This window comes from Diprion similis, chromosome 12, assembly GCF_021155765.1.
Source record: "Diprion similis isolate iyDipSimi1 chromosome 12, iyDipSimi1.1, whole genome shotgun sequence".
NCBI lineage: Eukaryota > Metazoa > Arthropoda > Insecta > Hymenoptera > Diprionidae > Diprion > Diprion similis.
In genome coordinates, this window is record NC_060116.1 from 3,607,015 (window position 1) to 3,677,923 (window position 70,909).

The 70,909-nt window shown below is 35.1% G+C and overlaps 7 protein-coding genes across 11 annotated transcripts in view; 5 read left to right on the forward strand and 2 right to left on the reverse strand.

Annotated features, from left to right (window-relative positions):
- Positions 1-5,355, forward strand: part of LOC124413007 (centrosomal protein of 164 kDa-like) — an 18,222-nt gene extending 12,867 nt beyond the window's left edge. For 2 of the 4 annotated variants that reach the window (XM_046893296.1, XM_046893292.1), the window contains exons 5-10: positions 303-628; positions 1,011-1,375; positions 1,622-1,812; positions 3,300-3,528; positions 3,621-3,815; positions 4,601-5,355. In XM_046893296.1, coding sequence (XP_046749252.1) covers positions 303-628; positions 1,011-1,375; positions 1,622-1,812; positions 3,300-3,528; positions 3,621-3,815; positions 4,601-4,845 — 1,551 coding nt within the window. In that variant the 3' untranslated portion in view covers positions 4,846-5,355. The remainder of the gene's footprint in view (positions 1-302; positions 629-1,010; positions 1,376-1,621; positions 1,813-3,299; positions 3,529-3,620; positions 3,816-4,600) is intronic. The other 2 variants (XM_046893293.1, XM_046893295.1) reach the window with 2 other exon arrangements.
- Positions 5,356-14,273: 8,918 nt separating this feature from the next.
- LOC124413008 lies at positions 14,274-17,842 on the reverse strand. The gene is made up of 4 exons (XM_046893297.1): positions 17,447-17,842; positions 16,672-16,943; positions 16,071-16,217; positions 14,274-14,615 (listed from the first exon to the last, which is right to left on the reverse strand). Exons 1-4 carry the CDS (start codon positions 17,523-17,525, stop codon positions 14,346-14,348), a joined length of 768 nt encoding a protein of 255 aa, XP_046749253.1. The 5' UTR covers positions 17,526-17,842; the 3' UTR covers positions 14,274-14,345.
- Positions 17,843-20,338: 2,496 nt separating this feature from the next.
- LOC124413009 lies at positions 20,339-24,142 on the forward strand. Its single transcript, XM_046893298.1, has 3 exons — positions 20,339-20,504; positions 21,959-22,245; positions 23,892-24,142. The coding sequence occupies exons 1-3, from the start codon at positions 20,348-20,350 to the stop codon at positions 24,018-24,020; spliced, it is 573 nt and encodes a 190-aa protein (XP_046749254.1). The 5' UTR covers positions 20,339-20,347; the 3' UTR covers positions 24,021-24,142.
- A 6,285-nt stretch (positions 24,143-30,427) lies between these two features.
- Positions 30,428-39,328, forward strand: LOC124413014 (H2.0-like homeobox protein). The gene is made up of 4 exons (XM_046893302.1): positions 30,428-30,698; positions 31,406-31,621; positions 38,128-38,318; positions 38,940-39,328. The coding sequence occupies exons 1-4, from the start codon at positions 30,566-30,568 to the stop codon at positions 39,144-39,146; spliced, it is 747 nt and encodes a 248-aa protein (XP_046749258.1). The 5' UTR covers positions 30,428-30,565; the 3' UTR covers positions 39,147-39,328.
- Positions 39,329-39,782: 454 nt separating this feature from the next.
- On the forward strand, positions 39,783-42,227 carry LOC124413061. The gene is made up of 3 exons (XM_046893389.1): positions 39,783-39,914; positions 40,324-40,479; positions 41,589-42,227. Exons 1-3 carry the CDS (start codon positions 39,858-39,860, stop codon positions 41,781-41,783), a joined length of 408 nt encoding a protein of 135 aa, XP_046749345.1. The 5' UTR covers positions 39,783-39,857; the 3' UTR covers positions 41,784-42,227.
- A 288-nt stretch (positions 42,228-42,515) lies between these two features.
- On the forward strand, positions 42,516-46,910 carry LOC124412997 (probable cytochrome P450 12a5, mitochondrial). Of its 2 annotated transcripts, XM_046893267.1 has the most exons (12): positions 42,516-42,621; positions 42,809-42,966; positions 43,138-43,422; positions 44,330-44,441; positions 44,519-44,641; positions 44,757-44,898; positions 44,989-45,239; positions 45,331-45,532; positions 45,763-45,932; positions 46,014-46,092; positions 46,164-46,370; positions 46,472-46,910. In XM_046893267.1, the coding sequence occupies exons 2-12, from the start codon at positions 42,810-42,812 to the stop codon at positions 46,580-46,582; spliced, it is 1,839 nt and encodes a 612-aa protein (XP_046749223.1). In that variant the 5' UTR covers positions 42,516-42,621; position 42,809; the 3' UTR covers positions 46,583-46,910. The 2 variants fall into 2 exon arrangements, with proteins under 2 accessions (XP_046749223.1, XP_046749224.1); XM_046893268.1 differs by lacking the exon at positions 42,516-42,621 and having other exon boundaries at positions 42,806-42,966.
- A 17,232-nt stretch (positions 46,911-64,142) lies between these two features.
- LOC124413011 (odorant receptor 47b-like) lies at positions 64,143-67,956 on the reverse strand. The gene is made up of 6 exons (XM_046893300.1): positions 67,524-67,956; positions 66,507-66,748; positions 64,790-64,929; positions 64,628-64,710; positions 64,334-64,492; positions 64,143-64,235 (listed from the first exon to the last, which is right to left on the reverse strand). Exons 1-6 carry the CDS (start codon positions 67,815-67,817, stop codon positions 64,179-64,181), a joined length of 975 nt encoding a protein of 324 aa, XP_046749256.1. The 5' UTR covers positions 67,818-67,956; the 3' UTR covers positions 64,143-64,178.
- Between the last annotated feature and the right edge of the window lie 2,953 nt (positions 67,957-70,909).

The following is a 70,909-nucleotide window of genomic DNA, read 5'->3' on the forward strand; positions in this document are numbered from 1 at the left end:
AGAAAAATTTCATTTCTCATAGTTACTAGAAAATATCCTCATGATAGTGGTTCAACTATTGCAAGAGTGACAAGAAAATGTGATACAAGTAACTAGTGTAATTATAGTTGTCCATAATACATTTTCTGATTATTTTAATGTTAAATCCTTTTCCTAATATCAATTTATTATTGTGTCAACATTAAATTTTTGCAATGATTACAAGAGAATATAATACGAGTGACCAAAATTAGACACGGTATTGAAAAATGGAATAAGACTCTGTATTCCTTAAGTCAGTAAGCGGAAAATATCAATTCCAGGAAGATCTCGCGCGAAAGGAGTACAAGCAACGGTTGGAAGAAGTGCGAGCTTCGTTTTCTCGAGATATTGAGAAAGAGATGAAGAAGCAAAGCGAGCGCTTAGTTCGTCCAGACACGATGGACTATGAGAAGATTCGTTGTGAGAAACGGCTGGTCGAGGACAAGTATAAAACGCTCAAAGAAAAGTACCTGAAATTAAAAAATGACGTGCGATTAGCCGTGGAATCAAGAAGCAGGAGAAAAGAGGCGAACGCCACGGCATCGGAAACCGAAAGATCCACTTCCGCAAGGACAAAAACGGAACGCACCGAGTCTGTTGATCAAAAGTGAGTTCTGGCTTCGGTTTTCTTCTGAAAATTTATCAGGATTATTCGTAAAGAGGTGCCATTAATTTGTGAAAATAACAGAGGATGTGGGATTTTCTAAGTTCATGAAAGTTACCGATACAGTATTCACATAAACCAAATTCCATGTTATTATCGTAGTTTTAGAATAATTTTCAAGCCAAAAGCGAGTTCAGATTTCGCGGCTGCGATTCAAGTATTGTTTAAACCTGCACCTGTACGAATGAACATCGTAGTGTAGTGTATTCTACTATTATTTTCTGCACCGCCATGTTTAGCGTATTTTCTTTTTACTTTACCTATTATCTCATCCCCATGCTGTTCGCCCTAATATCTGGCTATAGGCCTTAACTCAATATTGCAGAGCGCCGTTAAAAAAGACGCAATCCATAACAACGCTCTCGGAAAATGTAAATCAGAATGACAATGGCGCCGAAGAAAGCGACGGCCAGAAAATACCGGGATTTTCAAAAACACCCAGCGCCCTGAAGCTCGTTCAGAGCAAATTAGAATCGGACGATACGACAACGGCGAGCGAACAAAATTCAAATCTGCTTAAGAAGAAAAAGTTATTCACAAAAAAGGCGGCCAGTACATCAAAGTTGAACAACAACGTTGAGAATCCCGTCGAAAACATAAGGAAACAGCTCGAGAAGTTGGAGGACCTGGGGGACCAATTGCCAAGCAACGAGAATGCTTACACTCTGAGATATCCGTTCCAAGATCAAGGTATTCTTTTCTTTTTTCTCAATTTTTGTCTCAACGATTCATCTCATCTAAAAATTTCAACCGGTACTTGATAAATTTAATTACAAGGAAGAAAAACTGATTATCTCTGTTACAATTGGGCCTAAAGTATGAATAAAGAAGGGATTAGTTGAACAAAAACTTGTACTAAGAGAAAAATCCGCCTCATGCGTTTGAATTTTGGAAACGTTATGCTTAAAAAAAAAAATTCCCGACTGCGCATGTAAGCCGCAAGTCTTGTTTCAGCGCCAGCGAACGCTTCATCGGACATAGAATTCTTCAGACATCGAATCCACGTCGAGAGAGATTCCGTGAGGCGAGCCAGAGAGGCACTTCATCAGCAGAGAAATCTATTCCAAGGAAGACAGAGGGCTTGGAAGCAGCGAAGCGTCAGGGCGACACTGGAGCAGCTGGTACAGGTGAAATTCGGTTTCCAATGAGTCACGACGAGAAATTGACTTTCCATTTTTCAAAAGCATGCGATCTGAAAAAGATCTTTTTTGCGAATTGTTCATCAGAGGAACTCCAAAATGCTACAATTTTTAGCAGATTTTAACTATAAATGAAGTTCGATGAAACGTTTTGCCTGTTTGGACTGATTGTAAGTAAGTAACTCTCGACAGTGGTTCAAAGAGAAAAAAGGAAATTATTATAACTACCCCAAAAGTGGAAGGTTTAGTTTTCACTAGATTTCGATATTTCCAAAATCAACATCCAAAATGACAAATCCGATATGGTGAAAAAAAATGCTAAAAATATTAAGATTTTGGTAGAAATTAGTAAAGAGAGGTTTTTGGATCACGGATATCGAATCCGAAGCCAGACTTTCAAAATTTGTGGTGGTGAATCCATTACAATGGTTCAACATAAAAAATCGTGATATTTTCACGTAACATGGTACCTGGGGTCTCTTAAGGTGCTTATAAAGACCCGTTCTACACCTCGAAAACACGGGGATGCAAAACTCCTATACCGCTCAAGCGATCAGAGTGAAACTTGGGCAGTTAATGCCTTATTTTGGCAAAAAGTGGAGAGACGTTTTACTTTTTTAAAATTTGTAAAAAAATTTTACAGATTAGTTACCACTCCCAGAAATTGGCCAAATTTTCACAGTTGCACTGAATGGATCGACCTATACGGTATGATGCCACTCGACGGTGATAAAACACACATTTTGAGCCCATTCCCATGAGATTTGATAGTGAAGTGACGAAATGGCAGCTGATCTGGTTTTCGATTATGAAGAACACTGAAATCTCATTTTGGTGACATTTGTCGGTAATTTCTTACCGACATTACACGCATACATTACCGGCATGCGCATAATGTCGGTAACAAATGGCGCCTAAATGAGATTTCGGTGTACTTCGTAATCGAATACCAGATCAGCTGCCATTTCGTCATTTTACCATCAAATCTCATGGGACTGGGCTCAAAATGTGTGTTTCATCACCGCCGAGAGGCGTCATAGTTCGGATAGTTCGATCCATTCAGTGCAACTGCGAAAATTTGGCCAATTTCTGTGAGTGGTAACCAATCTGTAAAATTTTTCATCCCCGCGTTTTCGAGGTGTACAAGGGGTCTTTATAAGCACCTTGTAATTCGAAATTCGAATTGAAAAAAATGAATATTTTTTTCCCTTTCAACTTGAAACCCGCACAGTAAAAACAAGAAGTTCGAGGGCTGGTTCATATCCAGCCTGGGCCCGCTTGTTTTAAGATCAACCTTGAGACAAAAAGCTTTTCGAAAAAATCTCATGTTACTTTAACCATTATCCGAGGATCGAATTCAATCGATCAAAAAGGAGAGAGGAATATACTTGTTTCGTAAAAATCTTCTCATAGTCAAATTTCAATATCAATCCTTGAAAAATTTATGAGTTTCACCTTTTCTGCCCCTTCAACAGGAGGAGCGCGAGTTATCGGACATGGAGGTTAGCTTGCACCGAACGCGGAGTCTCCTGGGGGAGAAGGTGATTCACTTGCGCCATCTAGAACGCTCCCTCGAGAGAGTTGCCAACGCAAAGAGAAACAAAAACGAGCAGACGGCAAAAAGCGACGAGCTGACACTGAGTGACATCTCGAGTGCGAGTAGCGGCTTCAGCTCGACCGATTTAGAGACCGACACTTTTATCGGTCAGTAAATTCCTCAGCAGGTTTTTGGTCTTGCAAACTATATGTATATGGCATACCTGTGCAGTACTCAACGGTTATAATCGTACGTGTAGGAAAATCGGAACACTATCAAGAATCGACGGAGATCATAGCCAGCCTCGAGAATCTTAATTCTGAGATTCGTGAAATATGGGGTGTCCTCAACAAAAGACAGGACAACAGTGTGCCACCTCCACCGACACTGATGTACTCGGATCTGAGGTGGCTACCTTATCAGCAGCTCACTACTCAGGCCAACAACGTCCCGGGTAATTGTTTCAATTTTTTATTGAGTAATTATGAAATTTTTATACGCTAAAGCTGAAAATATTTCTAGAATTAATAAAACAGAAGCCTTCACATCGATACTTTACTATGCATCACGCTTCAAATATCGAACGAATTTATTACAGATTTTTAACAACGATATCTAAGCTTTTGGTTATAATTCCAGTATTTTTTTCTTTATGTATTTCTGAAAAGATGATCGTAGCTTATGAATATGATAATTTAATAAATAGTCAATGCACGATCATTACACAATAAAAATTAGTATAAAGATCGATTTTACTTCGACTAATTTCTTCAAAACTGCCACTATTAAAAATTCAACTTTTCAAACTGTTCAATTACTCAAGCTTCCTGAAGCAAATTCAAATGTATCGTTTTTTTTTTATGGAACTTTGTCAACGTAATGATACGAAAGTGAAATCTATTTCATTGAATACCAACCACTTGCATTTAAATTTACAATTTTGCATCATGTCCACCTGAAAAGTAATTGAGTTTCACCGGAACACGTTTTTTTTTTTTTTTTTATACCATATTCGCAACATTGTATAAAATATTTAGTGTCATTTACTCCCCCAGACTATGAGCAGAAGTTGAAATTTTCATAATTATTTATAAGCACAGTTATTTATGATATTATTATGATAAAATTTATCCTTGTTAACTTTGCGTACTTACTATTCGACGTGTCATTGAATTTGCGATACTCGAATACCGTACGAATCGTTTCCAGGATGATAAAAGATTTTTAACTTTCCAACAGCTTTCGGAACGCCGAACATCCAATCGAACATTTTGTCCCAGTTGACCGGTTCTCATCCGCCAACCACCACGACTCAAAATATAATCGCTCAGTATGGACCTACCAGCGGATATACGACCAGCGTTGGAAACGTCGAAAGGACAACGTCCAATCTCATGGAAAGGACCAGAAATCTAAGAGACTGGTTGCGGCAAGCACGCGTCGAAAGTTCAGATCTGGTCAACCCCGGTCAAGCAACACTCTAGTTCTTACAAATCCTCGAAGAAAAGGGTATCAACTAATTTTTTCCCATTGCTCGTCCGTTTGGTTCCGTTTCGTCGTAATTAGTGAAATTAATCTGATAGCGTATATATTGACGAAATTGATCCGCTTCGGCTTCTTTTCTTTCAAATATTATTATTTATGATTTATAATTGACGTTAAAAAAAAATAATGAAAATTGACTGAGAGTAGAAAATCGGTTGTATTTGAAAATTAGTGAAATCTTCAATTTCGGCAGAGCAACATACTTAATGGAAATTCAAGAGTCTAACGGTGAAAAACTTGAAGCCGAGAAGGCCAAAGAATAAATTCAACGCAGACTGAGTGTCATTTGTTGCTGTGATGTGAAATAGCCTGAGAAAAAAAATGGTGTTACCGAAATGTCGTTGTTCGAAAAGGTTCAGATTGGGAAAACTTGTTCACCAGGATTCGTACAGAGCAAAACAATGAAAATCAGGATTTCCAAAATGTGTACGTGTACTTTTTTCGTACCAATTGATGCTTGTCTTTTTATACTTTTGCATTCATTCATATTCTATTTAATTATAAATAACATTTTCTATTTTCTGACTTTGGTAAATGTCGATTTAACACTTTGTGTGCTTTCTACATTTTGACTATTTCTAAGCAAAAATTAATTGAATATTGCTACTATCAACTTATAAATACGAAGCTTCTATGTTTTACGTAATAACTAGTGCTTACACGTGAATCCGAACTATTCAGATATTCAAATATCCGGATTAATCGGGTTCATTGGATACGAAACTTGAATTCCGGAAAGTTCGAGTACTTGAATGATTCAAGTATCCGGATATCCGGTTAGAGTGAGTATCCGTATTGTTCGAGTATCTGGATATTTAGTATATTGAGAAAAATTTCCAGATATGTCAAACGCACCACAAATTTGAGAAATTTGAAAAACCATTGTGTATTTTTGCAAAAAAGTTTCTTAAGATTGTGAGTCTTCTGTATAGAAAATCTTTAGTGAATTCGCAAACAGCTTCAAGATTATACATATAATAGTAGTTCTAACTAACACGCAGTCGTAGAATTTATGGTGCAACTATCTTAACACGAACTTCACGCAAAAACCGAACAATTTGTATTATTTTTTGATAATTTAAGTATAAATCCAAATAAACCAAGCGATCTGAATATTTGAATAGTAGGAATAGTTTGAATAGTCCGGATACCCGGTATACGCGGATAGTCTGGATCGTTCGGATAATCTGGATATTCTAAAACATGGTAGCTCTAGTTATGAATATTTCATGAACAAGTTTGAAATTGTTGAAATTCAAGGCTCGAAACAGTCAAGTCGAAGTTCCTTCGCTTCTGTAATTTTTTATCTCTCATTAGGAAAAGCTGAGCTTCGTTAAGATGAGATGGAAAAACGGAACATTGCAGAATGCGGCAAGCTTAAGAGGATGCTGTGACAATTTTTACCGACTGAGTGAAATTTTACTGACTTCGACTATAATCAAAGCCTGTGAATCACTGATGTAAAAATGCCAAGGTTTGCGTTTTCCTACATGCAAGGCCGAAAAAGTTTTGAACACTTTTTTTGTCCTCCGTGAAAATAAAGCCAGGAAATGTATTCCTGCAATAAATGGCAATTTGATTACAGGATTACATTTTTTGAAATTATTCTTTCGTGAGGCAAAACTTTCTTGGATATTTGTAATCGGCATGTAAAGTCTACTGCTTTTTTGCTTCAGTGATGCGTAAGCCTGTTTAATACACTCAATAAGTGAAATTGTACTCGGTCGGTAAATACTGACTATAACATCTTATCAAACGTTATAAAAGTAAATTTTATGCAGTAAAATTGTTTCTAGATGCAATATCCGCATGCTGATTTGTCTTCGAAGTTTAATTATTTTGTTATTATTCATTCCTTAATGATTGCCGAGGAAATTGAAGATGAGGTGCCATTTATATGAGCGAATCCAGATATCGGAGAAATGAAAACGTCAAATTAAGAGAAGACGACGGTATACCGTATAGATCCCATGAATTTCTGGTCGATAATATATATGATTGCGTATCTTGGGCACACATCGTCGTCGACATCGTGGAACGGGAAACCACCAACTAATTTATTTGTTATGAAAAATTAATCAAGACCAGTTATGGCTGTATATATGTACTGTGGTAACATAAATTTTTCAAATAATTAGAAGCTGTAGAATTTTGTGGAGAAAACTTTCACCCAAAGAAATCATTTTGAAAAGTAATCTTGTTTGGTGAATTTTTCTCATTTTTTACTTTACATATATTATTTGTTTTTCGCGCGAATATCGTTGGTTTCAATTTCCTTTCAAAATTTTCAACTTATTATGCACAATTCTTTTGTTATTATAGATTCATTTTTAGTTTTTTTTTTTCCGAAATAAAAGAAACTTCCATTTAGAACTTCATGAACTTGCAAAATGGTATAGAAATTAAAAGAAATAAAGGCAAAAATACGTTCAGAAATGGAAGGAGATTCCCAAGAGGATGATTTAATATTTTTTTTTTTTTTTTTTGCACTAAAATGCATAAAATATTTTTTCCAAACATATTTTTTATTGCTTATTACCACCATTATATAGCCATTAGAATAGCCATTAATCACTCGGAAAAAATCGCACAAATAGTAAAACTGGCGCCGTTTCGTAAATACCAACGTATATATATATATAAAATACGTATCATACGTATAAATAAGCATAAATCAATAGTGTCGATCGTTAACAGCACTAAATACTTCCCAATTCCTACCTCTTTGCTTGTTGCAAATAACATATTAATAATCATAAGGACATTACCAATAATAATAATAATAATAATAATAATAATAATAATACTACCAGTAATAATACTTACTCCAAAACTCAATTAAAACCGTTGCGTGGGTATTGCTAGAAATGTTTATAATAATATACATACACGTAGATCACATCACCGGCCAATTGGTTGTCGAATCTAGTCAGCGGGCGTTCCTTCTAAATACTCATTCGGATATATATTTATAGCAATAAAGTGTTCGATTGATTTAGTTTTTATGGCATCGTGATCAAGAAAACCTGACAGCTGCGGGACGATCGCGATTCTGAGTCGATGAGGCTGTCGAGTATAAGTTTATAGTTTTAACGCGAAAGTGTAGGTTATTTTTGTTTCATGTTTCAAGCTCTGTGTAACAGCATGGATTTGGAAACGATAGATCGGACAAGTTGAAATTTCTGATGGATTGAAGGAATTCGATGATTGGAGAAAAAAAAAAAAAAAAAATGAGAAAAATGTCATAGTAAATTCTCTGAGAATTACACGACGGGGTTAACGATTCTTGAAATCCGGTGTGAACCGATGTCGCAAGATCTTCGAGATCTTCGATGACACTTGAGTGAATTTTTGTAAGGTTTTTTGAAATTCAGTAAAGACCGTCGAATCTCATTGGATCTTACACGAAGTCCGAGGTGTGGTCTTGAAGTACGAAGTATGAAATCACACAGTTCTATGTAATACGAGGTCTTATAAGATTTGGAGAATTTTTCGAAAATTTCATGGAACGAGAAATCTAATTAAACTTGATATTAACACCTCAAGTTCCCATAAAGTTTTATGAAATTTTGTAAAATTTTACAAAATCTCAACTATAATTAATCAATAAAGATCTTTGATCAGTCCCGAAATCCACGGTGAATACAGTTTTTCAAAGTTTGATTAACCCCTCGGTGGTATTTGGCAAAATTGATATTTTATCATTGAAAAAAAAAAAAAAAAAATTTCGTCAAATATGCTTATATTGAAGTCCAGTATGATGAAAGTTATATCCCGAAATATTGTTGTCGGTTTAACATATTATTATTATAATATATATCAAAGACTAAAAAGCTTTATCATTGGTTGTAGAGACGAGCGAAGGTCAAATTTATTATATACGAGCTTTGAACAAATAATGGCGAGAGTTAAACGTTAGGAGTTTTTGAAGCACAGAAACGCGAGATCCCGCGATTTATCAATATTTATTGTAGGTAGGTATGGTAAAGTGGCGAGTTTCTTGCGATATGATAACGACGTGTCGATAAGTCTTTTATCGTGCGATCGATACTATTATACATTTATAATACAATATATATGTATATATATTAGGATGGCGCAAAAAAAACCGACTGTTTTTTTTTTTTTAGTCTCGTGTGACAAAATTTTGGTTTTTGATGTTTTAAGAGCCCACTCCAAAGGACAGCTCGAAAAAAAAATTTTAAGAGGTCGGTTCAAATTTTTAAAATGTCAAAAATCGTCAAAAAATTGAATTAAAAAAAATGGTATTTTCAGTATTTTGTTTAATTTCTAATTCATGTCGTGATGTATTGTTATCGATTCTTTCTTACTAAATTGAAGAAAAAAAATTTATGAAATTTTAATATGAATATTAAAAGGTCGCTCGAAATGATCTAAAGAAATCACCAAAAAATTGAAAAAAAATTATGAGCTACCTTTCAAATTTCAAATTTTGAACTGAAACTTTCGGAAACTTATTTTTTTTGTCTATGAAATTATACCGTAACGAGAAAAAAAATTTAAAAAAAACATCGATTTTTTACGATTTCTGACGTTTTAAAAAAATTGGAGCGACCTCTTAAAAATTTTTTTGAGCTGTCCTTTGGAGTGGGCTCTTAAAACATCAAGAACTAACATTTTGTCACACGAGACTCAAAAAAAAAAAAAATAGTCTGTTTTTTGCGCCAGCTTAATATATATATATATATATAAATAAAATTGGAATTGTATTTAAAAATTTGAATTGTAAATAAGGAAAAGCACATTATATACATATAATATATATATATATATATACACATTACTTACATTGATTATGCGTATATGTAACTATATATGCATATTATAAGTATATAGTATATAGTATATAGTATATGGTAAAAGGGTTGATTGTGAATGGTAAAAATTTGTTAATATGAAAATCTTTTCGATGTTGATTTTGTTACGAAGGTAATCTGATATGCAATACGCGATTATACATACATATATAATATATACATTGTAATATATATATGTATATATTCAAAGTTATTTTATACGTATTTTAAAATATTATTTAATTAATATTACCAAATACGAATATTTTTCACTGATAATTTCATTAGACAGTGTTGTGATATTTGAGATGATTTATAATTTCTTGCTGATTTCTTATTACGATGCGAATTTATTAATATTATACTTCATATATTTAGTACAATATAGGAGCAAGAGTGTGGGGCAAAGTCGTCCCCTTAAGAAAATAATGTCTGAAATGAGGATAAAATGTTTAGTCACGTTTAATTCATGTTTATACCAAATAATTTAAAAAATTTCAGGGGATCCACTTTGCCCCACCCTCCCATATTATAAATTATTTAAGGTATACACCATATACCTGTAATTTGTAGTATATTATAATATACGTAATACAATTATAATAAATCTAGATGCGTAATGATGAATTCTGGGAATTATGCCAAGATGGCAAATTCAGTGGAGATATCGCCAGCTGCAATGGAAAAGGGATGTGGAGTATGGTGGTAAATGTATTCAAAACACAATATGATACTTATCGGGATTATATATATGTACGTATGTATATATTCACATACGTACATATATATATATATATATATAAGTATAGTAATTATACATTTGCCGGGAACAAAAAGTGCCTTTTGGTTTGTCAAAATGATGATCTCTGAATTGCGTGTTAGAGTATTTTTTTAAATTTAATTAAACGTATGACGTAAGCTCTGATTGATATCGAAGCGATGAAACGAATCTGACATCTTGTGCATATTTTCGTGAATTCATTGTAACGTCGCGTTTGTGACACGTACGTGACCGTTGCTTAATTCGACCAACGATCGATAGCAAAAATGCCAAATCTATAAAGTATAGTAAAATTACACTGCATACATACAATACACATCCGTAAATTGTTTGAATATTATTATTTTATACGTATTTTTAATCAACATGAGATTGAAACATTCCCACTATAAACGATAAAATGCCAAATATGTATTAATAAGGCAAATGATTGAGTGAGGAATAAATTTTTCAGACTGCGTTTTCGATGTTATTTAAACATGCAGATGAGAAATTTGAAAGAAAAATTTCAAACAATGATACACACACAAATATATATATACAGATATATAGAATAACGGTTCGATTATTTCGAAAATAATATATAGTACTAAAAAGACTTGAAATATTGAACTCTCAGTTAATATTTTATGTCCCCTTATTATGTCACGTACATAATTATACGGCTAGATGTATACGCGAAGAAAATTAACAATAATATTGTAATTATAGGAATAAAACATAGTGAGGATAATAATAATAATAATAGCGGGAGATTCGTAACTTCAACTCAAAATCCGTAATGTGTAGATATTTAATTTAAACGATGATGTATGTGTACGACTGAAAGCTGTAGAGCAGTTGAAGCTACGTACTTTTGTCTGATGAAAAGATGTATCTAAGATATATAATATATATATATATATATATATATATATATAAAACATTATATATATATATTAGACTGTATCAAAAAAATTGACTATTTTTTTTTTAAATGGTATACTGAAAATATTGTTCAAGATGACGAAAAAGAAATACCATAAAAATTTCAGATTTTAATATTGATATTTAGATGTGCCTCATCGCGATTTTCTACTTTCCATAAGAATAACATGGCAAAAATGGTTCTTGCTCCTCGCGATTTTTATAACTAGATAACGACGCGTCGTACAGAAAATTCATAAACATGTTTTTGTAGGAAATTGAACGTTCTACAAAAAAGGTCTCTTGTCATTTTACGATAAATCTGCTCCTTCAAAAGTTATTTGAGGTCCTTTGCTGATGTTTGACCTCAAATAACTTTTGAAGGAGTAGATTTATCGTAAAATGACAACAGACCTTTTTTGTAGAACGTTCAATTTCCTACGAAAACATGTTTATGAATTTTCGGTACGACGCGTCGTTATCTAGTTATAAAAATCGCAAGGAGCAAGAACCATTTTTGCCATGTTATTCTTATGGAAAGTAGAAAATCGCGATGAGGCACTTCTTAGTATTAAAATGAAGAGCTATCCCATTTTAACAGGCGCCTTTTCTCGGTATCCTGAACAATATTTTCAGTATATTTTTCGAAAAAAAAAATAGTCAATTTTTTTGATACAGTCTCATATATATAATATATATTATATATATATATATGTATTAATAAATGTATTATATTATAGATAATATTGTACCTATATTAAAACAAAAGACTATAAATTAAAGAAATTGAGTCGTTCTTGTAAATCTTATAAAATGATTAGGAGAGTATTTTTATCATGTTTTTTTGGTTCACGTCAAATGATTTTCCAAAATTTATAGCTCCATAGCTACGACGTGGACGAGAAGTATTAAACCGTAGCACCGTCCTTGTATAACGTATAACGCTAGTATCTTCGTTCCCTATAGAATATCGTACCTTTTTGAATCTTTGATTATGTTTCGTAGATTTTTGGATTTTCAAAATCTTACCGTTCATCTTAGGGAAAATTTCACCAATTATATTCAACAATCGATCAAATTCGGTTTTACTGTGAAAATTTACTAATGCAACTGCCATTGATTAACGATACGAGGCTTGAAAAATTCCGAAATTTTCTATCGTGAAACGCAAATTCGTCATATTTTTCATTCAAACTATTTGTTTTTCCGGTATAGACGAAAACCGATTTTGGACACAAAAATATTTTCTTTATTATTGAATTTTTCAAGCGCTTGATACATTCATTATAAAATACCAAAATGTATTGTCTGTATTTTGAGAATTTATGATTTGAAAAGCCGAATACCTACAAAAGAAATCGAAATATGCAAATACGAAATGAACTTTCACGTGTTTTAATTCCCTTTCTCGTTAGGTTGATCGATGGACTCTTTCATATTGTATATACGTATATATATAATAAAAATGTTTACCTTCCCAAACCTGGAAAAAATATTGTATCAATTGTGTATTAACACTCAGTAATAAACTGTAATGTTGAAATTATTTCTCGTCGTTAAGTCTTGTCATCGTAGAATGTGACGATGAAATGAATCGGAAAGGGAAAGAAATTGACTTAAGAAGGGGATTTTAGTGTGAGCGCTTCTTGTTTTATCTCATTTTCAAACAAAAAAAAAACTACGATCATTTTATTTGATTCGATAGAAATTATTTGAGGAGCGATAATTTAGTCAATAATATCTGAATTTCTGCTACGTCGACATAATTTTAGTTCGTACCGTAGACACTTTTACGTTATTACGCGTACAGCCGCCATTTTGTAATATTGTGCAATAAAAAAATTCCGAAAGGTAGTGCAAATTCTATATTATTGACCACGAAAATCCTCCTAGATTTTGAGGAAAAAAAAAAAATACTTCTCACACTAGAATCCCCTCCATAAAAAATGGCCCAGTTTTCGTTTTCAATCTGTTAAAGATGTGCCCAGATTTTTGACATTTTATGGATTTGTTTTTTAAACTTGTATTTTTATCTCTTAACGTGAATGGGTAAAAAAAAAAAAATCAACGATGATGCAAGTCTCCATCCTCATAAATTGCTTGCAGGAAACAGCAAATTTACTCAACTTGAATTGAGCAATCATAAAATTCTACGTATTCACACAGGCTTAAAAATATCCAGAGTTTCGGATATATTCAGAAATACTATATACATCGTTAACTTGACCGTGTTCAAGAGCGGATGTATATATATTAGGGTGGCGCAAAAAAACCGACTACTTTTTTTTTTTTTTTTTTTGAGTCTCGTGTGACAAAATGTTAGTTTTTGATGTTTTAAGAGCCCACTTCAAAGGACAGTTCAAAAAAAATTCTTAAGAGGTCGCTCCACATTTTTTGAAACGTCAGAAATCGTCAAAAATCGATTTTTTTTTTAAATTTGTTTTTCTCGTTACGGTATAATTTTATAGACAAAAAAAAAAAAAAATAAGTTTCCGAAAGTTTCAGTTCAAAATTTAAATTTTGAAAGGTCGCTCATAATTTTTTTTCAATTTTTTGGTGCATTTCTTTAGATCTTTTCGAGCGACCTTTTAATATGCATATTAAAATTTCATACATTTTTTTTCTTTAATTTAGTATGAAAGAATCGATAACAATACACCGCGACATGGATTAAAAATCAAACAAAATACTGAAAATATAATTTTTTCAATTTAATTTTTTGACGATTTTTGACATTTTTAAAAATTTGGAGCGGCCTCTTAAAATTTTTTTTTTCTAGCCGTCCTTTGGAGTGGGCTTTTAAAACATCAAAAACTATATATATATATATATATATATATATATATATATATATATATATATATATATATATATATCTCATTCCACGTACAATACACAATACAATGTTTTTAGGTGACTTGAGATGTTCAAAAAGCTATGATTCGGGGAACAATCGACAAGCTGTGTGATTTTCTTCGCACTTGTCTCCGTTTTCTTCAAACTCCACTCTCGAAGGGAGCCACGTAGTGATGTCCCATTTCCTACTTCCGTTTCCTTTCCCACGCAGGGAATTTTGGGCAGCCCATATAACCGGCGCAGCTTTGCAGACGAAAAGACGAACGCAATCCGTGTCGAGTCCGTCTATGCGATCGACGAGATGCCTCGGCAAGTTTTCATCTTTTGCTTGAGCGACGAGACGTTGGATCTGAAATATTGAATGTGGATGGCTTGGCTTCGTCATCGAACGAAAATGGAGTATCCGGAATGGCCGAAGAACTGTGAGATGAATGTAATTTGGAATAATATGTCACATTTTATGCATACTTATCTGGATAATTTTACAACACAATCCAAACTCTATATATTCATTGCAGTTGATCCCCCCAAAAAGCACCTCTGGTGCAAAAACCTTTCGCCAAGTACACATTAAAAATGTGTTCTCATCGTTTTTGAAAAACCATTGAAATCACATACAACCGCTAAGACATTTTTATTTTGTCCAAAATTCTATTTTCATGCTTTTAAAAGTGAAGAATTTTTTGAAAAATCTTGCCCCACGGTATTCGGGACGCATATAACTTCGCTTTTTCCACAACTGAGATCCGCCTTATTCGTGCAGCGACGAAGAAGCTGCCAACCTCGAATGATTCTGTAATTTAGGATCTCTCAGTGAATTTATAAATCTCTATCTAGCTATTTAATCTCTGAAGTATGTCCGAATAACCTGTTTAAATCGTAAACCCTAATTATTAAGCCGACTAATCACTTTGGATTGAAGCATCATACGTACTTTGTTTTAAAATATGAGTCAGCAATCTGGATGCAAGTTCTGAAGTGAAAGTAATCTGTCATTTATCATATTATTTAAATTTCTTTCGTGGCCGTTTACGATACACGGCAAAAGAAGATATCAAAATTGTTACTCGAAATTATCACCAAAATTGAAAGAGTTGTTGGATAGCTCTACACGGAGCGAGAAAAGAATTCTTGAAACAACATTATATTTTGTTCGAGTCCATTCACTCGAATCTAATATCCCTTATGTGTTCCAAAAACGATGACTTCAATTAAAAAATTTCGATTTAGTTAATTTGTCAAAATGATTTAGTCAAGTGACCAAGTCGCCTATCGTTTCATTTCACATTCGAATAATTTTGGAAAAAAAAAAAAAACAGAAAACTGTTTCTGAAGTGCGAGAGACTCTTCTTCCCAGAGTCCGAATCGCTCTAATCTGGACTTCCAATACCCGCTCAACAAGACTCTGTACGTTTCAAAATATTTTTTCTAGGATCTGTTGCTGTTAAAATTGTTTTTGCATATTTTTTAATGTAATTTTTCCCAAAATTCGTCAATAAAAGATCGCATTTCAAACGCCAATATTGCGAAGGGTCACACGTGAAGTGAAAATAACGATTTAACGAGACTGTCTTACTGTCACGATTTTTAAATTTTGGATAACTGACGTCAAAGTTTTGAATATTTTATGACTATTGTAATAAAAATGATAAAAATATGATTGCAAATGATTAAATTTATAAAAAATGATTGCGATATTCCAGATAATTTCATGATTGAAATGACTGATGATACAATGACTGCTTTAATGGCCGACACTTCGTGGTGGATTGGTCCATAGGTGCAAAAACTGTTCAATGCTCACCCTTTCGTTAGTCGAATCAAGAATAAGCTGCATCGGACCTCGAATCCATTTATCATCATCTGTTAGTGGATCTTGATCCTCATCTAATTTCAAGTCCATTCCTCGTGATCGATCGAGTTTTGACTTCAAGTTGAAGGCAGTACTAATCTGCGAGACCCACGTTGTATTGTTTGAACAATTAATAATTATTTACCGTACGATCAAGAAATAAAAAAAAAAAGATGTCGTCTCAAGTTTGCATTAGTTACTGATCTTGGTTTGAATGAAAATTTTGAATGCGCGTTGAAATTTCGAATTCAAATTTTTTTCGAATAATTTATGTAAGGCATCCACATGGAGCAAGACTGCAGATACTTTTTGAACGTTAAACGATTCGAAATTTTTACTATCGAAAATTTTCAGAAGATTTTAAAAACGAAAATCAGGTAACTGAACTAACTTCAGTTCTTTCTAAATCTGCATTTTGGGTATCCTTTAGGATCTTCAATCGCCGGACATATCGACTTAAGCATCCTTTACCGGACATAAACGAAAAAAGCAATCCGCAGATGCTTTAAAAGAAGAAGACCAACCGCCCGAAAACATCCAGAACAAAACGAACCATTTGAGCCAGAAAGATTGCGCTGTTAACGGCGATGGCGTTGATCTTAGTTGGATCGAGACCAAGAAGCTTGAAAAAAGCCGCCATCAGACCCTGGTTTCCAAAATATTTTTTCTTTCCAGTAAAGTTCTTGCTGGGTTGGTCAGTTCCATTGTCACCACGGTTTTGTTTCTCGTGTCCCAAGCTCGTAGCGACAAGTTCAGCTATATCCTTAGCAATTCCAATGTAGCTGCTGGCATATTCCAAACCCGATTTAATCGTATCCAAAACCCCTGAAAAGTGTCTCAAGGTTTTCAATTGCTCATTCTATGATGAATCGACCGAATAAAACTAACGAAGAAACGTTTACTTTGAATACAAACATTTCAGCGTTGGTTTCATTCAAATCCATCAAGCACATCCAAAAATCACCCCGTTGGGTGCCCATCTTTGGGAGTAGTTTTCACCCCTTTAAACAGTTTATTATCAGATAAAAAATATATTTGTCTTTTAGTTTTCGATGCACTAAAATCACAACATCGAAGGGTCGTTCCAGCTGGGATTCCTTGTGAGAAGAATTTCCTTTATATAGTGACTTAATTAAGAATTCGAGTAAAATGGGTGTCGTCATAACAGTTGGTACGATTATAGTTGTATTACACTGCATCTTGTCGTTAAATGAGACAATTTTTGATAACGACGACTAACGAAAACACGTAATTGAGTACTAAAAGTAATCACAATTCGAAATTTCTCTGAACGTTGGGCTGCCCAAAATTGTTGGGTACTCACTCACCTGGACGTTGGACCGCGGCATAAGCGTGGGTAAAAGACAAAAGGCTGAAGCCAAGGAGAAGCATAGCATACGTCGACATCCTCGCGATAAGAAAATTTCTTCGACACTGGAGTTCACCTCCGGATCTTCACTGCTAACGGATTCACGAGTGATGATTATAATAACGTCACCTCATTATCGCGTGTCGTGATGATCACGTGGTATCCACCTTTGTCCATTTTACCTGGTCTACTTCCTTCGCAATTTAACGAGCATGCATGTCACCTCCAGTTTCTCGTAACTCGTTCCGAGATAGAGTTTAACAGTTAAACAATTCTCCCCTCCAAGTCGCGGTCCACACACCGCGGAAATTGAGTTTCACGCTGGTAGTCACGTAACAATCATACTCACCGCTAACTTCTTCTTTTTTTTACCCATTTCCCATGTACTTACACAGTCCCCATTCAGACCCTTCGGAATATTAATGTGATCTCAAGAAAATAATCTCGCCACAATTAATGATGCGATTTTGTCAGTTTGTTATTGGCTCTTATTTTGAGGTGTTTATGAAGACCCGTTGTACACCTCGAAAACGCGGGGATGCATAACACCTATACCGCTCAAGCGATCAGAGTGAAACTTGGGCAGTTAATGCCTTATTTTGGCAAAAAGTGAAGCGACTTTTTACTTTTTCAAAGTTTTGAAAGAAATTTTACAGATTGGTTACCACCCACAGAAATTAACCAAATTTTCATAGTTGCACTGAATGGATCGAACTATACGGTATGATGCCACTCGGCGGTGATAAAACACACATTTTGAGCCCATTCCCATGAGATTTGATAGTGAAGTCACGAAATGGCAGCTGATCTGGTTTTCGATTACGAAGAACACTGAAATCTCATTTTGGTGACATTTGTCGGTAATTTCTTACCGACATTACACGCATACATTACCGGCATGCGCGTAATGTCGGTAACAAATGTCGCCAAAATGAGATTTCGGTGTACTTCGTAATCGAAAATCAGATCAGCTGCCATTTCGTAATTTTACCATCAAATCTCATGGAACTGGGCTCAAAATGTGTGTTTCATCACCGCCGAGTGGCATCACACCGGGTAGTTCGATCCATTCAGTGCAACTGTGAAAGTTTGGCCAATTTCTGTGGGTGGTAACCAACCTTTCAATTTTTTTTTCCAAATCTTAAAAAAGCAAAAAGTCGCTCCACTTTTTGCCAAAATAAGGCATTAACTGCCCAAGTTTCACTCTGATCGCTTGAACGGTATAGGAGTTCTGCATCCCCGCGTTTTCGAGGTGTACAACGTGTCTTTATAAGCACCTTAACGAAAGGGCATGAAATGTTGAATCTATCAGGTAGTGATGCTTTTTCTGACTGAAATGAAAGGCTAGCCAGAAACAAATTACCTCAAAATTACTGACCTAGTCACGTGGCTTGCAAATCACGCTTGAATCGCGTGGTCGGTATTGCATTTTTCTAACAATAAAATACGTACTGAGAACGAACACAGAGATTGCTGGACTCAGTGGGCACCGTTTTCTTATTGTTAGTCGAGCCAAGAATAAGCTGTGCATCAGACCTTGCGCCCGATTCCTGTCCTCTTTCGATTTCAAGCACACACCTCGTGATCACGCAGTTTACAGCCTCGAGTTAACGATGTATCAGTGGTACAGCTCGAAAATAAATTGCTGCATTAGGAAAATAATGAAATCTGGTTTCGACTCGTGAGATTAAAACTCATTGAGTTCAGATTTTATTTAACGTAAGGACTCTATCTCCTCGTAGATGAAAATCAAAAACAGCAAATTGAAACAACGAACGTTCAGCTGTCACGTACATATTATTATTTTTTGTTATTGTTTATAAGATTACCGAAACTGTCTTGCTCGCGTAACTATATCGTTTGCTTTCTCTATAAACTGTGATCGAGTTATCCTCCAAAAGTCATCTGAAAAGAATTTTCATCCGCGTTTATACGTTTTTGCACGTAAAAGTTATAAATTTGATATAAAAGATTTTGGTGATTGTAAAGTCTAGTCGCTGAAGAAAGAATTCAAAGTAAGAAATTGGCGAAAAAAAATGATTGAAGTTACGAACACAACGAGAACCGATTGATTAAACTTTCACAATTCAGTCTAAATTCGAAATTTTTTGCGTGACAACGGCTATTGGTTTATAAAAACTCGAGGTTTCCTCAAAACTCTCCACGTTCTGAAAAAACTGCCCAAATAAATTTCTCCTCAAGCATATCGCCTAAGTTGGCATTATTATCATTGAACAAATTCTTTCCTACTCTAAAACACCGTCAGAGATTCAATTTTAACGGAGCCGCAAGGGGCAATTACGTAATCACGTCATTATTTCGCGTCAGTATTCGTCTCTTCGTATTCTACCTGGTCAGTTGTTTCGTGCTTTGTCGGGCATGCATATTCCATCCACGGCTCGGCTAATTTCAACTTGAAATTTAACAGTTAAGCTTCTCGCCTCGAAGTCGCGGTCTGTACACCTCGACAATTGAGTTTTACGCTTTTGCCTATCTAAGACTCCTTTATTCATAGTCTAGACTGTTGGAAACAAATTGTGCTAATCCTAGAATTTTCCCAATCTACAATTCTGTTGTATCATTAAAATTCGAACGTTTATCCGAGTGAAATGACGGTTTAAAGTGCGATCAGATTATTTATAACGATAAATAAATTTCCAGATTTCCTTCTACATTGTTTATTATAACAACAATACTGGGTTTTACATTCTACTTGGTATAAATTTTCGATTGAAACTTGAGAAAAATTCGACAATCTGTACAAGTTTTTTCACTCTCTTGCAGGAATGCACGTGAACTAATTACAGAAAATAAATCGAGACCGGTTGCTGATTGAAAAAACTTGGAGAAGTGATAAGCGATGTTAAGTAAACTGTTTATACTAATTGGGTGCGCGGTGAGTGCCTCAGCCGCAGCGGATGTTGGTTTAGACCTATTCTTTAACGAGGTTCGAAGCCTGAGTCAGCTGCCGATGGATAAATTGATCCACATGAAATCAGTGTTCACCTTCGATCAAGGTTCGTTTTTTCTCTCTATTCTTCTTTTGGCCTAGCCAGATTACCGCAAGCTTTCATGCACATGGATTTTCCATCTCCAATAAGAGAGAAAGTTATACGTTTAGTTTCCTCCTATAGACGTTGGAACGTTTTGAGCTCTGGAGCTAATCGTCTTGCGTAATTTGTGGATGAATTTTTATCCGACACTATGTTGAGGGGGAATAAATAAATTTCCATAATTTTATTGCACATATTTCGCGAATAATCAGCTAAAGTATCCAACCAGCGAGTAAACCGAACGAACACAAACATGGCGATCGTATCGTAAAACGCCAGAGTTTAATTATCTTGAACGTTTTGATTAATAAATCTTTTCTCAAATTGTTGACGTTATACGAATATAGCCTGTGCGATTTCGATGCACATAGCGGGTGTATTGTTTCAATCATATTAATGGTCTACCCTACTGACGAACAGAAAAAAGGGTTTTTCCAGAATTTTTTTAATAAGTTTTAACTGTCAATATTGATGTAGGATTTGTTAGGCTTAATAAATATGCTCTTGGATTAACTATTCATGTGGCATGCCCGTACACCGCCTGTTTTATTGGCAAGGATAAAGATTTCAGGACGAGCTCAAGGCGAGCCGAAAGCGAGTACTGAAATTATCCGAGCCAAAAAACGGTTTACGGGCATGCCACATACAATCTTTTTTACGGTATGGGCATTGAAAAGCAAAACGAAGAGTGAGGTTATGTCGCGATCTGTTCGACGAAGCTACTTTATTTGGCAGTTTGGGATGCGCACTTCGAACTGCGCATCAAAATTACGGAATAAAGACTTTATTCCGCAACTTTGTTCGCTGCCGTATAAAGCGTCACTTTACGTAACGAGAAATGCCACAAAAAGTAAACTTTTCAATGCCCATGCCGTAAAAATAAATTTTTTTATTCATTTTAATCACTTTTTGTACACGGAAATCGAAGTTGAAAATCAGTCTGACAAAAGGTAGGTTTGCGGTGTTGATGATTTCTCAGAGATGGTTAACCTGAAACCAAAAAATCGAACGGTTTTAGATTCAGCATGTTAATGGCCTTGGAATGAATCAAACAATTTTTGATATTCGTAAAATGAACAAAACGGCGGCTATTTTTCGAAAAAATTGAAAGGAACCGCTTTTTTGACGTGATTAAAATTTTGAAAATGATTAAAATCAATAAAAAAAAATGATTTCATGTAATTCAAGAGCATATTTATTAACCCTAACAAAGCCTACATCAATATTCACAATTAAAACTTGTTAAAAACATTCTTGAAAAACCTTTTTGTTTTTGCTCGTCAGTTGGGTAGACCCCTTAATTATCATTGGCGCAAACAAAATTGCTGGATATTTTCGAAACAGATTTTTCTCTTTCCTGAACGTCTGATTCAGGCCCAATGGGTCCCAATCGTCGTAAATCACTTGTTGTATTTCAGATCAGTCGCATGAGAACAACGAGACTCTCCAAACCGATTTTGAACACCCCTCATCGACTCTGCCAGTTGCCCTCCCTCTTGCGAGGCCGAATTCAAAAATTGTTCGACGTCACGACGACTACTGGCAAGAAGGATGGTATAAAAGCTCGAAAATATCAAAGTTCTTTCAGCTGGCTGTCACTGCCCTGTCCTTTTTCGCGTTCGGAGGATACCTTTTGACTCTTATCATCACTGCACTAAGAAGAAATGCCGCAGTCACGACGCCAGGAAATGTTATATTTCTCCAGGTATAATTAATCATTAGGGTGGCGCCAAAAAAACCGATTATTTTTTTTTTTCTTTGAGTCTCGTGTGACAAAATGTTAGTTTTTGATGTTTTAAGAGCCCACTCCAAAGGACAGCTCAAAAAAAAAATTTTAAGAGGTCGCTCCAAATTTTTTTAAATGTCAATAATCGTAAAAAAATTAAATTAAAAAAATTATATTTGCAGTATTTTGTTTGATTTTTAATTCACGTCGTAGTTTATTGTTATCTATTCTTTCTTACTGAATAAAAGACAAAAAATTTATGAAATTTTAATATGAATATTAAAAGGTCGCTCGAAAAGATCTAAAAAAATGCACCAAAAAATTAGAAAAAAATTATGAGCGACCTTTCAAAATTCAAATTTCAAACTGAAACTCTCAGAAACTTATTTTTTTTTCTGTCTATAAAATTATACAGTAACGGGAAAAAATTTAAAAAAAAAATCGATTTTTGACGATTTTTGACGATTTCTGACGTTTTAAAAAATGTGGAGCGACTTCTTAAAATTTTTTTTTGAACTGTCCTTTGGAATGGGCTCTTAAAACATCAAAAACTAACATTTTGTCACACGAGACTCAAAAAAAAAAAAAAAAAAAAAAAAAAAAAAAAAAAAAAAAAAAAAAATAGTCGGTTTTTTTGCGCCACCCTAATAATCATGCTCGATTTTTATTAAGGTCGGATGATTAAAAATCCGTTCTATTTTCTGATTTTTTTATACGAGATTGTGAATCTTCGAGTATCTGCTTATGGAATTATTATAATCTTTACTCTTGTGAAAATTTCTACTATTACAGAGTTTTACAGAAATCGGAAAATCTCGTATTTTTTTATACAAAAATTGTAAATATGCATAGTTTTTCGTTAAGGATTGTTGAATTTTTTTTTTTTTTTTTCTCTTCTTCAATTGTATTGTCTTGTAGATTTTTTTTTACTGAAGAAATAAAAATTACTACGAAGCTGCAAGTTTTTATGATAAACTATGCATATTTACAAAATTATACGAAATATTTCAATTTCTCTGAAAATTCGTAGAAAATCTTAGAAATCATTTTGACCAGGGCAGCTATAAAATCCCTTAAAAAATACAGAGATAGCAAGTACTAGCCTTCTGTCGAGGAGCAAAAACCATATGAATTAATCCACTGTTTTTTTAATTTTTAATTAAAATCAGCCTTATTTATTTTTGTTCCATAAGATCTTGTGACAGTAAAGTCATTAAATACTGAAAAACTGTGGGTTACGCGCTTTTGGTCCCTTTTGGTCCTCGCAATGTGTACTCGAGCAAAAGTTCAGATGATAGTTCGTTTAAAATCAGTTAAAAATTGCCAAAAACCTAGTAATTTCATTCGATTTTCCTCCACAATCATTTTATTTAGAAGACTATTTCCTATGAATTCACCAAAATGCTTTTGTTTCCATTCAATTATTGTCGCTACCGTTTGATAGAAAAATAATAAGTTGAGTGCTGAATTTGATTGAAAAACATTACTCTTATTAAAAATTTACTAATTTTCACCGGAGGTAAACCGAGTTAGAAAAGATTTTCAAAAAATTACAAGAGTCGAGTCGAGTATACTAAAATTGAAAACATAACGTATTGTTGTTGTGCCTATATCGATTGTTCCAGGGACTGCAAACTCCGGTGAAACGGCCCAAGAGATCAGCTTTTCACGATCCAATGGAGAACGATTTTAACACCGAAAGATTGTACCAAGGGATGATCATGCTGTCGGAAGGCTACGCGCTGTACAATTGAACCATGTATTTCAGTTCTCGAGTGTATGTTTAATTATAAAATTTTTCAATCGTTAATTACTATTGGAAATCAGTATTCGTGGTCAAAGTGACTCGAAAAAAATTAATTCCAGGTAGCCGTATTGAAGCGTGAGTAAGTTTCTCGTCTAAATAAACGTTTCACGTTTCCTTGATAGAAAATAAATCGTTATACCAAATACTGTCAAACAAAAGACACTTTAAAATTTTTCCGTACCATAAAGTTCATGGAATTGATCAATTCGTTTTTAGGATTTAAAAACAAAATATTGAATGAAAGTTTTTTGAGTTACTAGATGTTACATAAAAAAGTGTTTACAGAATCACATCCGGAATCGATTGTAAGAAACCATAATAACAAAAAGTATCGTGAAATAAGTTTGACTTAATGTTCATTTCGATGTACGCGTTAATATTTAATAAAAAAATGTCTTTTTGTACGTCACGTTCGAAAGAATAAAATGACATTTTCTAAGACGAGGCGATCACGATACTCAATATGTTTCCCCATTACTCGAATCCCATAATTTACGTTACGTCACGTCGCGTCGACCATGGAGATGTACACCTGGCTTGTGGGTATCAGACATTTACCATGAATATCCATACATATACGTTCTACACCTGGTTGATTTCGAAGTGGGAACTCCCGTCGTGCACGACTGGTGGTCCGACGTGTTCAGGAATTCATATTTAATTAATATAAACACTGCTAGACTCGCGCGAGTACTTTTTATGAATATTCAGTCTTCCAGTGTCGCAACTCGGCCTTTCATGTACCGATAGACACTCGCACGTTGACAATTGAAACAGGATTTCATGCAAACTCACAATTTTTTATTTAGTTCAAAATTTTTTCTGCCGTTGTCCCAACTCTGAAGCAACATCCTGAATTTTTTCACATTTTTTTACTAAACCGATTAATTATTTATTAGTATTCAGAGTTATTTTTAAACAGACCTTGTTTATTTATTGATTTTTTTTTTTCTCATTTTTATCTAGCACTTTCAATTTTTTTTTTTTTTTTGACGGACGAAGATCTCGTTTAAACGGATTGAAAATTCTCAAAACATGTATTTTTCACTAACTAAGAAAATTTCGAGAACGATTTTATTATAAAGCTGATAAAAACAAAGCTGAAAGTGTCGGAAAAAAAAAAAAAAAAAAAAAAAAAAAAAAATTGAACTGCTGTAGAAATTTTTCAAGTGAAAAATAGAAATTTTGAGAATTTTTTGAAAATTTTCAGACCGTTCGACGAGAAAAAAAATTTAAAGTGCTGAAAAAAAAAAATGAAAAAAATAGACTCATCGTGGGTCCGGTCTTGAAATATTTGGAACAGAAAATACAGTTTCGGAGAATTTTTTGAGAGTCTAAAAAAGATTCTTTTCAAATTCTCTTCAAATATTCATAAATAATTGAGCACTTGTCTAAAAATTTCAAAAAATTCAGGTTACTGTTTGAGAGTTAGGACTTTAGGGTTTGGACAGTTGCAGATAATTTTTTAAACAAAATCAGAAATAGTAATAGTCAGACGTTGGTCGATATCGCAAAGAATTCTCTCTATGTATATATATCTGATGCAAAGGATTATTTAAAGGAAATATTCATCATGATTTTGAGAGGATGCAAAAATTTTTTCCTAACCTTTCATTTCTTCTCTCTTTTACATGAAAATGAGGTTGTTTTTATTCACACGAATAACTCCAAAGAATTAACGCCTCGAACTTATTTCTTAACTATCATTATGAATGAGGGAAAAAAAAGTTGAAAAACTATTTATCCATAGTATGTTAATGTTTTCTAATATCTAAATCGACGAAATGTTCTAGAGCCGAAGTGAGAATAAATCTGGATTTCGAGTAGATCAACGATACAAATAATGATTACGAGACTGGAATTCTTAATTATCGAATAATAAATTTGCGAAGACTAGTGAAGAAGCGGAAGTTGAGCCGCGTTATTTTCACACCTTCGTCACGGTATCGAAAATCTTAAAGCCTAATAAAATCGAATAGAGGTACGAGGTTGTGTACATATTACTCTGGATAACCGAGCGTGGGGGCGGAGGAACCCGCTTCAAACATGGCTGTCCAAATAAACATTTAACTCGGTGTATATATACCGAATGCTACGTCCCGGTATACAAAGGTAACCATATGGCTTCAAGAGATATAATCATCGTCTTTCGTGCTATACACACGCATACGTACATACACGTGTGTGTCTATACATATATATATGCTGACTCGAGCTGTGTTAAGGGAAAAACGTATTTGTGTGTGTGTGTGTGTGTGTGTGTACTATATATATAAACGGTATTTTATAGAGCAATTACCACCACATCTCTGCTACAGCTTACGCATCCCTAAGTTGAGACCGAATTGATATAATTAACCATCAGACACGCGTCTTTCTTTGCACGATAGTTTTTATAAGACACCCGTTATAGAGAGTAATATCTAGTTGTGGTTATACTCTGTATATGGTCAATGAAAATTTTTTTTATTTTTAAAAAGTGCGAATTTCCCGAGACAAAAACGAGCGGTTTTTTTTTTTTTTTTTTTAATGCAAAACTGAAGCTTTTTTTTTTATCAATCCGCTGACTTTTTGTTAGTTTGTAAAATTTCAAAAAGATTCTAGTTCATGGTACGAAGAATCTCATCTGGTTTAAGGTAAAAAAAAAAAAAAATTTCCAGATACTGCGGTTATATTTTTTCATGAAAATTTCATGAAAATTTTTAAATATTTGTCCACTTGAGGTTTTTTTCTTTTTATCTTAGTCCTGAAAAATCGTCCCCATTTCACACTCGAGAAACTATATTAGCCCCTTAATTGTGAAGAATGGAGGAAACTCAACAAACAGATGTAAACGCAAATGAAGCTAATGAAATAAAATGAAATTTCAGTGATATTTTGTAAATACTGAAAATAAAATGTAAAATAAACGTATATTTGAATTTCGAAAATCTTAATTATTTTAATACGGAGTTTTACAGAACTCGCTTTATTCTACGAATTTTTAACATCGAAATGCCCATCGCGTGTCCGATTTTCATAAATCATGTCTAATTTTTGTTCGGAAGTGAATTTTCAAAAATTGATCTAATTGAATAAAAATTAAGCAACGTGAGTTGCATTTCTTGAATCTCTGTTGCGTAGTTTTTGTGAAGGAAATCCTGAAAAGTTTCGGAACGGCGCCATTTTTTCGTTGTTATTCTTCAAATTTAGCGAAAATATTTGATAAAATCGTAGATATTCTCAATTTGGTTTTGTGAAAAAGAAAAAGAGAAAACTAAAAAATATGAAATAAATTTTTCATCATCAATTCTCGTATTGCATATTAATCTTAACCGTTCAAACTGTTTGTTTAAGAGAGAAAAAACAAACAATTTCTGACAATTTCACAGCCGTATTGTTGAAAATTCTACTCTCTTTCTCTTTTATAAATAATACTAAAATAATTCACTGAAATTAGAAATTCTAAAAAAAAAATATCACAACTTTTAATTCAGTCAATTATTTCAGTGTATAATTTATAAAATAACAATACAACTAAAGCGTGTCTGATAATTCAGTATTTCTAATGGAATAAAAAAAAAAAAAAATTGTTATTTTCTTTAACTACGTCTTGGCCCTTCTCTAATTATAGGTAACTTTCGTTTGTTTCGAAAAAAAAAAATTTGCACATCATTTCTGAATATATATATATATATATAATGTTCCTATAATACGAATGATATAAATTATTCGGCAAGTTTATTTTTTAGAGATCCAAGATTCATTCGAGAATATATATTTTATTTTCATTCCATAAAAAAAGGTTTGTAAATCGTACCAAGTTATTAACCATCGTTAAATTTCCGCTCTATCTTACTGACATTCGAAATTTATTGCTACACGTGGAAATAAATATAATATTGAAAAGAGCTTTACGATACCGCGATCAGATTTTGAAAACACGTACCACACATACATACTTCTGCCCAATGTAATGATCTCTGCGATACTCTTAAATTCTTTATTTTCTAATCGGAAATTAGTAACTTGCTATATTAAGCGTATTAAGCGTAACTTAATTATTAAGCGTATAATATAACAAACCTATTTCGAAGAGTCCGCAAACAGACAGTATATATATATATATATATATTAGGGTGCGCAAAAAAACCGACTATTTTTTTTTTCAGTCTCACAAAATGTTAGTTTTTGATGTTTTGAGAGCCCACTCTAAAGGGCAGCTCGATAAAAAAATTTCGAGAAGTTGCTCCAAATTTTTTAAAATGTCACAAATCCTCAAAAAATTAAATTAACAAAAATTGTATTTTCAGTATTTTGTTCGATTTTTAATTCATGTCGTGGTATATTGTTATCTATTCTTTCTTACTAAATTAAAGAAAAAAAATTTATGAAATTTTAATATGAATATTAAAGGGTCCCTCGAAAACATCTAAAGAAATGCACCAAAAAATCTGACGTTTTAAAAAATGTGAGCAACCTCTTGAAAATTTTTTTTTTGAACTGTTCTTTGGAGCGGGCTCTTAAAACATCAAAAAATAGCATTTTGTCACATAAGACTAAGAAAAAAAAAAATATATATAAATAAAATATAAATTATGAATTAATAAATCTCGATCGGAAAGGGCAAATACGACTTCGAGCTGTTTCTAAGCCTTTCTCAAGTTAGGGCTACGGTTAGCAGGAGAGATAAATGCCGGATTTATTGCCGAATCCACGAAGAGTCTGAATTAATTGAAATTATACGTGGATGCAATTTTAATTTTAACGAGTTACCAACCTGTGCAATCGAGCTTCAAGCTTCACGCGTACGAAGCGTTATCGAATAAAATATGCATTATACACACGCGTGTAAACGTGTGCGGCAATATAAGTCAGGTTTTAATTTATTGCTTGTACAGTTGCACGCTTGAAAACTCATTTATATCTCTTTCAGGGTTAAATAGGAGAAAACAGATTCCCATCAATGACCCATCTCGAATATATTTCCACACCATTTCACGAACATCTTTTTATCGAAAATAAAACAAAAATTTTCTGCACGGAATGGATCATTAGATCTGTACAGTTTTGCTAACTGAAAAATTGGAGAATCTTCCGATGGAATAAATTTTAACCACCTCCGAAAAATTATTTAAAAAATTGTCTATTTTTTTTCAATAACTCTGCATTCTTCAATACCTTCTGTATTGAATGAATCATTCATCATATAGATATCTATCAATATATGTAACCAAAAAAAATTATATTCCGGAGCAAATGTCCTTTGTCCAAAAAAAATATAATTTTCAAAAAATCTTTTCTCAATATTTTTTTTTATGGCCTAAAATAATATTACTTACTTTAATTCGAGACATATATATTAAACCAACCTCTAATAATAGCCTAACAGTTGAAGAAAATTTGTTTGTTTGTTGTTTTTGTTTTTTTTTTTTTGTTTTTGTCAAAATTTTTCAGTAAGTCCACTTACTGATCAGACTCGGGCAAGAATTGTTTGGATGTATTAATTCTCGAGATAACGTAAAAAATCGTTTAGTTTTATGTAAATGCAAAGCAAAAGTATAAATTTCCGCGTATGATAGAAAAGTAGAAAATAGTCGAGAAAAAAAAAAAAAAAAAAGAAAAAAAAAAGAAAAAAAAAATTGTACGGAAACTATACAAGAAATGATTCTTTTTCGATGTTAAATTGGTTCGAAAGCATCTCGCGTGTAATCTTGATCGTAAATAATCCGTCTCGATACAATAAACGATAATATCTGAATAACGTTTACGCGTTTGTAACAGAAAGGAGAGAAATAATCGATGTAAAAAAAGGTTGCCAGCGAAGATACACTGTTATTCATACAGGAAGTTGATTTGAGAGCAGATATTCCATGGAACAATGTTCTCCCCTGATTATTTTCGCAGCAGCATATTCGACACACGGCTACGGGGAGATCAGCTCGGCTGGACCAATCTTCCGAGACGCCACGCCCTCGCATCTGAAGCCAGCCAATGGGCGAGCGGCTCGGTTAAACACGATGAAGATTTTGGAAACAACGAACCTCTTCAACGATGAGCAAAGACGCTCGTCCAGTCATCTGCTGCAACTGCTATACTCGTTTAAATTCACATAATTTCAGTCATCCTCAAGTCATCTCCTTGAACCCATGCACGGCTGATGATTAGTCGTTATTTGATCCGTCGGTAAACGGTGTGGAAAATGGAGAAAAACTATCGTCGACGAGTTGAAAAGATGTGAATTATTTTCTTAATAAATGATGAATTTATTGCGATAAATTTTGTGAAACTGTGGAATAATAAATGTACGATAATTGTTTAACCACCGTGAAGCGTTTCTAAAATGTTTTTAGAAGAAGAAAGAAATAATAACAGCAAGAGAAAGAATGAAAGGATCCAATGATTTTGTGACCAAGTGAACGAATCAATCTACCATGAAAATCTCAGTGGAAAATGAACTTCGTCAGACTCGGCAACCCTTGGAGGCATAAAGTTTAACAACGAAGTTTCTAAATGACATTAGTTAATCGCATCTCAAAAATGGAGGACAGTAATACCCGAGTATCTGTTTCCGGTGACACATCGAAACAGTTAAAGTTCGGTATGGACAGGATATTGTCGAAAGAAATATCAGCCAAGAAAGAAGGTGAGAAAAATAATCCACCGGCAGCATGCGCACGTGTTGTTTAAGGGGTCTAACCAACTGACGAGGAAAGAAAAGAGTTTTTTCAAATATTGATTTCATAAGTTTAACTGTAAATATTGATCAGCCTTTGTTAGGCTTCAATAAATACACTATCTAATGAAATAAAAAAAATTTTTGCAATATATTTTCATCACTTTTTATACGCGAAAATCGTAGTTAAAAATCAGTCTGAGAAAAAAGTACCTGAAACAAAAAAATCTCACGGTTTTAGATTGAGCATGTTAATAGCCTTAGAATGAATGAATCGTTTTTAAAAATTCTGATTTAAACTATATTTTTTTGCAAATAACGGTAAAAAAAAGTGGTCTTTTTCAACTTTTTCGAAAAATAACCGCTATTTTGTTAATTTTTCAAATATAAAAAATAGTATGATTCATTCCAAAGCCATTCGATTTTCTAGTTTCAAGTTAACCATCTCCGAAAAATCATAAACACGATTTTCGCGTATAAAAAGTGATAAAAAAAATCGATAAAAAAATCTTTTTTTAATGTAATTCGAGAGTGTATTTATCAAGCCTAAAAATATTTACAGTTAAAACTAAAACAGAAAAAACCCCAATCATAGACCGAGGCGTTGATGAGCTACGAAATTTCTCAATACGTCGTGACGGCATGACACCTGCAGTGAAGAAAACTTTCATTTTCAGAGGAACCCGTGTCAAGGCCTATACCCATCCTGTTCAACTCCTCAGTGTCGTCTTGCCCTTGTCCGGGAGGCTGCGCCAGCTGTGAAGTGGCCAGGAATTGTGCCTCGATCGGTTTTCCTCATTCGAATTTGCCGCTCCTCTCACACCATAGCTACAACCTTTTCGAGGGCTACAACAACCCCTACAGAGCACCCCTAGTGCGACCGATAGCCAGAGGTAAATATGCCAAGTAAAAAGTATTTTAGCCTCGACAATCCGAATCCGTTAAATCCTGTGTTTTAAGGTAATCAAAAATTTTATTCTAAAAACTTTTTTAGGAAGATAAATTACTCGTTTCCTCTTTTTCACCAGCACCAAAATCCGAAAGGTTCTGTTGCAATTGCGAAATCAGATCTATTCGATAGAATCCTTTTTAGAAAGAAAAAATTATCCTTTCGATATTATTTATGTTCATTGAATTGTATACAAAAATAATATTCAACTGTGATTTAGGTGTTTTAATTTCATTGCTCTTCTAGTTTCGCTAGTGGGACAGAATTTTTTAGGCTTTGCAAAGATCATTTTGCCGCTTCAACGCGTTCGGAAAATATTTTCTTAATGCAAGAAGTAACACATTATTTTGTCGCGTGACCAATTAGTCTTACTCTGGTTTTCATAAATTTTACTTTACTGTAGATGATCGTATGAAACAATTTGGTTTAATCTAGCAGATTGATGCTGCGTTCGAATTTTTATGAAATTACGAAAGTATTCAATTGAAGCGATTAAATAAAAATCAAGATTTCGTATATATATATATATATATATATATATATATATATATATATACATATATATACAGAGTATATTTTAGTATATTTTACTAAATTTAAGTCTGCTTCTTTCAACTTTTTATCACCGTTGGTGATGATATAAAAAAGCATTCGTTTCGGTCGGAAATCATTTTTTCTGATTGTCATTACGTTTCCGAACCTCTAGAATCCAAAAACCAGGCTTTTGGAAAATGTTAGTCTGGTTTTCGGTCTGACAAGCTTTCACAATGATCTCAGAAACCGCTTGACGAAGAAATTTCAAACTTACAGGATTTTGCAATAAATTGATGGGCAGAAAAGATTTTCATGTCCGTTCAATTTAAACTTTCCATTCTACCGGGAGTGAATCGATTTTTTATGTTTTACCGACAAACCTATATTTTTTCTTCCTTACTACTTTTTTTCTAATAAAACGAATATGTTTTTCCCAGTTTATACATTTATTTTTACAAAATCTTACTCATTTTTTATTCATCAATTCTTTTTCTCTTCCTTTCCGTAGTGATGAAAAGTATCTTGAAAAAACTCTTTTTCCAAGCTTATTTTTTCCGCACTTCTCAATGATTATTTGATTATTTTTATATTTGAAAAAAAAAAAGATTGTAGATACCCTTGAAAAAACAATGTCTAAAAATGGATCTATGAATTGATTTGGTTAAAAACGCAAAAAAAATTCTCATAACGTTTGCATCCATAACGAGAGAACATTCGACCGAGTAAATCATGAAGCTAAGAGTTGGAAATCAGATTGCAAAAAATTTTAAAGGAACTAAAATCACTGAAATATTCTTTGAAATAAAGGGTGATCACTCGATATAGTTAAAACAATTAAAAAAATGTCCTGTTTTTACAGTAATTTCCACTGATTTCCAATGATTTCGCAGCGTTCCAGGTGATATCTAATGACTTGTTGTGATTTCCTGTGATTCTACGTAATCCGGAAATTAATTACCTTCACCAATAATACTAATTATACATACTTAGTTCATTTAATTATCAGGATTGTTAATTCACTTCAAATAACTATTCAATCGTAAAAGTAAAGGCGTGACCATCAAAATTTCTATCGGTGTATATTAGGGTGGCGCAATAAAACCGACCAATTTTTTTTTTTTGAGTCTCGTGTGAGAAAATGTTAGTTTTTGATGTTTTAAGAGCCCACTCCAAAGGACAGCTCAAGAAAAAAATTTTAAGAGGTTGCTCCAAATTTTTTAAAATGTCAAAAAGCGTTAAAAAATTAAATTAAAAAACTTATGTTTTCATTATTTTGTTTGATTTTTAATTTATGTCGTGGTGTATTGTTATCGATTCTTTCTTACTAAATAAAAGAAAAAAGATTTATGAAATTTTAATATAAATATTAAAAGGTCGCTCGAAAAGTTCTAAGGAAATGCACCAAAAAATTGAAAAAAAATTATGAGCGACTTTTCAAAATTTAAATTTTGAACTCAAACTTTCGGAAACTTATTTTTTTTTTTGTCTATAAAATTACACCATAAAGCGAAAAAAAAAATCGATTTTTGACGATTTCTGACGTTTTAAAAAATGTGGAGCAACCTCTTAAAAATTTTTTTTCGAGCTGTCCTTTGAAGTGGGCTCTTAAAACATCAAAAACTAACATTTTGTCACACGAGACTCAAAACAAAGAAATAATCGGTTTTTCTGCGCCATCCTAGTGTATATATGTATTTTAATGAATTGGAAAATTCGTGTACAAAGTACGATGATTGTGAAAATTTCGAGCACCTATTTCGTCTGCAAATTGAAAATATTTTTCGTCCTCATATATCTTGGCTGTCACAATTTCATCACACATTGTGACGAAGTTACGTGATAATTTTTTGTCGCTATAACTTTATAACTTCAATTTAAGCAAGTATAGTAATGATACTGATCAATTTGTGTGTTTACAATTAGTGACATTATATTGCATACTAAAGACTTATCGTGAAGAAAATTGTACAGAAAATTGTCAAGAATAATTCCCTAGCAAATTAAACTATATTTTACACCTTGCCAATCATATTTCATAATTATCCACATCGTGTGTGTAACTTATTTAACCTGTATCACGATGATCGTTTTTATTGCTAGAAATTATCGCAAAACCGCAACAAAAAAAAAAAAACAAAAAAAAAAAAAACGTTTGGTCATCTAGAATTGTAAACTTTTTCATCAACCATACGAAGCTTATCGAATGTTAATTGTTGACAATAAGTATGAAACTCATTCGTAAGTCCGAACGTATAAAAAATCGTTTGCATCTTTATACTCGCCTTGTGTGATTTCAAAGCCATATTTGGCAATTCGACAGCTAAAGTTTCTAATATCTTTCCATTATATCAAAAGATGATTCTATTCTCAAAACCAACTTCGAATACTAATTGTTGAATTTCTTGGTGTAACCTCCAGATATTTTTTATTGTCACGTAGCGTAATTGCAAAGTGTAAAACTATTCGAATAAACATAAAATTTCTATTCCATTTCCTCGATAATTAAATCACGAATGTTTCCATAATCCGGCAATTAAAAAAAAAAAAAAAAAAAAAAAAAAAAAAAAAAAAAAAAATCACGAATTCCACGAATTCATCCCTTGATCAACAAAATCTTAAACAGCGATCATCGGTTACCACCCAGTCACCTCATCAGTGAGATTCCGTGACTAAATCTGGCCAACCATGATTGCGTGTAAATGCTTTTTGTGATAGCCTAACGGAACAATAATCGTACTCGTATGGTTCTTCTTGTAAACACTAATTCGTTAAGGGAGATTAATTGGTGCCTAGTCGAGTGGAATAAAAGTGAATGATTTACAGTATTTCCCCCTTACTGTATACTCACAAGGCTTGAGCGTCGCGCGTCGGGGTTTCGATGTGATATAGGGTTCGAGCTGCAGTGCGGGAGTGCATTATTAACAAATGTTCACATACGGAGAGAGGAGTAGCTGCTGGTTATACTTATACTTATACTTATACTTATACCCAGTCGAACCGACCGCTGCATGGCAACTAAGGGAAAAATATTTACACTCCGGTAGTAGGTATTCTCGTGTTTCCTGTCTGTGTTTAAACGACATCCTAAGTGCCATCCCAAGTTTACATCACACGTAAACACTCGCGGCTTTTAACCTGCTCCCTTCAGAGATATACATATATCTAGTTGTAAATCGAGATGCTGTACGCGTTTCGAGTGCTAATCCCGCGTCATATCCTCTCGTTTTAACTCTAACAGAACGGTTGTTTGTTCCGGTGTTGAATGTGCATTTTGAAAATTGATAAAAAATAAATAAAAAAAATTTCACTGACCAGATCTTTTTTTTTTTTTTTTTTTTTTTTTTTTCAATATAATTTCTAAGTTGATTGGTTCAAATACAAAATAAATTTCTTAGTTACACGTGCAAATTATACACAATTTTTCAATTTAAACACATCAGATTTAATATACTACTTCGTTTGGCTGGTTCCAAAGTGGGTTTACATAATGGATTAATTATCCTGAGATATGATTTTTTATGCTGTTTTTTTTTTTTTTTTTTTTTTCAGCAAAGTATTGGTTTCAATCAAAAATCACTGTTTCTAACATCAATGAATCTTTACGTTTTTGAACTTGTAGAATCTGTAAGTTTTTCAAAAAATTCCCATGATGATCTCGGAAATGGCTGGATGAAAAAATTTGGCAGGATTTTACAACCAAATAATTGGCATAAAACATTCCCACGTCGCGTTCGATTCGAACTCCTCGTTTTACCGGAAGTGAATTGATTTTCAACGTTTTATCGCACTTTTTCCTCCTTATTACTCTTTCTAACCGAACGGTCATATTTTTAAAAACTTTTTAACCGAGAGGTAAAAAAATTGACTTAGTATTATCTGCTTCGTAAATATTAAGACTTACTGCAGAAAAAAAAAAAAAAATGGTGGTTTTTTTTCGATTTCCCAACAGTTTAACCAGTTAAGATAATAATAACCAGCACTGAATGAAAAATTGTAAAACAAAACAAACTAAACATACGAAACAAGAAATAAAATTATTTACGTATAATATTAATATTCAGCACAGCCTGTGATGACATTTTTTTTCCGGACAATTGCATAATCGGAAAGATAATACGAAGAACGATAATTAATTGATATAGGGACTAAAATGTGACAGTATAAATGTCGTAGAGAAAAAAGTTGATCGGTAAAACGTGAACGTCTGTCCGAAAAGTTGGAACCGAACGTGCAATAAATAATGAGAAATTACCCGCCATCGTGTAATAAAAATTCTAACCAATTGGGGCCGCCCATTAAGAACTGTCGAAATTATTTTTAGCCAGTTTTAGTAGAGCCAAGGAAGAAGAGGAGGTGCGCGCATGGCCGCGGGTGTTGTAGGTGGCTCGAGAAACTCGGGCAATTTGTGTTCGTGGGCCAGAAGATCGTTTGGAGCGATCCCTGCGGCCGCGATGTTTAGATTCGTACATATGTTGTGTACTTTACTGGCGCACTAAATCACCAGCGAGAAGTGCTCCAAGTCTCCGGGGTGGTACGGGAGGGCGAACCAACCAGACAAGCTCTCGTGATCATCCGCACTCTTGTATTATAAGTTAACTACTTTGGTCTCTCGCCCAGCTTCCACCACCGCAGGTTCCTCCAGGCTTCTGGTTTATACTTGTTAGAGGACGATGATACAGGCTCTCCGGACTTACCCTGGATTATTACCCAGATATTGTTTATAACGCGTGCGCCCATGCCCATGTACCAAGATCGAGGGTGTACGAAAGAAAATAGAATAAAAATCTGGACGATTATTTTCATTATTTTTCCACCCTTCCGAGTATTTTGTGCCCGCCTCGCAGTTCGAGCTCTCGACGAGTCTTGCGAGATTTTGAAAGCCATCGAGTAACCGGATATACTTTGGCATATACTGCAAAATACATACAGAATTTAAATGTTTTATACTTATCAAGCCCGTGTTTGTTATGAGCTGGGAATAAATTAAGGGTCGTTGGATTGTAATTTGGTTTTATTAAGGCCTTAGGCCACTCTAGAGGCCAAAACAAATAGGCTTTTTGGGGATTTTTTTTTTTCAGAAATACTAAAAAATAAATCGAGATAACAGAAACGTGATTTTGTTATTCATATCAGTGACTGCTTACAATAATTTTTTTGAAGCGATTTATTTCAAAATGTCGGCTGTGCAGCGTTTTTGCGACGACGTATCTTTTTTTTCGGGGTCCACGGTTGGACTAACAGCTCCTGTAATTTTTTTAATCATAATGAGCCAATGAATTTTTTTGATTATATATAATAACTGCTATAGAAGTACGTAGGATTTTTTTTTTATATCGCGCAGTTCATTTGTTATTAACAATTACCTGACAATTTTTTAAGCAAGTTCTTCACTTTCCACTTTAGAGGTGCGCCATTTGGCCAAATATCAATATATCGCAAAAATTCTAACAAAAGCAGAGCAAAACCAAGATTTTTTTCATTTTTGTTTTTTTTTTTTTGTTTTAATACAAGGACCAAAGTTTTCAGGCCGTAATCAACATGGAACGAATTTTTTTTTTGATCTTTTATCAATGTTACGATTAGAATCTTCTAAAATGAAATTAACTGACTATTGGATGCAAAGTTTTCAAAAATAACAGTTAAATTAATTTCCGACGATTCTAGTCGAAATATTCTGTGCCGAAATCGAATAATATTTAGAAAACAGTGAATATTAGTTCTGAAGTTTGTTAAAAAAAACAAAAAAAGTATTGTTATTATTTATTTTATTTTTTCACTCAATCTTGGAAAGTCTGTAGACAATAATCAGTTTTACTTCGGTAAATCGTAATTAAAAAGTTATTAATAAATCTGAGAAAATTTATCCCATATTACTAATGCGTATCACTACAGCAATTCACTGACTTCCGGTTTCAGTGCCCGTGGCTCCAGCGGCAGTCATATCGAGTAATCCAGAGAGCAGCTCTCGTCGTAAGAGATCATGGTCGAGGGCAGTCTTCAGCTCGTTACAGCGTAAAGGACTTGAGCGAAGATTTTCACTCCAGAAGTACATCACAAAGCCGGATAGAAGACAATTAGCTGCTACTTTGGGCTTGACAGATGCCCAGGTAGGTAATGCGTGCAGCTTTTGCCGAGCTTCAATAGGTGTACAGTCTAGGGTGTTTCATTTTCAGGCGATATTTTTTTTTTTTTTTTTTACTCTGTGCTACCTGAAATTCTCCTACTTTATGAAAATCAAAAAATATAACTGAAAAACTGTTGGTCAGGGGAAATTAACACACAAGAAGTTTTTGTAGCAAATTTTATGCCCTAAAAAAGCTGTACACGTGTTTTTTGCAAAAAAAAAAAATTTTTAACGTCGAAAAATCGAATTTAAACCGTAAAAAAAAATTTTCTATGTTATTTATATGGGAAATCGAATTTTTGAAAGAGCTAAGTCTCTGATGCACTTGGAACCTTTTACTCGGCGGCATAATTTTTTGATTTTTATAAAGTATGAGATTTTCAGGTAGCGCAGAGAAACAAAAAAAATATCGCCTAAAAATGAAACACCCTAGACTGTACACGTATTCAATCATTTAGGTTTAAAAGTATAAAATTTCTTATTTTCATCATTGATCATACTATCGTAAGATTAAAACTTGAGTGACTGAAATCAGCTGCTTGTGGATTTATATAATTGTAAAATTTTTTTCAAACATGAATTTGATACGATTTTTCACTTCCAGGTAAAAGTTTGGTTCCAAAATCGCCGTATGAAATGGCGTCACACGAAAGAAGGAGAATTAACGACTCCCGTTGGACCAGATTCGACCCAACAAGAACCGCAGCGAAATCTCGGCAGCGATTCTTCGATGTTAAAAAATTTCTCAGATTTTAAACGGAGTAAGTCGGAAGTAGATGAAGAGGAGGTGGAAATTGAAGTTGACGTTTAGGAACACTGTGTACCGACGATTTTCATTTTAAGAAGAGAGTTTAGAGTAGTACGAAAATGCACGACTGCTGATTACACGAATTATTCTATTCTTTGTTTAATTCGATCTTATTTTTCCTCTATTTGTTAATTCATAGTATACAACGTTGAGAAGCGTGTAATATATGTAAATAAATCTCTTTGTAAGTTAATAGGCAATCATATTAACTAAACAAATTTGTAAAAATTTAAGTTCCTCTTCCAAAACTTACGCCACGCTATTAAGTTTCAAATATTTTTACAGACACATTTATAGATCTTATCTATATCCGATTCTTCGAAAATTCTAGCAAGATCTTACTCGCTGTAGTTTGTATACGTTAAAACACCTTCAGAAAACAATTTATCTTTTCACACTGTAACGATCGAGAAAGAGTCTTGCCTACGATAATATAAATACAAGGTTCTCGAGAATTTCACCGGAACTATAATTCAATCTGGATAATTGAAAAATTCTGAATGACCAGCGTGAGCGAAGGAAAAATTGAATTGAAACAGGTTATCGCGTCTTAAACCAAATTACGTTTGTTGACGAATCGTGAATAATTAACCGTAAGCCTATACACGATCCGCGAACCGAGAGTTAACTCACGATTCAGTTTCGACCTGGCCACGCATGAAGCTGGTTGAATTTCATTACATAAAAAACTGATTGCCAACAATTGGTTCCACGATGATTCGCTTGTGTAACCTAAGGTGGACAGTTTTTGCCTGCATCCTTGCGATCTCGGTAAGTCTGCGATTACAGAAATAATAAGTGAACCGTGCGATGAATAAATAAATACGTAGAAAATAATACCGAAAGAACCTGAATTGAAAGTAAAAAAAAAAAAAAAAAAAAAAATTACACAACTACTATGAATCGATAGATATGTACCTAATAATTAAAAAAGTAAATCAAGCGTCATGAAATGTAAATCTTTGTGAAAGTCACTTCTTTTTTTTACACATTAAGACGAAATCAAGTCTCACTAAGTGAATACTTGATATAGTATCGGGTTCTTGTTTCTGAATAATTAACACGTATATTCATTGGAGAGGAAATATTTCACGACAGGATGAGGAACGTTCGCCATCTTGTTTTACACCCCTTTGAGTAACGCCAATGTGCTTATAACGAAAGTTTAACCCCATTGCAGATTGGAGTATTGCACGGCATGACACACGTTGAATTTCACGAATATTACTCCCAACTTTTGAACGACGTCGATAAATTGTGCGAACTGAGTGCTGACTACATCTCGGAAGTAATTAGGCGACTGTTCATCAGTAAAAAAACTGATAAACTGAAGATGGTGAGTTGGATTAATATCACGGTCTAATAAGATGAAGATGCAAAGAACAATTTGAGGAGTTACTTCTGAAGCAGATTTATAAAGCTTGATTTCAATTAGCAGTTAAGTTACAACGCGATACGTCTATGCAAGCCAGGTCTTAAATGATTTATTACATAATTATTACCGCCGACAATCTATAGAAGAGTTGTAATCAAAATTTATATAACCAAGCGAAGTCTATGCGATACCTGCTCTTTTCATTTCCCGAAGTTATCAATTTCACAGTGCCGATTCTGCTGTGTCGAATCGCAGTTATATTAATTCACATCGTAACTGTATAACAAGAAAAGCTCACACGTGTGCTTGCGACTGCCGAAAGCATTACTACAAGTGCTTTGCGAACAATATGAATAATAGAGTGGTGCAAAAAAACCGATTATTTTTTTTTTTTTTTTTCTTTCAGTTTCGTGTGACAAAATGTTAGTTTTTGATGTTTTAAGAGCCCACTCCAAAGGACAGTGCAAAAAAAAATTTTAAGAGGTCGCTTCAAATTTTTTAAAATGTCAAATATCGTCAAAAAATTAGATTAAAAAAAATTATATTTTCATTATTTTGTTTGATTTTTAATTCATGTCGTGGGTGTATTGTTATCGATTCTTTCTTACTAAATGCAAGAAAAAAAAATTTATGAAATTTTAATATGAATATTAAAAGGTCGCTCGAAAAAATTTAAAGAAATGCACCAAAAAATTGAAAAAAAATTATGAGCGACCTTTCAAAATTTAAATTTTGAACTGAAACTTTCGGAAACTTATTTTTTTTTTTTTTTTTTTTTTTGTCTATAAAATTATACCGTAACGAGAAGAAAATTAAAAAAAAAAAAAAAAAAATCGATTTTTGATGATTTCTGACGTTTTAAAAAATGTGGAGCGACCTCTTAAAATTTTTTTTTCTGCACTGTCCTTTGGAGTGGGCTCTTAAAACATCAAAAAATAACATTTTGTCACACGAGACTCAAAAACAAACAAAAAAATAGTCGGTTTTTTTTGCGCCACTCTAATGAATATCGAGAAATCGTACGGATACACACTTTAATTTTTGTCTTGAACCCTCTTCCGATATTACAGATTAACAAGCACTACGACCTGATGGTGAAGAGAGCTCAGCCCCTGTTGGCGCTTTTCCATGAAGATATACGGAAGCTTGTCATATTCACAGAAAACTTGCAGAGCATAAAAATGGTCAAGAAGTTCCTCTACTCTTACTTCAGACAGAGTGCAATCAATTTGATCGATCACTTGAAGCGTGTCTACAACTTGTGACAATAGCTATAGTATAATAGATTTCTACTGTGTTGAAATTAATAAGTCTTGTTAGACGTGCAAGTTAATATTTCACATTCGAACACGGCAGCTTGTTATTATTTTCGATTCGATTACCAGGTGATGTTCGTTCAACTTCTACATGGCTATGATGGTAAGTCAGATAGTTCCAGCTGCTTACAATTATATTCCTAAGTAGAATGGAGATAGAAAAAAGCCTTCCAACGATTTTCTAACATCAAGAATCGCAAAATTATTTCGTTCTTATCTGTGGTATTGAAAATTTTTCTAAAAATTTATAAATTCTTATGGAAAAACATATCCAGTAATTAAGTAATGGCGCAGTGTGAAATTATTACAAGTTAATTACCATGTGAAATGACCTTGTAAACATGTATAAGCTACTTTGTTATATCATTGGAGTTGGCATGAATAAAACCGATAATTCAGAAATATGCTGACAGCAGAAATTGGTTAGGGAACTAATCAACTGAACGTTGTTTAATCTTGCGCCAAAGATTCTAAGTAGACAATTTACTGCTGAGTCCTTTGCCCATTTGAGAATAAGAATTCAATTTGTTACCCAGTGAAAATCAGTTAATAGCGAATTTTTACAATACTTGAACAATTTGTGCTGAAGTACAACCTTCGATTGTTGTTTTTCCGAGCTGCCGGTAGCAACGAGTTTGTTGTTTACGTCTCGATTCATCAGCTTCTGGTGTGTCAAATTTGAGAATAAGAAGAACGAAAATAATCGTTTTTACTAACTGACTCGACATTTAGACTTTGAAACTTTGATCATATTACAGCCAGCCTTCGGTTAGAGATCCCGAGAAAAGTGAGTGAATAAAAATTCTTCCTTATACCTAAATCGGTGTCTATTTCACTGAGTCGATTCTGTAGGATTCAATGATATATGACATGTCTGACGTACGAAGGTAGATCCTGATCTTTCACTTCTTCTTCCTTACTAAACGAAAATTCATACGTATTTTTGATATTGAAACACGACGCCTCGACTTCAGTATGCAACGTATTTTCATTCGCTGCGGTATCGTGAATCGAAACACAAGCTCAATTATCTCTGGCAAAACGGTTCATCGTCTTTTTGCTGGAAAAACGCGACCATTGACAGCGATCGAGAGACAAGAACGTTTTCGAGATGCATCCAATGAACTGCTCTGTAAGTTTTTCATTCCATTTATAACCTAATTGTCATGGAAATTCACCTTTTCTTCCGAATTCATGTACCTCGATGCACTCCATTAAGTAGTATGCTTGTACAGTTGATCAACAATTGCACAAACGTGTTTAGAAATGTCAAGTATTTTTATCCGTAAACATTTTTCAGCAGCCACTATAGCTCAGCCGCAAACAACCGGCGGTTTGGCTTCGGAAATGTCACCAACTTCTGCCACGATACCTCTGACAGATACGGCAGTGTCACAGCAAGCAAGTAACATCTTTGATATACCAGATGTGAGTGCATCGCCAGAAGTAACGAGAGATAAGACGCCTTTACCTTTCGAAGACATACCGGGCCCGTTGGCTTTGAAGATTTTTGAAAAATATTGGAAATACGTACCTCTACTTGGTACGCAATTAATTTGCAGCCTGATCATCAACAGATTAACTCTCGGTACGGTTTATTCAAAAATTCGAACCTAAACGATATTCAAAATTCGAATATACATTCATCTTTCGAACTCATTTTGCTCCGCCTGCAGCGCTTCAATAAACTCAGATGTGTATACTGTGTACATTAGGGTGGCGCAAAAAAACCGACTATTTTCTTTTTTGAGTCTCGTCTGACAAAATGTTAGTTTTTCATGTTTTAAGAGCCCACTCCAAAGGACAGTTCAGAAAAAAAATTTTAAGTGGTCACTCCACATTTTTTAAAACATCAGAAATCGTCAAAAACCGATTTTTTTTTTAATTTTTTTTCTCGTCATGGTATAATTTTATAGACAAAAAAAAAAAATAAGTTTCCGAAAGTTTCAGTTCAAAATTTGAATTTTGAAGGGTCACTCATAATTTGTTTTTAATTTGTTGGTGGATTTCTTTAGATTTTTTCAAGCGATCTTTTAATATTCATATTCAAATTTCATAAATTTTTTTTTTTTTAATTTAGTATGAAAGAATCGATAACAATACACCACGACGTGGATTAAAAATCAAACAAAATACTGAAAATACAATTTTTTTAATTTAATTTTTTGACGATTTTTGACATTTTAAAAAATTTGGCGCGACCTCTTAAAATTTTTTTTTCAACTGTCCTTTGGAGTGGGCTCTTAAAACATCAAAAACTAATATTTTGTCACACGAGACTAAAAAAAAAAAAAATAGTCGGTTTTTTTTACGCCACCTTAGTGTACACGTTTATTCGAAATTTGAAGGTTTTTCGAGTTTTGAATAAATTGTCTCATTATTGTTTCTCCGCAAAAATGCAACAGTCACACACGCAAGGGGTCATCATTCGCTCAAACTGTAGATCGAAGTTCTTGCAACAGTTGCAGTGAATTAAGGAATTTTAAAAATAATAGGTCAGCTGAAGTGGAACCGAAACGTGATGCCTTTGAAGTACTTGTTCAACCAGTACGGACCCATAGTTTGCATCCATGGACCCATTTCCGGTGATATAGTCATGATCCATAGGTGGGCAATGGCAATTTATACTCGTACTGAAGTGAAAAAAAAAAATCTTTTAATACGTTTATGATCATTCACGCCAGACCAGAACATATTGCTGAAGTTTACAAACAAGAAGGCGAGAAGCCAGTCCGAAGTGGCATCGACGTTCTACAGCACTATCGACTACACTACAGAAAATCCAGGCTTCCAGGGCCGTTTACAATGTCAGTCAAGTAGGCAGTCAGATGAAGACGTCCTAACCGACTAGAAAGATAACGCAACTGTAGTACTTCAGATACTTTCAAAGTAAGAATAACAATTCTGATCACTGAATCATAGGCAAGGAACAGAGTGGACGGAGTTTCGAGCAAATCTGGACAAACCGTTTGCCCAGCAGCTGACACAGTATTTTGGAAAACTCGAAATGACGTGCGATGAGCTCGTCCAGAGGATACGGAAAATCCGGAACAGGCAGGATGAGGTACGCCGTGAATTGCACTTACATTTTGTGTGGGTAGTGGGTATAGAGAAAATTGAAGGAAAAAACTGTGCTTTTTTATGCTGCACAAAGGTGCCCGGTGACTTTGGTCAGGACCTTTCCCGTTGGGGCATGGAGTGTTTTTCGATCCTGATGCTAAATCGACGTTTGGGTTTCCTCGAGCCATCTGGATTGAATGCAGCGTCCGAACCGGCGAGAATAATCGAAGCTCTTACCACTGCACATCTCTATCTCAGTCGCTGTGAAACTGGTTTCCAGGTTTGGCGGTTCTTCGAGACCCCGTTTATCAGAAAACTGTTCGCGGCCTGTGACGTTATTGATGGGTAGGTATGAATCGGAGTTTCCGTAATTTTGAAACCTTCACCGCGGTCAGTCGTCATCTTCTCACATTATTCTTCGATGCCACGTTATCAGAGTGATCGGCAAATATATTCGACAAGCTCAGAACAAATTGCGCAATCGATCAGCTTCCACCTACCAGGAGAAAAATTCAACCCCAGACAACGTCGACGACAACGGTTCTCCCATCCTAGATAAGCTGATCTTGGATCAAGAGATGCAGCCTGACGATATATCGACTCTTATGATGGACATGATCATTTTAGGTGTTCAGGCGGTGAGTTCAATCATTTCGATAAGAACGTTAGTTTTATATAATAACTGCACCGCTGGTTCGTTGGTACTAACTTTCTGCCACGCAATTGTTGATTCAGAGATTCAAAACGGTTATGAAAATATGCGAAAAACTAGGTTACGATCATTTCATATTCAAGTAGATTTACCTAGTCGTGGTTATAGTTTGATGAACAATAGTCAACATGTAATAAGTACCCAACGTATCTTCAGACAACGAATAGCGAAGCCTTCCTCCTGTACTACTTGGCAAGGAATCCAAGAATTCAACGCCAACTCTACGAAGAGATTGGTGCTCTAATGCCAAGCAGAGGATCGGAGCTGACCCAATATTCCTTGAAGAAAATGCCGTACTTACGTGCATGCATGAAGGAATGTCTGAGGTAATTTCCCACGGTATCAACAAATGTCATGAACTATTTTCAGTATGTATACACGAAACGCGATTTTCTCTCATTCGACAGACTCAGACCAGCATTCCCATACGTGACACGAGTTCTCCCAAAGTCCATCACTCTGCACGGATATGTGGTTCCGAAAGGCGTGAGTATTGGCTTAGCAATGATAGACGAGCGATATATGACAAGCTATATTATGAACCTAATTTTCTGCAGACGTGCGTCATAATGGCAAATCAGATATCGTCACATCGCGAGGAAAATTTTGAAGATCCGGAAAAGTTTAAGCCAGAAAGATGGCTGTCGAATAACACGGTGCGTGGCGAACACCAAGAGTTCAGTTCTCTGCCTTTCGGTTACGGGGTTCGATCTTGCTTGGGAAAACAGATGGCGGAGACAGAGATGATGCTGCTCACAGCGAAGGTTAGTCTTCGTTTCCAAAGTAATACAAAGACGAGGGTAGATTCACCTCCCCGGATTGGAATTGACGAAAAGAGAATGAGTTTCTGTAATTTTGTCCACAGTTGATCCGCGAGTTCAGAATCGAGTACGACTATGCTGATATCGGCAGCAACTACATGGTGGTCAACGTCCCCAACAAACCGCTACGTTTCCGTTTTGTAGACAGAGACTAGTACCATTCAGCCGGGTGTCGGTGCCCGCAGATGTTTTGAGTGAAGGGACGTCACGAGGGGTGAGCAGCGACGACGTCACGTGAAGCTGAACTATCAACTTCCGGTGTGACAGTACTGGCATCATTTTTTGCAGTTGAACTGATTTTTCAGAATGACCGTTGTCGCAGCATGGTTTTGTACAAAACTAGTTCATTTGTTATTGGAATGAAAACTATGTTTCCCCTTTGTGCTCAGGTTTTCAATAAAACATGTTGTTTCACTACCAGAAAGACGTTCAATTAGAATATCATCGAGAGTAATGTGGTTCGGTGATCTTATCTGGAAACACTTCATGGCTTTCCCACCTCTTATTGGAAGCGTTGAAATCATGAAGATTAGAAAAAGCGATACAAATAACTCTTATTTATATTTCTAATGGTTCTACATTTCTATGGTTCAGCTGGATGAGTTGACTTTAATAGTTAATTAACTTGGTTTTAGTCCTCCATGTTTGTTGTACAAAACAAAGTATTCAAAATTTTCTGTGTTTTTTACACCGGCATTGACTGAAAATATACGAAGACTCACATCCCTGGGTTATTTTACGAAAATGAGAGGCTAGGTCTCGCCGGGTTTGGGGGTATTAGCAGTTTCACGTATTATCAACCAAGTAACTGACCACGTCGGTAAAAGAAGTTCTTCGTAACCAACAACTATCGCGTTCCAAACGTTGGTAACATACCGTCGTCATTGTGAAATTAAAAAGTTGGGAAATTGTGTAACAGAAAAATAAATGTCAATCAAATACACGAACGCGTATCATTTATAATTATTTACTTATTTTGATTTATTTTTTTCAATTTTTTTCACGAAGTCAACTTTGAGCTGCAAATATTTTGGAAAAATCTTAAACTCCTTAATTTTTAATTCCAATCGTTTCAAGAATGTTCCTACGAAGATTTTTTTTATGATTTGTTGAGCACTTTCAAAATTATAAATTGAGAGAATCCAGATCTCAAGTTTTGAGAATGACCAAAAAAAATTTAAACACTTCCGTCTTTGCTTGAAGCATTTCGAAGATATGTAGAAAGCTAAAGCTATTTTCTGAGTTTTTTTCAGAGTTTGAAAACGGTAATATGGTTGTAATTGAGAAAACTTACGTAAGTGCTCGAATAAGGATAATGTGTTGTTTTAGTCCCGAGAGGATCAAACAAATCAATTCTGAAACTGTATATTTTGATTCCGGAAAATCCATCTTTAGGTGACATCAGTCGTTATTTCCTTTTTTTGGATTTTGGTGCAAGATGGACTTGAGTATAATTAACAATTGTGCATTATTTAATTTCAAATAAATATGTGCAAATACTATTCTTATGTGAAGAAGTCTCAGTTTGCCGATACAAATGCGCTGCCTTTAAATAGGCCGCGGAAATTTAACGTGAATTGAAGCATGAAAAATTGATTTTCTGTACATTTATTTTCTGGTGAAGAAAATGTTAGCCATGTATCTTACCACAATAATATTTCATCCGTTCATAATAACTCATAATTCGTTATTCAAGTAACACTATTTTTTTCCATGTGACTGTTTGTCAAATGCAGTTACATTAGGATTGCTGAATTTGACTGCAATGAATTGCCTCAAATGAATTTGCATAAATCAATAATTCTGATATTGAAGATTTAAATGTAATAATGGATGAATATTTGGTCATGAAATTACGGTTGTCGAACAAGATGAGCACAAGTTAAGCAGCATGTACATTAGACTGTATCAAAAAAATTGACTACTTTTTTTTTTGAAAAATATACTGAAAATATTGTTCAGGATACCGAAAAAAGGCGCCTGTTAAAATGGGAGCTCTTAATTTTAATTTTAAGATGTGCCTCATCGCGATTTTCTACTTTCCATAAGAATAACATGGCAAAAATGGTTCTTGCTCCTTGCGAATTTTATAACTAGATAACGACGCGTCGTACACAAAATTCAAAAACACGTTTTGGTAAGAAATTGAACATTCTACAAAAAAGGTCTCTTGTCATTTTACGATAAATCTACTCCTTCAAAAGTTATTTAGGGTCAAACATCAACAAAGGACCTCAAATAACTTTTGAAGGAGTAGATTTATCGTAAAATGACAAGAGACCTTTTTTGTAGAACGTTAAATTTCCTACAAAAACATGTTTTTGAATTTTGTCTACAAAAAAGATCATGTGAAAGGACTGGGCTGAGGAATTTCTTTTACTACTGCCTCGACGATGTTGAAGTTTAGAAAAAAGCTATTTTCGAGAATTTCAAAATTTAGATATTCTTGTATCGTGCGGTTGCTCTGTTTGATTTGTACGTCGGAACAGAAGTTATGGTGAAACCTGAGATGCGTGCGATTTCATTTAGTACCGAAAAATCTATGTCGAAATTCGTTGCAATGTTTCAAAGTTGAAAAAATTATTTTTTAACGAACTTTGACATAAGTTATTCGGTACTAAACAAAACGCACGCCTTTCAGGTTTTATAAAAACTTTTGCCTCGTGATAGAGAACATAGCCACCGATGGATTCAAGGAATATCTCAATTTTGAATTTCCCGAAAATAGCCGTTTTTTCAAAATTTCAACGTCGCTGAGGCTGCCGTGATGAAATTTTTTCATCTCAGTATTTTTGCGTAGGCTATTTTTTAGTAAAAAGGCGTTCCCGCAAGAGTCTCGGAGAAGACCGAAATGCAAAAGATAGGCCCTTTTTCGAACCGCCCTATGAAATTTATCCTATAGATGGAGGACTAAATCACTCGATCCCTGTATCTCTCGATCACTCGATCAATGGATCACTCAAGCACTCGATCACTCGATCACTGGACCACTCGATCAAGCGCAGGATGACACCAATTTTATTCGAATAAAATTCCCTTACTCTTCCCGTCAAGAACTTCAGAATTCCCTGACGTTTCCCCATGAATATTAGACAATGTTAGGTAGTTCTTATGACCAAAATTTTGAGAAGTTGTGCACTTTTGATATATAAATTTGTATCTCAAACACACATAGTATCGCTTCGTTTTACACGCATAATTAAAAATCGAACAATACCATTTCCGGAAGTTAGCTTGACCGAATTTACGAAGCATAGCCGAGGAGTGAAAGAGATTTATGAAAAAAGCCCGTGCTTCCCTATGATCCATCATACTGCCCTGACTTTACTCCATAGACGAAATTCCCCGACTGTTCCCGAGTATCCCGACCTGTCGCCACCCTGATTATCAATCGTCGCGCAAACGAAGCGTTTGATTCCCGTGATTAATCTACGCGCAAAAAGGCACAGCTGATTATTCCGTACAAAAGTCTTGAACGTCTAGGACTCGTCGCAAAATGCTGTAGAAAACCAATTCGCATCTGCGTCTTTCTGAATCCGACACATTGCGATGCGAATTGTTGTTCCGAGATGCGAGTCAAGTCGGGGAGGGAGGTTGGAGAGCATGCATTATTGTGTGGCGTGACGGTCGGCGGTCCTCTTCGACGCGACGTCTTCGAACTCAACATCTCTCCCCATCTAGCGTGCCACGGAACGCGATAGATGGCCGAGAGATGCGTTTTGCCCATTCAGACGATCACAGAGATCAATTGCATGAAATAATGATAGACAATGACTCGATAATTGAATTCAACAACGACTGGAGAATGATAGCAAAGTGACAAGATATGAGTTTTATATTCAGTCTGTCACGTGTTTTTGGATGAAAATCACTGTGATCATTTGACGCTGTGGATTACAAAAGTTAATAACATCGCGGTGCATCGCGACCTTCCTACCCTCGTCTGATTCCCAACGAAACCACCCGACGGAAATGTTGAAAAGGCATTCACACGCACATCTACATCACACTTCGCGACGGATCCCACAACGGCCACCTACCTACCCGATTACCTATATTCGCTCTGAACGATTCTCCATTTTCTCCAACACACATCATTCCTCCTCATTCGCGCCGTGGTCACTGTGACTTACTTTTTCATCGATTACCTGTGGGGAGCAAAACGTTTTTGTACCATAGTCAGCGAGAGTATTGTTTCAGTGATTTCTGGCGGACTATCGGTACATCAACCTTTCGTAAGATGGATTAAAAACATCCTGTATGCTTATCAGCATTTTTCTAAGCGAGCTAGGCCTGTAGTTGTTCCGTAATTGCTGGGCGTTGAAGAATTGAAAATGATTCAAGATACATATATCATGCAAGTTGATTACGCTACTTCTTTCTGCGAGACTTTGAAACGTCATCAATTAAATAATTGTTGGAATATGTTTAAGCCTCAGGTTTATCCACCACTTAAACGACATCGTTGTAATTATATAATCGGTAGCTGAACACAATCTGTTTTCGCGAATGTTGAGTAAGCGATGGTAACCTGTCGCGATGCTCATTCCACTTTCAGCAACGTGCGATATTTCTAACTTTGAGTAACTGTGGTAAAACAGGTCCACTTTGATAAGAGAGGAAGAAAAAAACTCAATCAACTGAAAGACAAGCACCGTTGAGATCGCGAATGAGCCTATCCATGCAGCTAAGAAATCGAAGATTTGTGCAACAATTTTTACCGCCACGCCACGTGACAGAGGAGTCCCAGGGAATTAATACCCGTAAACTAAACACGTGCAAACTCACCAACGTTGCCGAGTAATGAAGAAGTTACTCGGATGTCTCTGCTTAACTCTGAAAAAACCAAAGAGGAAGCTCGAATTAGTTTAGCAAACTGGATTTTCTATTATTACTCTTGTCTACTCTCATATTTGTTTGCCGCGTGTTACGCAATGACAAAAATTAGGTTTCAAATACAGCGCATTGAGTTATCATACAATAATTGGAGTAAGTTTTCTTACCTCCTCCGGGTTGCTCCACACTTTGCACGCACATGTAGTAGTCCTCGCAGCTTCTCAGGTTGTACGGTGGTCACACACTTTTCACACTACACTGAGAATATAATAAAATATTATAGCGAAATAATAACAGGCTAATAAAATAAGAACAGATGTTGATTAAATGCATAAAATTATTGAGCAGCTAAAATCATGTACGACCAAACGGGATATAGTAATGAGAAATCATATGGAATGTGTACCTTTCAGTTTTATTCACTGCATAGCTAGTAGTTTAATTTTTAGTTCGTTGTCAGAGCTCGATCGATTGGATCACGTCGTTTGGATTATCGCTAAATGTGGTCGATTGCGCTGCTATATAGTGTACTCCTGTTAACAGGTCAGAAATGAAAAGACTTTGTTAGTATTTGTTTTGCAGAATTAATATACAAACGTTGGAAAATCACAGTGATTTTTTGTAAATATAACAAAGAAGCGAATACCAATCAATTGTAGCTAACTGACGAATTTCTCGAATTAAAAGTAGCCTAAAGGTATAATCAAGAATGACCTCAAACGTGTACCTGTTTACTAGTCTTCTGTATTTTGTTTTCCAACGTATATTCCCAAGCTCACTCGATGCAGATACTTGCTAACTTCGTTCGTTCCTGCAGTAGTTCGATTCTGTAACCAGGTGAAGAAAAAAACCGTAACATCTTTCTAATATCTGATCTGATTCAACATTCATATACTCAGGTTTGACGGTAATGCGTTATGGCAAATTTTGAAAAATTTCATTGATTAGGGGCCATTCATTAATTACGTAAGGGTCCAGGGAGGGAGGGGGGGTTTAAAAAATCTCTACATGACCTTATCTCGGGGGGAGGGGGGGAGGGTAAAAGCCATTCTTACGTAATATTTTATTACTCTTCCAAATACTAAATAATTATTCAGAATAAAAATAAAAATCTTTGATTTATATCAAATAATGACGTGTTTTAACGTAGCTGAACCTTTTCTAACAACATTTAACTATTTAACGCTTCTTAGGGAAATTCCAGGTAAAATCTTAAGTAAGAAAGGGGCGGGGGGGGCAAAAACGGTCAAAATCGTCCTTACGTAATCAATGAATGGCCCCTTACATGAATCGCTGAAAAATGATTGGAATTATTTCGTACCTGTTGTTTATGTGTAATAAATTCGTCGGTTCCGCTACCGAGTGACGTCGTCCAAGATTTATTGGCAGGGCCTTTCAATCTAGGTAATCACTGATGCCGATCAACGAAGTTGCGATCTCTTTCTGCAATCAAGTAAAATGTAAAATGACACAATATTTTGTTAGTACGCAATGCATCTTCAATAACGATTTCAACAGCATTCAAAATTCACCATAGTTTTCCAAGACGGAACAGGTATGTATCGGAAATCAATAACAGTTGACGATTTCGATTCTCACTCGAAATTTTGAAACGATTAATAACGCCGTGATGCGTTAACTTTCGTTCAACCTGAATAAAGGATTACGAAATTGAAGATCCTTCCGTCGATCGATCCCCGGGAAGAAATTCGGAAACGTATGCGATCGCTTACAGTTTTTTCTTAGATAAGAAACAACGCCGAAATCAACCACGCAATAAAATTTTCATTTCACAAACGTGCAGCGCCCACGTGAAAGACGCGATCCGCGAACCGAAGTCGGAGACACAACTCGCACGAAGGTCACCTTCCGCAAGATCCGTCTTTTCAGAATGTTAGAAAGAAAACGACAACGGAAGATTATCAGGGCATTTTCTTGTCACAAAACGCTTGAGGCTCGGCAGCGTGATAATTACACTCGATTCCAAGTCCATTCGCACTTTTCGTGTTGTAGCTGGCAGTCTAAACGGACTGACAATGAGTTAAATTTGCTGACGATGCAACTACGCACTTACCGAAAATCAGCCGCACAAACAATAACAAACGACACGCGACGCAGAGAGTCGAGAATCGAAATCGCTGCAAGCTGAAGTGGGGCGAAAGAATGAAAATTTGAGACACGATAACTCACCTTCGATGTCGTCGGCTGCTTTTGTTTCGGCAATTCGCCTCTTTCACGGGTCATACATACGCTGCATGCCGTTCGTATATCATTCACTGTGAGTTTCGAGGGCGTCATACACTGATCGAATCACGATACACAGCCTTTTTTAACCGTAACGTGTCACTGCTTGGTTATTATATACCGAATAGTCAAAGCCTGTAGATGCCGGTTTGAATTCTCGACTCACGGCTGCGTAGCTCGACTACGGCTGCTCGGAAGCGACTGAGGCCGCACCACGCTCGGCAGTGTTACCAACTCCGCAAAATATTTATCCCTCAAGCTAGAGTCAAGAACACCTGAAATCCTCCCAATAACATGGAATATGTATATGGGCCAATCCCATATGCATATAGGTTTAAACGCGAATTATTTTCGTATTGTTACGGGCATGAAATAGATACGAAAAAATATGTGCCTTATGTGATAAACTCTCACCTTTCCGAATATATTCTTCATTTTTGTATAACTTTTCAAAATCTAGGTCGAAAAGAGGTTTTTAACCCAAAAATCGCCTTTTCTCATGCGCCGCCAAAATTTATCTTGCTTTTGAGTTTTTCACGTGAAATCTGAGACTTTTTTAGCACGGAACCCAAATTTTCAGAGTAAGATGGCCATGGGATCTCGCTTGAGACACGTTAATTGATAAAAGTCTGTTAATGATACGCTCTTTGTCAAATTTAACGGAATATTTCTATTTTTCTGAATTGTTCACTGCTAGTGTAAGTCTCAACCCGTTGGATCACATGGGGTCCAGTGGACCCCGGGCAAACTTTGTGGCTATCTTACGTCAAGAACGACTTCTTTTACATTATTTAGCATGTATACACGTACCACTGTCATTTTGAGCGATTTACTAAAATTCGTCACTTCAAACTTCCAAGATCAATATACTTTTTTCAAAGTTCATTCGAGCTTTATTTTTGGCTTGAAAACATATTGTTTCCCGAGTGAAATGCCGTAACGTTTTCTACGATATTGCAAAAATTGAATTTTCTACTAGTTTTTTAAAAAAAAGTTGAATTTCGTGACTTATTTTGAATAAATAAAAATATCCCGTTAAATTTGACAAAGAGCGTATCATTAACAGACTTTTATCAATTAACGTGTCTCAAGCGAGATCCCATGGCCATCTTACTCTGAAAATTTGGGTTCCGTGCTAAAAAAGTCTCAGATTTCACGTGAAAAACTCAAAAGCAAGATAAATTTTGGCGGCGCATGAGAAAAGGCGATTTTTGGGTTAAAAACCTCTTTTCGACCTAGATTTTGAAAAGTTATACAAAAATGAAGAATATATTCGGAAAGGTGAGAGTTTATCACATAAGGCACATATTTTTTCGTATCTATTTCATGCCCGTAACAATACGAAAATAATTCGCGTTTAAACCTATATGCATATGGGATTGGCCCATATACATATTCCATGTTATTGGGAGGATTTCAGGTGTTCTTGACTCTAGCTTGAGGGATAAATATTTTGCGGAGTTGGTAACACTGCCGAGCGTGGTGCGGCCTCAGTCGCTTCCGAGCAGCCGTAGTCGAGCTACGCAGCCGTGAGTCGAGAATTCAAACCGGCATCTACAGGCTTTGACTATTCGGTATATAATAACCAAGCAGTGACACGTTACGGTTAAAAAAGGCTGTGTATCGTGATTCGATCAGTGTATGACGCCCTCGAAACTCACAGTGAATGATATACGAACGGCATGCAGCGTATGTATGACCCGTGAAAGAGGCGAATTGCCGAAACAAAAGCAGCCGACGACATCGAAGGTGAGTTATCGTGTCTCAAATTTTCATTCTTTCGCCCCACTTCAGCTTGCAGCGATTTCGATTCTCGACTCTCTGCGTCGCGTGTCGTTTGTTATTGTTTGTGCGGCTGATTTTCGGTAAGTGCGTAGTTGCATCGTCAGCAAATTTAACTCATTGTCAGTCCGTTTAGACTGCCAGCTACAACACGAAAAGTGCGAATGGACTTGGAATCGAGTGTAATTATCACGCTGCCGAGCCTCAAGCGTTTTGTGACAAGAAAATGCCCTGATAATCTTCCGTTGTCGTTTTCTTTCTAACATTCTGAAAAGACGGATCTTGCGGAAGGTGACCTTCGTGCGAGTTGTGTCTCCGACTTCGGTTCGCGGATCGCGTCTTTCACGTGGGCGCTGCACGTTTGTGAAATGAAAATTTTATTGCGTGGTTGATTTCGGCGTTGTTTCTTATCTAAGAAAAAACTGTAAGCGATCGCATACGTTTCCGAATTTCTTCCCGGGGATCGATCGACGGAAGGATCTTCAATTTCGTAATCCTTTATTCAGGTTGAACGAAAGTTAACGCATCACGGCGTTATTAATCGTTTCAAAATTTCGAGTGAGAATCGAAATCGTCAACTGTTATTGATTTCCGATACATACCTGTTCCGTCTTGGAAAACTATGGTGAATTTTGAATGCTGTTGAAATCGTTATTGAAGATACATTGCGTACTAACAAAATATTGTGTCATTTTACATTTTACTTGATTGCAGAAAGAGATCGCAACTTCGTTGATCGGCATCAGTGATTACCTAGATTGAAAGGCCCTGCCAATAAATCTTGGACGACGTCACTCGGTAGCGGAACCGACGAATTTATTACACATAAACAACAGGTACGAAATAATTCCAATCATTTTTCAGCGATTCATGTAAGGGGCCATTCATTGATTACGTAAGGACGATTTTGACCGTTTTTGCCCCCCCCGCCCCTTTCTTACTTAAGATTTTACCTGGAATTTCCCTAAGAAGCGTTAAATAGTTAAATGTTGTTAGAAAAGGTTCAGCTACGTTAAAACACGTCATTATTTGATATAAATCAAAGATTTTTATTTTTATTCTGAATAATTATTTAGTATTTGGAAGAGTAATAAAATATTACGTAAGAATGGCTTTTACCCTCCCCCCCTCCCCCCGAGATAAGGTCATGTAGAGATTTTTTAAACCCCCCCTCCCTCCCTGGACCCTTACGTAATTAATGAATGGCCCCTAATCAATGAAATTTTTCAAAATTTGCCATAACGCATTACCGTCAAACCTGAGTATATGAATGTTGAATCAGATCAGATATTAGAAAGATGTTACGGTTTTTTTCTTCACCTGGTTACAGAATCGAACTACTGCAGGAACGAACGAAGTTAGCAAGTATCTGCATCGAGTGAGCTTGGGAATATACGTTGGAAAACAAAATACAGAAGACTAGTAAACAGGTACACGTTTGAGGTCATTCTTGATTATACCTTTAGGCTACTTTTAATTCGAGAAATTCGTCAGTTAGCTACAATTGATTGGTATTCGCTTCTTTGTTATATTTACAAAAAATCACTGTGATTTTCCAACGTTTGTATATTAATTCTGCAAAACAAATACTAACAAAGTCTTTTCATTTCTGACCTGTTAACAGGAGTACACTATATAGCAGCGCAATCGACCACATTTAGCGATAATCCAAACGACGTGATCCAATCGATCGAGCTCTGACAACGAACTAAAAATTAAACTACTAGCTATGCAGTGAATAAAACTGAAAGGTACACATTCCATATGATTTCTCATTACTATATCCCGTTTGGTCGTACATGATTTTAGCTGCTCAATAATTTTATGCATTTAATCAACATCTGTTCTTATTTTATTAGCCTGTTATTATTTCGCTATAATATTTTATTATATTCTCAGTGTAGTGTGAAAAGTGTGTGACCACCGTACAACCTGAGAAGCTGCGAGGACTACTACATGTGCGTGCAAAGTGTGGAGCAACCCGGAGGAGGTAAGAAAACTTACTCCAATTATTGTATGATAACTCAATGCGCTGTATTTGAAACCCAATTTTTGTCATTGCGTGACACGCGGCAAACAAATATGAGAGTAGACAAGAGTAATAATAGAAAATCCAGTTTGCTAAACTAATTCGAGCTTCCTCTTTGGTTTTTTCAGAGTTAAGCAGAGACATCCGAGTAACTTCTTCATTACTCGGCAACGTTGGTGAGTTTGCACGTGTTTAGGTTACGGGTATTAATTCCCTGGGACTCCTCTGTCACGTGGCGTGGCGGTAAAAATTGTTGCACAAATCTTCGATTTCTTAGCTGCATGGATAGGCTCATTCGCGATCTCAACGGTGCTTGACTTTCAGTTGATTGAGTTTTTTTCTTCCTCTCTTATCAAAGTGGCCCTGTTTTACCACAGTTACTCAAAGTTAGAAATACTGCACGTTGCTGAAAGTGGAATGAGCATCGCGACAGGTTACCATCGCTTACTCAACATTCGCGAAAACAGATTGTGTTCAGCTACCGATTATATAATTACAACGATGTCGTTTAAGTGGTGGATAAACCTGAGGCTTAAACATATTCCAACAATTATTTAATTGATGACGTTTCAAAGTCTCGCAGAAAGAAGTAGCGTAATCAACTTGCATGATATATGTATCTTGAATCATTTTCAATTCTTCAACGCCCAGCAATTACGGAACAACTACAGGCCTAGCTCGCTTAGAAAAATGCTGATAAGCATACAGGATGTTTTTAATCCATCTTACGAAAGGTTGATGTACCGATAGTCCGCCAGAAATCACTGAAACAATACTCTCGCTGACTATGGTACAAAAACGTTTTGCTCCCCACAGGTAATCGATGAAAAAGTAAGTCACAGTGACCACGGCGCGAATGAGGAGGAACGATGTGTGTTGGAGAAAATGGAGAATCGTTCAGAGCGAATATAGGTAATCGGGTAGGTAGGTGGCCGTTGTGGGATCCGTCGCGAAGTGTGATGTAGATGTGCGTGTGAATGCCTTTTCAACATTTCCGTCGGGTGGTTTCGTTGGGAATCAGACGAGGGTAGGAAGGTCGCGATGCACCGCGATGTTATTAACTTTTGTAATCCACAGCGTCAAATGATCACAGTGATTTTCATCCAAAAACACGTGACAGACTGAATATAAAACTCATATCTTGTCACTTTGCTATCATTCTCCAGTCGTTGTTGAATTCAATTATCGAGTCATTGTCTATCATTATTTTATGCAATTGATCTCTGTGATCGTCTGAATGGGCAAAACGCATCTCTCGGCCATCTATCGCGTTCCGTGGCACGCTAGATGGGGAGAGATGTTGAGTTCGAAGACGTCGCGTCGAAGAGGACCGCCGACCGTCACGCCACACAATAATGCATGCTCTCCAACCTCCCTCCCCGACTTGACTCGCATCTCGGAACAACAATTCGCATCGCAATGTGTCGGATTCAGAAAGACGCAGATGCGAATTGGTTTTCTACAGCATTTTGCGACGAGTCCTAGACGTTCAAGACTTTTGTACGGAATAATCAGCTGTGCCTTTTTGCGCGTAGATTAATCACGGGAATCAGACGCGTCGTTTGCGCGACGATTGATAATCAGGGTGGCAACAGGCCGGGATACTCGGGAACAGTCGGGGAATTTCGTCTATCGAGTAAAGTCAGGGCAGTATGACGGATCATAGAGAAAAACGGGCTTTTTTCATAAATCTCTTTCACGCTTCGGCTATGCTTCGTTAATTCGGTTGAGCTAACTTCCGGAAATGGTGTAGTTCGGTTTCTAATTATTTGTAAAACGAAGCAATACTATGTATTCTCTAAATCCAAATTTACACATTTCAAAGTGCATTACTTCGGGAGCCTTTAGTCGTAAAAACTGTCCAACCTTACCTAATTTTAGTTCCGTGGGAAAATGTCGGAGGATTTTGAATATTTTGACGTGAAAAGTCAAACGAATTATATTCGAGCGAAATTGTCGCCACCCTGATAATGCGAATCCATCGATCGCTCCTTTTGCTTGACAATTTCGAGTATTAAAAGGGATAACTAAAAAACACCGTTTTTAAAATTCTGCAATTTTTTCCACTGATTTTGTGTCAAAAATAATTAATATCCATCATAATTAGAAAGTGAGCTGCGGTTGCCTCATATTTTTTTTCACATTTTTTTTTAGTTCCCAAAATAAAAAAAAACCAACCCCAATAGTCCTTACACGAGCGGAAAAAATAAATAAATAAATAAAACATGTCTGGGAAAATTTTGAGATTTCAGGTCAAAAATAATTCTTTTCTTTATTAATTTCGCATACATACAGATCTTTTTCATTGAAAGAAAAAGATTTTTCTCATTTATTTTGAAAAATATGCAAAATATCAAAATTTTCACCGACAAGTAAAAGCATATGATAAAGCTCTGCAAAACTGCGCATATCTTATCGAACGTGGCCGTGAAAATACGATAAAAACGATACACGTTCATTAGGGTGGGTCAAAAAAACCGACTATTTTTTTTTCCCTCTATACTCTGAAAAATCGGTTGCTATACACCTCTAAAAAATACTCACCAAATATGAGCTCTTAATTTTGATAGGAAGGTCCTCCGCTTTATAGTTTTCCATTTGTTCCTCAATATTAGAAACGAAAATTTATATCTCTCTATTAAATGTTCGTTAAAAAATATCTCTCCTCATATTCTTGTAAGAAATTGAACGCTCTAAAAAAAAGGTCTCGTTTAATTTTTCCGTAAACCTCACCGTTTGAAAGATATCAAAGGTTTAAGTTTGATTATTTTAAGACAAATTTCTGTTTTGCTTATGAATTTTATAACTCGTTAAAAAAAATTTTTTTATGAAATGCGCAGTCCATAGTTTTGTAGGAAATTAACTGTTCTACCAAAATGGTCTCGTATGATTTATCGATTAAATGAAGCGTTTCAAAGATATTCATCGTCAAACTCCCATGGTTGCAATTTTTAACAGTTTGATTGATAATTCAGAAAATTTCAATTCGGTCTATGAGTTTCAAATTTGAGTTTCTATGAACAGAGAAATGTTTAAAACTATTTTTCTAGTTTTTCTTTTAGTCGTAAACATGTTTAGTTACATCTGTAAAAAAAAATTAGAGCATTCTTTCTGACTGAGAGTCAATGCTTCATTAAATCGTGAAAAAATAACGGTCTTGTTAGAAATTTATAATGAAAAGTATCAATGTTAAAGAGAAAAAATGTTCTGTTGGTTATTAAAAAGTTTTTTTTATTTACTTATCAAGTGAGTTCAAAAAAAAAACAACATCATCGGGATTTTAAATTATTAAAGATAAAATTTAGAAAATTATCAGAATAAAAGTTTTAGATAAATTTTCGAACAAAAACTTCTTTATGATAGTTACTTTTACGATAGAAACTCAAATTCGTATAAATTTCCCTGAAAGTCGTAGACTGAATTAAAATTTTTTGAATTATTAATAAAAAACTGTTAAAATTTGCAACCATTGGAGTTTGGCGATGAATATCTTCGAAACGCTTAATTTAATCGATAAATCATACGAGACCATTTTTGTAGAACAGTTAATTTCCTACAAAACTATGGACTGCGCATTTAATAAAATTTTTTTTTTTTTACGAGTTATGAAATTCATAAGCAAAACAGAAATTTGTCTTAAAATAATCAAACTTAAACCTTTGATATCTTTCAAACGGTGAGGTTTACGGAAAAATTATACGAGACCTTTTTTGTAGAGCGTTCAATTTCCTACAAGAATATGAGGAGAGATATTTTTTAACGAACATTTAATAGAGAGATATAAATTTTCGTTTCTAATACTGAGGAACAAATGGAAAACTATAAAGCGGAGGACCTTCCTATAAAAATTAAGAGCTCATATTTGGTGAGTATTTTTCAGAGGTGTATAGCAACCGATTTTTCAGAGTATAAAGTGAAAAAAAAAATAGTCGTTTTTTTTTACCCACCCTAACGTTCATGTATTTGATTGACATGGATTTTTCCGTCGTATACTTTCGGCGTACATATTTTTTGTGCCGGATCTTTTCATATTTTCAATTTCACCATAACGTCGGTATGTTACCAACGTTTTGCACGTGATAGTTGTTGGTTATAAAGAACTTTTTTTTACCGACGTGGTCAGTTACTTGGTTGATAATACGTGAAACTGCTGATACCCCCAAACATTTCATTTATATATTGAACTCTTTCATCCGCTTTGAAATTGTTGAAACGCTGATAACAACTGGGAATTTTTTTTTACAAAATCTGCTAATGTTACTTTACAGTAATTTCGTATCATTCAAAAAACTATATTTTGCGATAAATTACAAATAGTTGGCATGCCTGAAACATGTACCAATTGCCCTAATTAGACTAAATTTTTTACTTCATTTTCGATCAGAATTTCTCGAAGCAATTGTCAAAGTTTCCTTCAACAGTCCATTCAGTCCCATACACGAATATTTCGCAATTCTAAAAAATATTTACAGTCATTGACGGAAATTCTATAGTAATTGTAGAAAAAAATTATCGTACTTGACCTAAGCATTTGTTGATCCGAAGAAAACGAAAGGTTTGTTCCAATGAATGTTTTAATCACCACACATTGATTCCTCCAGATAAATATGCAGTTTCGTTAACTGAGATTTTTTTAAACTAACAAACTATGATGTTGTATTAATCAAACCATTGTTGGATCGAAAAGTAGGATTTTAAGATCAACAAAATGATTGCTCAGTCACGTATCTACATAATACGGGTCGTTGAACTAAATGTTTTGCCGTCTCAGCATCCTTCTATTTCATTCAACTAGTCATCAACTTCAGAGGATTATTTTTCATTTAGTTCTTGTAACTGATAATGTTGTTGTATTCACCTGATGTTTATTTAGTCACCCTTAACCGCTGGGTTTGGTTGACTGAAACCAATTTCGTCTCATTCAACAAATTTTTTAGCTCAGTGCAATTATCCAAAAATCGCAATTCAGCCGTGTTGGATCCAGTAACTTTTGTTCGTCATTGAAGTCTAGTTTTTTTTATCATATCTAAGTATATGAATCAGTGATATTTCTATTCAGCGGATTTGGCAGTTTCGCGTATATCGGTCAGGCGATTGGTCAAATGATACCGCATATCGACGAGTTATCTAAAACGGATGTATTTCGCCGAGAAATTTAAAATGGTTTCGAAATACGTTCGTTCTAGCCACCCGTTGACATACGTCCGTTTTCATAAGACCCATCGAATATATCTGGAATGACAGAAATCTCTGAGCATAATATTTTAAGTAACAGAGCTTCACAAATAGTGAATTAGATCGATAGAAACCTAATTAGGATTCAGAAAAGTGTCGTTCACCCGCGTTGTCTAATCAGATCGTGCTACCATGCCTCAAAAATTTCTTCATGTTCGCTGGGAATACTCGTGGTTTTATATTTTGTAGAAACTCGTTACAGCTTAAAAATGGTGAAGTATTAGAATTGGTGTTCTGAAAAGTACGTAACTTTTGTTCATCATTGAAGTTTTAAGCGTATTGATACTTATATAAAATTTTACTTTTCGGTAGTATACGATTATGAATCCTTCAAATTCCATTTAATTAGAAGCTGGTAACAAATTAGATCCTCATCACATATCCATTTACCCACCATAATATACGGGTATTAGTAGTACTGAGATCCTAGTATTTGAAATATCAATGAGTTAGAAGAAATTGCGAGGATCCATGGTAGAGAAGTATCCAGGATCTAAAATTCTTCAATCGAATTTATTCCAACGCGGTGCTTGATAACGGAATCATTTTATCAGTCTACAAATGCAATTTATCTCACTTTTACCAATTAGACGAAAAGGGCAAAATTGAAGACAATTTAGTTTCTAAATGTCTTTCATTAGGTTCTTACGGCAGCTTTAATACTTCGGGTCAGCGTATCATTACTGACAATCAGCATGACTAACAAATTTCTCAGGTAGCCGATATGAGGGTGTTTGAAGCAATAAATGGACCTGATTTCATTCGTTCAGATTATTACATATTCCAGGTAAAATTGACCCACCATACATATATAAACTGCTTAACTCCCATCAAGAATATCGAGCAGAGCGTTTAAATAATCAAAGTTAATTTTATCAGGAAGATAAAATTACCGCCATAAGTAATTCTATACTCTATAGAGAGACCAATTCATACGAGCGATATCTTCGTACACTTCTTAGCTACACAGTACTGAACGTATCAAAACCGTTCAAAGAACATCTGCAGAAACGTATTCGGCGATAAACTATGAATATTTTCGAACATTTCAATATTTACAAGAATATGTATAATGAAATATTAACGCGCCATTGGACAGTAAATATTTCGGTTGAAGAGTATCGGGAACTTGATATTCTGAATTATCTGAAAGGTTTCACTAACGTTTACTTCAAAATACTTCAGAACCATTTCAAACACAATAAGCTTGATTATCTTTTCGATTACGTATGAGATGTAGCACGAATGTGTTAAAAAAATTAAAAACTACACGACTGTACGTCCTAAAGAGCACTTTATACGTATTGAAGGTTTTTTCAATCTGATTGATTCGGTTTGATTTAGTAATTAGTTGAACAAATACAATCATAATGAAAGGCCGAAATCGTTTTACGTCATATGATGGTTGGAGGATGATTTTCCTTTATTTAGCAACTACACAGTTTCATTTAATAAATATCCCTTATCAAGACTTTCTACTAGTTTTCTATTATCTAACGTCGATCATAGAATAGCGCAATATCGAATGACATACGGAATTTTTATATTAGTGAACTATCGCACATCGCCAACGAGTGAAAGGGGATCAACGTTCTACCGATGAACGCGATCCTGTCGAGCTTTGACTAAGTAGCAGCGACAGCTCGCAGGCTTGTGAGATAGGAGAAACTCGCCGACAGCGTCTGTGAAAATGCATTTGAAACAAACATCATAAGTACTTCAAATATTCTAACTCAAAGATTACAGGATTGGAGGAGAGGATCACTTTGAAAGAACGTACGGATCCGTAGAGTTCAAGTGACAAGATTGGAAGTAAGCCGTCAATCGCTATGATCATCGGGGATTTAGCTCGGAGCATGACGATTAATAAGTCCTGAAGCATGCCAGGCGATTTTCCTTCCCAGGTACAGTTATAAGCTGCGTATCCGACCTTCTCGCTCTGTACATGAAAACAACAGTATAAAGGGAAACTCGAAAATAGTTCATCCATCATAGTTTCATAGGCAATCAATCGGCTGGTCACAATTTTCGGAATATTTTTATTGATATATATATATATATATATCGCGATTACCTTATCGATCAAATTATCTGCTGGCCAGGTGAATAAGAAGAGTTCCAAAGCGGAAACGATCTCGAAGAAAATATACTTCGCCACTACGTAGAGCGGTGGATTCTACGCGGTTTTGTAACACAAGAAACAAACATTAGAATTATCTATAGTCGTTTTATTCACTGAACGTAATGTGGGTATTCAGATGCAGTCTCAACCTTACACGGATAAGAACGAAGCCTCCTGTGGTGACGGCGAAAAGTGCAATAGTAGTGACTTCCAGAGCCATAATACGCGTTGTGAGTTTCAGTTTATCCACGTATCTGAAGGCAGAAGAAAATGGTTAAGAAACTGGATTCATAGCCTCCTTACGATCGCACTAATCGTTAGCTGAGAACAATGTTATATCGAAGAGTCTATTAGCTTATGAGATAACCGCACCAAAGACGCAAACTTTCTTAGTGTTTGGTAGATCTTCTTTGAATAATTATTGCCTAATCCCTGAGCTTAGAAATAGCAACTACACAAAGCTTATGCGTGATGGAAAAATTGACACAAATTTCAGATCTTCAGTTCCTTAAGTTAACCAATTTTCTAAACTATTCTGCTGTTCCAATATACAACTTGTATTGGAAAGAAATTAAGTGATTATGCGACTATTATGATTTTCTGAAAGGAATTATCATAGTGCAAACGAACATCCATTAATTATTTTACACGCAAGGGGGAGGGAGGGCGTCCATAAAGTGTGACAAGGTGAGACAGGGGGGGGGGGGGGTCAAATATTAATGCAACATTAATACAACTGAATATGGCTACGAGTGAAATGATCGTTGTAGATATAAATATGTTATTTTGAAGTTTGAAATGTTCGTATTTGCACTTTATTCATATATCCAAAGACCGGTAACGCTTTCATTCGATGCTTGCTTTTGCTTCTTGATGGTAATTTTTTTTTACTTCTGTTATTTATTATTCATTGAAAATAAATAAATTAAACAAGACTCTGTATGATAAATAATGACGACAATGCTCTACAGTTGCACGAAGATAACGACACTTCCAATTTTCTCATGACCATTCAAAAAGATAACGAATTGATTGCTACGTCAGTAGGTAATGAATAATATGAAGGAACGGTTTGAAAGTCCATGAACACAGGGTGATTGATTTTCTTTCAGCTAAAAACAACATAGGAACATACATTGTCTGAAAACGTACAAATTGTTACTTTATTTGAAAATATTAGAGAATAATGATAATAGTACGAGTGCTGTTTTAATCAAGTTTTAAATTGAAAATTGCTAAATTTGGGACGTGACAACAGGGGGTGAGGAAAGAAAGTAAAAAATCATGAAATTTGTGTGACGTAATTTACGGGTGACCCTATATAAATCTATCTCTAAACGATAAAAGTATTTTTTTGATCTTTTAATATCTCGTACCATTCGATGTACTGAAAGAAGCAAGTTTTTCGCATAATTTTATCGGAATACAAGAAGCTCAGTATCTTTGAGGGGGTGCACTATAGTCGTTTTCGATGTCGCATATATCTCCAGATATCCAAGTCCATGTATCTTAAACGCAAAAGGGCATAACACCCTTATTCTATGTGCAGTTTTGAACAAAAACACTTCAGTACATTTTCATTCGACGCAGAAATAAAGAAATGGTATCGCTTCTACGAAATCGTAATTGTAAATTCGTACCCGTTTCTTTATTTCTGTGTCCAATGAAAACGTGTTAAAGTTTGTTTTCTTTTCGTTCAAAATTGCATACAAATGGGGCTGTCAAGCCCTTTTTGCGCTTGATATACGTGGACATAATATTTCCAGATAATAACGTGAATATTATTGCATATGTCAAGTATCTTTAAGGGGTATGCAAAATCGAATCTCACTTTATCAGATCTTGATGCTTTTGGACACAGCGTTTAACATCGCTTTCATTAGTTGCCTTTTGAAATTCTGATCCAAGCATTTCAAATCTGGCACCGGCATACCACAGTAGAATTGCAAACATGAAGTCGAGTATTGCCATGCATCCGACCTGGACTATGATCAGGCTGTGCGAAGCGTACAGGATCATCCAAATCCAAGTTGGCTCTATTGAAAATGGATATGCAGCGTCTCCTGGTAGAGGCTGTGAAATCAACACTGGTCCCAGAATGTAGGCGATTGGACCGACTACGGAGGATACCAGTACAGTCGAATGAGAAATTAGACATTTGTCCACGTATTGCTGAATCAATTCCAGTTCCTCGTTGTTTGCTTGATCCAAAAATTCCTGCATCTCGGCTATCAGGCACTATCAATGAGTCCCAGATTTAATGCACAGAACATTTTTCAATTTTAAAACAGATTACTTATCATCATTGCGATTCTTTTCCTCAATAGCTAACGCTGTATTTGGACAAATTATTTTCATCATAACCAGGTGGTAACTGAATGCACGCGCGTTGTATGAGTGAATCACAGAAGCTACCGAAATCAGAAACCACATTCAAATATGAAAATGATTAAAAATCAAAACTCAATTGGTTATTGAAGTATCAACGGGTCCGACGGATAGCCATTTCGCATCACAAATTTCATCAAAATACAGCAAATATTAGTTTGCCGACTTTCAGAACTGTTTACCGAAAGTTTTTGGTGAACGGTTATTGTGAGTTTTCGTGAACTAAAGGTTGCTTCTAATAAAATTCGTCATTTTCAAGTTTATTCTAAGCATGAATTAAATAAAGATTTTTTTGTCACAGACACAAATTTTATTCTTACGAATATTATGTGAAACTGATTCCAAATTAATCCGTGACGACGAAGATCAACTGCCTCTAAACTCAGAGAACCTAACGATGACATCACTAACACTCCACTCGTATCATTTGATTTAAAAACTATACATTGTATCCTCATACCTGCAGACGTGGAGCTTCTATTTTGCAGATCAACATTTTGAATACCGTAGAGTATATGGCTCCAATCTCTGACAAAACCTTAATGATCGTGTCAGGATCATCTCTGTGGATATAAATGTTATAAAACCAGGCGGAAGAAGTCAATGTCGTGTGAAGGATTGAAAACCACCAGCAAAAGTTGTGCAACACGACTTCCAAGGTGGAGGCTTCGGGCGGCAATGGCCACGAAGCTATAGGAGTTATTGTGTATTTGGTGATTTTGATGGCAGTCCGGAGTGTAACGCGTCGCTTCATAGAGATTTTATTTACGTGACTTCTTTTTAGGTAATATCTGCGATTCAGACCAGTCAGTGATCAACTGTTGGCAGATTATTCTCAAACAAGCTCGCAAAACCAGTTCAAAACCTGGACCGCACAAGCAACTTCTCTGAATGTTTCGACGTTTGAGAAGGACTTACTATCTTGGCTTTCGTGCTAGGTGCAATCGATGGATAGTATCTTTCATAGTTGAAAAGCTAATCATTCAGCACAAGAATAGCTTGGGAATTACTTGCTTCCGATTGGCCGATGCCTGGATGTGAAAGGGAGGTCCCCGCATTTTAATTCAAATTGACTCTTACGACGAACACGGAAGCCTCTGCCAAGTTTTTCACACGTTTCAAAACTCTCCGGTCTGACGTCTGCAGAAAATTATATCTCAACCACTCACCTATTATTGATGCGTACTTATATCGGTTCACACACGCTTTTTCAACATGGCATTCACTTCTTTCACACGCACACGGAGGCATACATTCCATCTTTCTTGAACTGACGTCAATTCACGTACAGTTACAGTTACACTGGTTCATATGAACTTTAACCGTTCGTATGTCGATCCTCGATGATATGCTCGGTTTTGCAAATCACAGGATTAACAAATTAACAAACAAAAAAGAAAATTCAACTAGTATTCTACATGCCATGGAACTCTATCAACTTATATTATTCCAACTAAATTTTTTATTTAACGATTTACATTTTCTTCGTTAATTTACACACTGAAAATCGACTGAAGTCGAATTTGGTCGATGAAAAACACTATAAGCTTGATGAGTGAAAGCTTACCGAACGATATATATGAAAACACTTATTCGCAAATCTAGACATTATTGCATATTGCGGTAGGCATCATGATCAGGACTACTTCGATATTACACAGATATTACACGACTTCCTAAATGCGTGCTGAACTAAGCCAATGAATTCTATTGCTGGAGCTCATCTTCGTGAACTTTGGAAGTGTAATCACAAAAAATTATGCTCGTGTTCTTGATATGATGAATCAAGCACTTCAATCGCTAATTCAATAAATGGCATCGTTGGTTTAATCAGTTCCAAGAGCCATGGTTGTGAGATTTAAATATTACCGCGCTAAACTAGATGTTGGATCTAGGAGTTAAGAGAGATCAGCCAGGTGTGAGAAGTATTAGACAGTGATCAGGGACACTCTGGGAGAAGGCAATTTCTTTTTAAAGTCTTAACAATTGTATCAAATATAACGTATCGTCGATGTGACAATAGTTCAATCTCAATCTCAATTATAATATAGTCAATTATCATACATCAAACCCTGTGCGAGGACATATGTAACATCAACGAGGATTACTTCAACCAGGGGACCTCGTTTTTGACGACAAACTTCATATAAGCACACGATCGTAAGTTTATCATGCAACGGAAGGTTATCCTTTATCGAAAACTCATCATTCATAGGATGCAAGTCAAGCATCATTTTCAATGTCAACTCACTTCGATAAAAAAGTAATTCTTACACATTTTCTTGAATTTATATGATAGTTTTTAGAAACATTGTCAACTACATGCACATTGACATCTGGGTGCTGTATTAAAAAAAAAAAAAAAAGTACCTTCCTGATATTTTCCCAAATTTCTTTAAACATTTGATTCGCTATCCTCATCGAATGTCTCCTCTAAGGGAGGATATATTGTGTCCTCCAGACCTTAGATTCTTTTCCCACACTCTTACGGATACCTTATATTATACCCTGCATCCTCTTGTCATGATAACCTCACCGCCTTGGTTGCCATACCGCATCAGCAGAATGCTCCATCTACTCCTAAACTGCAACTAGCCAGTCCCTTGTATCCTTCCCTTCATGTATTCACACTCTTAAGTCTACTTTCATTCGGCCATCATCTAAACTCACCTTTCCTCTAGCTCTCTCCTTTTTCCTCCTCCCATGTAGTCACTCTAAAGTCATTTTTCATTTGGCTAACATCTAAGTTTACCTCTCATCTCGCTTTCCTCTTCCAGATCTTCCCATTGTACTTTCCATATCTTTTATAAGAAATCTATTATATACTCAAATATTCAACGCTAAAATACTAGTTTCTTCAATTTCATTTTATTCTTCTAATTCAGGTAATAGGCAAATCAATCCACATAAAATAATGTAATTTACAGTTTGAACAATTTTTCAAGAAATACTTGATACGTAAATTGACACTCAAATATACTGCCATAAAGAAGATGCCAAGAAAACTCTTAATGGAAGATATGGCATTTTTCGACTGATTGCTAGGTCGTTAGTAATTCAAAGAATCAAAAAAATTTTACAAGATAAATAACTGAAAGAGCGACTTAAAAATCTGCAGATCCCATTAGTAAAAAGTAGGCAAAATTTAACAATCTGAAAAAACACTATAAGTTTTGTGATACTTCTTTAAAACTACAAGTTATTGTTCCTAATATCTATATGATGAGAAATATTCTAAGTATATAAAACGTACTCGAATATTGATGAACGTGTATGTGATTCATTGATCAAATGAATAGAAAATAAATTTTAAAAAATTTTTAAATTCTATTATAATGTGAATTTATTCTTCGAATGCAAATACTCGAATAAAATTGTCGAAAAATACTATAGCCCTGCCATTTTTCGATCAGGACTCTTTCGGCCATGGACCAGCGCCTCAGTTCCATTCCCACGTGGGAATAGAGAAAACAGAATTTAAATGGTTAAAATAATTTTTTTAACACGATTACTGCGCATATCAAGCTCGCAGGCACCAAAACTCTGATTTCCTGGATAAAAGGTTGTATTTTTGTTTCACCAGTCGCTCAAGAAAAGATCAGAACGAGGAATCGCAAAAAATGATCAAACTTCGTGATTTCGTGATTTTTGGCACGTTGCAATTGCTGTATAACCCATCAAAACACAGTTATGAATCGAAACGAGCAACCTTACGACTCAAATAACAGATGAAGATAGCAAAGGGTTTTGACCACCGATTGCTGACGAATACGATTGTTATGCGATTAACCTACATAACTGAAAAAACAAGGCAGTTGAGGCTGACTCACAATCAAAAGTTGTACC

Excerpts from the sequence above, each read along its gene's own strand:
- LOC124413009 (XM_046893298.1), top strand. The coding sequence starts at position 20,348 with ATGTTAAGTAAACTGTTTATACTAATTGGGTGCGCGGTGAGTGCCTCA. Across the intron at positions 20,505-21,958 it reads AGTGTTCACCTTCGATCAAG|ATCAGTCGCATGAGAACAAC; the intron begins GTTCGTTTTTTC and ends GTTGTATTTCAG. Across the intron at positions 22,246-23,891 it reads GAAATGTTATATTTCTCCAG|GGACTGCAAACTCCGGTGAA; the intron begins GTATAATTAATC and ends CGATTGTTCCAG.
- LOC124413061 (XM_046893389.1), top strand. The coding sequence starts at position 39,858 with ATGATTCGCTTGTGTAACCTAAGGTGGACAGTTTTTGCCTGCATCCTT. Across the intron at positions 39,915-40,323 it reads CCTGCATCCTTGCGATCTCG|ATTGGAGTATTGCACGGCAT; the intron begins GTAAGTCTGCGA and ends ACCCCATTGCAG. Across the intron at positions 40,480-41,588 it reads AAACTGATAAACTGAAGATG|ATTAACAAGCACTACGACCT; the intron begins GTGAGTTGGATT and ends CCGATATTACAG.
- LOC124412997 (XM_046893267.1), top strand. The coding sequence starts at position 42,810 with ATGCAACGTATTTTCATTCGCTGCGGTATCGTGAATCGAAACACAAGC. Across the intron at positions 44,899-44,988 it reads TCCGGAACAGGCAGGATGAG|GTGCCCGGTGACTTTGGTCA; the intron begins GTACGCCGTGAA and ends TGCTGCACAAAG. Across the intron at positions 45,933-46,013 it reads TGCATGAAGGAATGTCTGAG|ACTCAGACCAGCATTCCCAT; the intron begins GTAATTTCCCAC and ends CTCATTCGACAG.
- LOC124413011 (XM_046893300.1), bottom strand. The coding sequence starts at position 67,817 with ATGAAGCGACGCGTTACACTCCGGACTGCCATCAAAATCACCAAATAC. Across the intron at positions 64,930-66,506 it reads AAGCATCAAGATCTGATAAA|ATACGTGGATAAACTGAAAC; the intron begins GTGAGATTCGAT and ends TTCTGCCTTCAG. Across the intron at positions 64,236-64,333 it reads CACTTGAACTCTACGGATCC|ACGCTGTCGGCGAGTTTCTC; the intron begins GTACGTTCTTTC and ends GCATTTTCACAG.
- LOC124413014 (XM_046893302.1), top strand. The coding sequence starts at position 30,566 with ATGACATTAGTTAATCGCATCTCAAAAATGGAGGACAGTAATACCCGA. Across the intron at positions 31,622-38,127 it reads AGTGCGACCGATAGCCAGAG|TGCCCGTGGCTCCAGCGGCA; the intron begins GTAAATATGCCA and ends TTCCGGTTTCAG. Across the intron at positions 38,319-38,939 it reads TGGGCTTGACAGATGCCCAG|GTAAAAGTTTGGTTCCAAAA; the intron begins GTAGGTAATGCG and ends TTTCACTTCCAG.
- LOC124413008 (XM_046893297.1), bottom strand. The coding sequence starts at position 17,525 with ATGTCGACGTATGCTATGCTTCTCCTTGGCTTCAGCCTTTTGTCTTTT. Across the intron at positions 16,944-17,446 it reads TGCCGCGGTCCAACGTCCAG|GGGTTTTGGATACGATTAAA; the intron begins GTGAGTGAGTAC and ends GACACTTTTCAG. Across the intron at positions 14,616-16,070 it reads TTGATTCGACTAACGAAAGG|ATCCAACGTCTCGTCGCTCA; the intron begins GTGAGCATTGAA and ends TCAATATTTCAG.